This window comes from Melopsittacus undulatus, chromosome 18 (assembly GCF_012275295.1).
Source record: "Melopsittacus undulatus isolate bMelUnd1 chromosome 18, bMelUnd1.mat.Z, whole genome shotgun sequence".
NCBI classification, from domain to species: domain Eukaryota; kingdom Metazoa; phylum Chordata; class Aves; order Psittaciformes; family Psittaculidae; genus Melopsittacus; species Melopsittacus undulatus.
In genome coordinates this window covers 4,145,979-4,217,507 of record NC_047544.1, presented here as the reverse complement: position 1 = coordinate 4,217,507, position 71,529 = coordinate 4,145,979, and the positions used below count along the sequence as shown (strand labels likewise).

At 45.8% G+C, this 71,529-nt stretch overlaps 2 protein-coding genes across 2 annotated transcripts; one reads left to right on the top strand and one right to left on the bottom strand.

Annotated features, from left to right (window-relative positions):
* Positions 1 to 42,181: 42,181 nt before the first annotated feature.
* NEFM (neurofilament medium chain) lies at positions 42,182 to 46,923 on the top strand. Its single transcript, XM_005142603.3, has 3 exons — positions 42,182 to 43,265; positions 43,596 to 43,720; positions 45,000 to 46,923. The coding sequence occupies exons 1-3, from the start codon at positions 42,204 to 42,206 to the stop codon at positions 46,342 to 46,344; spliced, it is 2,532 nt and encodes an 843-aa protein (XP_005142660.2). The 5' UTR covers positions 42,182 to 42,203; the 3' UTR covers positions 46,345 to 46,923.
* Positions 46,924 to 52,178: 5,255 nt separating this feature from the next.
* On the bottom strand, positions 52,179 to 56,753 carry NEFL (neurofilament light chain). The gene is made up of 4 exons (XM_005142604.3): positions 55,661 to 56,753; positions 54,998 to 55,122; positions 53,782 to 54,098; positions 52,179 to 52,741 (listed from the first exon to the last, which is right to left on the bottom strand). The coding sequence occupies exons 1-4, from the start codon at positions 56,711 to 56,713 to the stop codon at positions 52,566 to 52,568; spliced, it is 1,671 nt and encodes a 556-aa protein (XP_005142661.2). The 5' UTR covers positions 56,714 to 56,753; the 3' UTR covers positions 52,179 to 52,565.
* Between the last annotated feature and the right edge of the window lie 14,776 nt (positions 56,754 to 71,529).

Genomic DNA, 71,529 nt, shown 5'->3' with positions numbered 1-71,529 from the left:
GCCTGGCCCCAGGCTAGGGCGAAGCTAATGCAGGAAGCACTCCTTATTGAGTGGCTTAATTTAGATAACACTGAGTTCCTCCCATGATCACCCCCAAATGTTAAGGCTACAGGCAGCATTTCCTCTGGAACTGAAGCACCAGAACAGCTTTCAATGAGAAAGAAGAGTTAATGAGGACAGCAGAATGCATCCTTCATCCCTAGACACATCCATCAGTTCGGGATGGACAAAGAGGTGGTTTCTGTCTGTCCTTTTGTTGGTGCATGAGACATTCAGCAAGCTCCCAGCTTCACCATAACACTCCTCTGATCTCAGCCAAGCGCTAGACCTATGAAGTGGAAGTAATAATCCTGCCTTGGTAAGCAGTTTAGAACCTTCTCATCTTGGCTGAGGCAGCAGTCCCTCTGGTTCAATGCAAGAACTACTTTCTTCTTGTGCTTTTATTCCAAATAACAAAGAGGCACTATTTGCTTCAAAACATTCCCATTCGAAACCATCCTGCTCCTTAACACAAGGATGTTCTGGGGTACTTTAGAAGAGGAACTGAAACAAAATGACACATTATGAGAAACGAGTGATGGAAGAAACTTTTGATTTAAGAAAACCCTTTGAAATGAACTTTGTCTTCAACTGCAGCTTTACTTTCATCAGCTACTGAAGCAACAAACCCCAGAATAGTGATGATAAGGGCAGCAAAGCAGAGAACTCCCAGAGCAGTTCCTATTCTCTATTCCATGATCTCCACTGAAGGTCTTGCCCCAGGATGTCAGGAGCTGGTACTTCCACATCACATTTTACAGGATTAAACAATAAGATTAATGGGCATCTCTTTGTCTAGGAGGATGCAACCTGCAGCCCTCACTGAAACAGTACCAGCCCTTCTGCAACCATGCAAAGGAAAAGGAAATTAGGAAGTAATAGGCTGCAGTTCAAATTAATACTTGTTTGAATGAGCACAATGTAAATACAATGTATAATCAAAACCAAACAATGTTATTTAGCATGGAAAGCACAGAAGCATCTGAAATCATTAATCTTTTGCAGCAGCCTGACTCAGCCAATGAAGCTAATCTTCCTCTCTAAATCCTCTATTTGATTTGATTACAATGGGGGGGTATGGAGGGTTTAGTGGGGGTTTAAGATAATTAAATTGCTTTGGACTCATCATTTCCACCCAAGTGGAAATCACTGGAATTTTGAAAACAACCATTCTAAACCAAGGTTTGCTTTCCTTACAGCTTGTGATCTGAACGTTACAAAGGTTAGGGTTAGGGTCATCCACATGGACAGTTACTGAGCTAGGAGTACACTATGCAGTAGTGTAGAGTACGTAGAGTAGTGTAACACAACCTAACGTGCAGTAAACTCGAGTTGTAGTCTCATTGGATGTCACCAAAACTTCAGAGTAGGTCTTTGTCATGGTTTAAGCCCAGGCTGTAAATCAGAACCATGCAACCTACTCCCCCCCCCTTACTTGACCCCGCTCCCAAAAGGATGGGAAGGGGAATTGAAAGAATGCAACTCCCACAGGTTGAGATAAGAACAGTTCGGTACCTACAGTGTAACACAAACCAGTACTGCTACCACCAATAATAACAATGATAAGGGAAATAACAAGGGAAGAGAACATAATACTACCCGCTGATACCCAGACCGACCGAGCAGTGAACTCGCCATTCCAGGTTAATTCTCAGTTTACATTCTGGGCATGACATGCTGCAGTATGGAATACCTCTTTGGCTACCTTGGGTCAGGTGTCCTGTCTCTGCTTCCTCCCTGGCAGAGCATGAGACTCACAAACTCCTTGGTCAGACTAAAGGTTTGAGCAGTAACAAAACATCGGTGTTATCAGCGCTGTTCCCAGGCCAAAAGTCAAAAGCACAGCACTGTACCAGCTATCAGGAAGGAGAAAAAATGACTGCTACTGCTGAACCCAGGGCAGCTTTCAAAGGTGAAAGACACTTCAAAGATGCAGAGAGAGCTTAAACATTCCCTGCTGAAAGCCAGTGAAGTCAGGGACAGAGAGAGAAGAAGAAGGAAAAGTGGAGTTCTTACAGGTACAAATACCTACCAAGGGAGAACAGAGCACCAAAACATTACCCAAGGCAAACGTGCCTTTGAAAACTCCCTTTTGTACCTACAAGATGTGGGGAACTTGAAAGTAAAACAGCTCATGAAAACTTCATCCCTCAGCTGATGCAAAGGCCTGTTCTCATTGAAGAGAACAGAACACCTACAAGGAAGGCAAGAGGCAGCCTTATCTGTAACCCTGCTTTTCATGTAGGGCTGCTTGCCTTGGCTATGGGGATACTCAGCACAATGCAAAGAACCCATATGCAGCCAGAGGCACTGGAATGCATTAGATCACATGCTCAAGTCAAAGCAGCTATTGTATATTTTTAAGCCATTTTGTTGCATCAGGTTTTGCTCACAGTGCAGCACTGAATCAGCAAGAAGAGGTTTGCATTATATCTTTTACATTATATCTCCCAGCATAACAGAACCTGGGCCTTCTCCCTCAATAACTCAACCCCCAACCCACAGAGGACAGGGTTTGGACAGGAGTTTTACAGAACCCACATTGTTTTGCAGAAAACAAGGCCATTTGTGAGTGTTCCCAGCTATTGTTGTGTCAGCTGTCAAATGCATGCGAGGCAAAACGCCAAGTACTGATGCTTCCAGGCACAGCCAGCACTTAGCACAGCAATGGAGAACTTACTGATGCTCCCAAACTTAGCATCATCTCCTTTTCACTATTACATTTGCATGGGGGGTTTAAACATCCATCTCTTGAGCCTCTCTGTGTTCTTCCTCCAGATTCACAGCAGAGAACTGAGCTCTCCATGCTGTCTAAAACTAGTATGACAGATTGGAGGAGCAGAACAGGGGAATTGCCATTTGGAGCTGTAAAGTCACATTTATTTTCAGCTGACTCCGACCTTTCTGCAATCAAGCCTCCCTTCTTCTGTTTGTAATATGCAGAACTGAGCTGTTCTTATCAATAATGCAAAAGGTGTGAGTAAAGCAGATGCTGGCCAAGAATGGCCAGAAGCTGCTTAAGTAAATCTGCAGATTTCCTACACTTCTGGTGCTCACGCATCCCCTTTTACAACCATTTCATGGGAGTAGGCTAAAAATATATACTATCAAGTACAGTTCAATGAGAAGATGTACTGAACGTGGACAAAGCAAGCCCTAGTTGAGAGTCATTAATATAAGCAGAAAAGAGGAAGGGAAAAGGATTGGAGTTTCACTCAAGATCATTCCCAAATCTGTTCCCTAAGATGATGGAAATGATTTGGAGGAGCAGTTTGCATCTCCCATATGTCCTTGTCAGCATTCAACAGCGATGCTGTTACAAGAGCAAGAGCTTACATTCATTAATACCACCACTAAGAGGGATTATTATGAGCATCTAGTTATTAAAACCCATCTTTCAATCTGCATAGAGACCAAAGCTTCCATTTCAGTTCAGAAATAACCCTTTTGTTGGGTTCATATCCCACCTTGCCCCAGGTTAACTTCTTTACAAGCTCTTGGAACATCTAATCAGCAAAAAAAGCATGTGTGTTACACGCAAATATGGTAAATCATGGTTTATTCTTGCAACACAAGTAAAATTCTCCCCCCGTATGAAGGATTCAAGATGTGTGGGATGCACAGGATGGCAGCACTGGGCAGTGGGTACATAAAGCAGTTTTTAGTCACAGCTATGTATATGCAGTAGTCCCTGCCCTCTCTCAACTCCATTCTTCTCTTCTAAAACTCCAGAAGTCCCCCATTTCCCCATCAGAAGGCAGTTCAAGCTTCATTAAGACAGAGTTATGCTGTTTAGCTTTACAGCAGTGCCTTGTGGCCCCCCTAAGGCACATAATGAACAATGACTGTGGCTGACAGGAAAGAAGGTTAAAATATTGCTATTAACTATATTATTTCACCAAAACCCTCTTGCCTCAATGAAGAAACCTGAGCCCTGGCCCAGTGCTGCCGATGCAGCAGATTCCTGCAGTCCTCACCCCTATAATCCATTATCTGATTGCAATGCCCTTGGCTTGACCACTGCTTACTCTTGGACACTGACTGAGCTCCTCAGCCCCTCATTGATTATGTGCATATTACTATTCCCTGGAGCCATGGCCTGATGTGCAGTCACCACAGAGCCTGGATGCTTGCCCTAGAGACTTGAACAGCCATCCTCCAACAAGACAATAGCAAAGGTGAAACTGATAAAAGAACAACTGTGATAAGTCAGCAGGATCCTGAAGATGCAGCTGTATATATATATATATATATATATATATACACACACACACATAGCAAGGCCACTCAGATTCATATCAGTTACACATGTTTTAGAGTGGATATAACCCCTTCAAAATAGAATAGATAAGTACCAGGAAGCAGCATTTCCTGAGAGCAACTCATTGTACAGATAAGCCTCAAAGGACTTGCTCCACTTATTGCTGAAGCAGCAGATAGTGACCACAGTCACAGCAAGGGTATTGGGCTAACTGAAGCACAGCTGGATCAATATGGTAATTCCTATCTGGCTACTCACTTTCCCCAAGGTGAGTGCTAATGGGCCCACACAGCAGTTTTTGATATCCCAAAGTGACAGATATTGTGGCTCATCAAATCCGGGAGCGCCAGTGAAACAAATGCTTTCAGGAATAAACAGCCATCTGCTGTCTGTCAAGAAGTGATCTACATGTAAGACAGCAGCCAAATTAAATACTCAAAGAAACCCCCCCTTACATTCATCCTCCTCCCTTTGCATCATGACCTAAATATGTAGCATAAAGACTTAAAATGATGCATAAGCATCACATGAATTGCCCTATATATCCAGTGCTTATATATAGTTACATATAGTTATATATATCCTATATATCCTAATATATCTGGAGAGTTCATATTACTAGTGCAACATGGGGGTTGTATTTGGACAATGTATGACATTTATGTACAGCAAATACAGGGCTTGGTTCTGAATCACAACACAAAAAACCCTAATTGACACAGGATTTCAGTGGAAAATATATGTGAAAGGATAGCAGATCATTAGAACTGATTAGTACTGAGTAATCATCTTTATACATGCATATTTTGTATGTGCACACATACTGACATGTTATACTGAAGCTGCAGCAGTCAGCATGCTATACAACATAAAAAGCATATCTGGACACTACTGGAAAACACTTAATGGATGGGAGATGAAAGAACATGATGTGGGAATAAGGACTTGGGAAGCCTGCATTGATTTAGCTTGGCTATCTCAGGAAGCTATCCACATAATCTTGTTACTGCATTAAGGGCTACATGATTTTTTGCAGTGGGATTAAGTCTGCATACACTATGGAAGTCATTCGAGACACAGGGAAAGTCTATGGTCCATTATGATGTGCTTAGACCATAATGCTCCAGAAGATTATTAGCTGCAGCCACTCATTAACAAGGGAACTCATGACAACATCATCTCTGAATCATGCCACACTTTCCTCATCTCCCTCAGGCGTGCCATTATCATTTTATGGCCCTTCCCAAGTCATTTTAGATTTCAACTGATGAAGCAGAATGGAAAGGAGCTTAAGATCGTGCTTTACTGGAGCAGAGGAAATGACAACAGAGGAAAGTCACGTAACAAGGAGGAAAAGGGTTATACAGAATGAAATACAAGTGTATTTTTGAGGCTGCTACCCAAAACCAAATGGGAAATCATTAACAATGGGCTGAAAGGGCAGGATCTATTGCACTGAGGGTGAAGATGGGTTATATTCTATGGGCACAACGTAAAAAACATATGGTTCAGTTTGAAAGGCTTGATTTATTATTGGGGAAGGCAAAAGAGAACAAAAACAAGGGGCCAGACTCTTCTTGAAGCAGCACACCATAAATCTTGGGGATGTTCTGCATCACTTCTGTCTTGTGCAAGCTCCTCCACACCTGGAGGAATGAGCTTGTTTGGAAGTGTATATACAAACTTTGTTTATATATATATATATTTATATGTATATGTTTATATGTATATAAACAAATATATATATAAGTGGTAATATAAAGCACACACAGATAACATGAGCTGACCATGCTGCTGAGGGCTTTTAAACTCCCTGCCCTGCCCAGAGGAGCAGGCAGAGCTCAAGGATGCACTACCCTGAAAGCAAAGGGCTATTTCGAGCATGAGGATATTGATCCCTACTACTGGTACACTTCCAAAGCGAACCTAGTTTGTCATCCAAGTGATGACACAGACAGCAGAGCTCAGGTAGCTCCCTTAGCACCCCTTTCCTAGCATCTGAAACCACGTTTCTACTTCCAGCCCTTTCTACGCCCTGCACGATGTGCTGTGAGAAGGATTGATAAGAGTGCCATCTACTGATACAGCTTCAACTTGTCCTTAGATTATAGGCATCAAACTGAGAAATACAACCGATCAGGAAGAGTCCCCCAAAGCAAGAATCGTCTTGGGGCAGCTCCAGGATGCAGGCAGCTGGTGATTGCATCCTTTAATGAACTCCAGTGCAAACGAGCTAACAGTGCAGTAAGGCTATTATATGGGGTAGGGACTAAGAAGCAGAAATACGTGGTGTGCTGGTCTGTGGCAGCAGAAGGAATCTCCCAAATCCAGCCTATTTAGGCTTCAACTTGAAGTTTCCAGGCCTGAGACTGGCCCATCTGATAAATACTTTCCCTACCCAGGTGAAGGACAAAGCTTGTATTAGGTGGGACTAGCACAGATGGCTCAAATCAGAGACACATTCAGAAGGTAGAAGCTAAACTAGGAACAGGTCTCAGGGCTGCCCACATCACTTTGTTAACTACACAGCTCCATCCATCACTTCATGCACATGATCCTTCAGCAAGAACAGACCCATTCTCTGTACATCAAGGCATCAATACACCTCCAAAACCCTAAGCATGATGCAGATGGTTGATATGGTTTTCTTACACACAGGGACAAATTTCCAATGGCTTAAACAGTGTATTCTAGGGGGATGCCACATCACAAAGAACAGCAGAGCCCATAACCAGATATCATGCAAACAGCCCAAGTCAGAGCACTTGTACACCAGCTGCTTATGCCACAGTGGTGCTTTGAGGCTAGACAACGCTTGCATAATTGCCATCCACTGTCTGCTTGCTCGCTTTACCTCCTTTGCTCCCACTTAGGGACAAGACAGAGGAGCAGTTTAGTCATAAACAGTTAAGATCTTAGAGCTATTACTGCCAAAAATGGACATCTTGGCCCAACATGAACTTCTCTCAGAGGAAGAGGGGATTAGAAGCCACGCGTGAAGATGCTGCTCTCCACCAATTCTTATTAAAGCTGCTCCACATCTTGCTCAGATGTGCTCCATTTAATCAAATGAGAGCTAAATGATATCAACGTGAATATTATTTGCCCAGCAAGACACAGAGTTAAGGCTCTGAATACAGAAGTCACCATTTCCACTGCCATGATGTATGCTGACCAAATGCTTGTTTCCTCATATAATTCTTTGCTTGCAATGATAGAATCCACACCAGCAGGACATTCAATAGCCTCCTTCCATCAGGCCTTACTCTTTCTCTATGAAGAGAGAAAGAATAGGGTTAAGGTGCCCAGAGCTTCGAGAAGCCTAACTGAGGATTTGGCTTTAAGTCTGGATATTGATTTGTGCATTAATATGCCATTATCTCACAATATATGAGAGCTGAAACCCAGGCAACGTTCAGATTTATTGCTGCCACCTCTTTGTTTTTAATCTTATTAAATCACTCTTGCTCTTTCTTCCATCTCCAGAGATACCCAATGAACAACCTTCAAACCAGTCATTAAGTCTTGCAGACAGAAAAACGTTAACTGTGCAAAAAGCAACTTTTTTGCCATATCATAACGTTACAAAACTTAATAGCCTCAAATGCTTTTGATCTTCAGGGTCCTTGGCCATTCATTTCAGCCTGGGTTTGAAATGCTCCAGTTCTGAAGATCAGGGAGCTGGAGCTGTAAGGAAATGATGGGATGTTGTCATGGGAAGGCTGGAAGCAGATGGATTTGGAAATACCACTGTCATGAGTGACCAGCAACACATATTCAGCCTTAGAATCCCAAAAGGAAGTTTCCAAAGCATCATGATATGAAGCAGAACAGTATCTACATCAGGCCTGATTTACAGCACCTTGGGGTATGCCACCGAGTATGTTAGGTGTGGATTATACTAATTGTTTCCAAGTACACCCTAGACATTGGATAGAGCACTTAGATGCTGTGCTTCCTGCAGGTTTATTAAAGGAGGATAATTCATTACACATCCATCTAACTGCAAAAAACCCTCAGCAAAAGGAAACAACACTGGTTAGGGCCTTTCTTTGGTGTTAGTCTTTCCTACCTCTGCAGCCTCCAGGGTGGTTGTGTTGGTTCCAAGCATCTCAGGGATGCCAGGACACAGCTTTAGGGACCACTGTGATTTCCTCACATCGCACCCAGTGCTGCTCTGAAGCTCTCAGCTTTCTACATCCTCATTAAACACCTTGGTGGGGTGGGAAGCAGCAGGTCAGCCACTCAAACACAGCCCAACAGCTTTCAGGCTCTTCACAGCACTGAAGCCACTCGGATCAAGCAGAGAGAGCCACACTGTTTGGTGTTACAGTGACTGAAACCCCAGAGTTCAGTTCCTTTTCTGCTTCCTCCTCAATGGGGAGCAGCTGAACACACTCTTGCTTTCTGGTTTGTGCAAAACGTTGTCATTAGACATTAATATCTATTGCCTGATGGGCAAAAAGTCTTCTTGATTTTACTTCAGCTTCAGTATCAAGTTCTCTAATCTGTTTTTCCCTATCACTATGCAACTGAAATAAAGCTTAGGCCTCTTATATCTGATGGACATCTGAAAACAGTCTTGGTGAAGCCCCTGGCATCTGCACTGAGTTCTCTGCCTGGTCCCCACCACAAGCTATGGAGAACTATACACAGAACCTTTTTCTTTATTGCCCCTTTATTTATCACACAGCTTTAGTTTCAGTGCAATAGAACAGAGCCAGGTTTGTCTCTGCAACAGCATGACTACAAACCAAGACACGGGATACCAGACAAACCTGCCTCATCAGCTTCATCAATCCCCAGGGCCAACCTCCCCTAAAAACCCTGGTTCCACACACTGCTGCAGTCCCACCTCTCAATGCAATGCAGACATGTATAATGCAAAAGAGATGAGAACAAAGCATTCAGATAGCAGCACATTTGGGTGCACACATTTACCTTTATCCCTGCAAACACCACTATTGCTCTGATGGAGCAATTAAACTTCCCAATGCATTGCCTTTCATTTTCCCTTTCTGTGCTGTGTCTTACACACTTTCAGAGATGAACAGAGCTATTGTAATCTGCAGATAACCTCAACATGAAAGGGTTTCCTTCAAGTCAATATGCCTTTGCTATCTCTAGAACAAGCCATTTCAGTGCAGGGAAGCATCAGTTGGGTACCAGGAACCCAAGAGTTACAGATGAATGCAGCATCCTGTTGGGGCGGGCTGGGGATGCTGCATCTCTGCACAGGCGACCAGAAGAGTGCCAAACAAAAAGGGCTGCAAAACCTATTGATGCATTGCAGATAAAATGTGGATCAGCCGAGTTGCTTTGGCAGCAAGCCTGTTGGAGCGGAGAGCAGGGATTCTGGGCTGGAAACACATATGTTCCTGCTTCTCCTCCCTTCCTTGGCCCAGGGAGGGGGCCAATATCTTTTTTTAATACCAAAGTTTGGCTTTAGGAAGTACAAATGCACTATAGCCATTTTACAGAGCTCAGGCTTTTTGGGTATTCAATCCAGCTTTCCTTTCATGTTAATGTAAATACTGGCTTTTGAAGAGACATAATCATTTAATTAGGCAACACTCCTATATAATTATATTAATTGTCCATTTTACCATTTACATAGCAGCTAATTGTATATTTCAGGAGATACAAAAGTAGCTTTAGTCCTATTGCACACACAGGGAAAGCCAAAGGAATACAACTGACACTACAATTCCCTTCAGGGTCCCAGGTCAAACACAGCCTGATCCTGCTGCCACTGAATCCAGAGGAGAAATGTACTGATGTTAATAGGAAGAAGCTCACAGGAAACAGGGAAGAGAACACAACTCACACCAGCTTCTCCCTACAGCCTCTGGATCACGCTGCCTCCCTAGCTAGGGCAAAGCCACTCAATAGGAAAGGGGATAGAGATTTAGCTTCTTCAGTGATGCTTGACTTGAGATGAAGACAACTTCTAGCATCTCTTCTAGCTCTGTTGGTCCTTTTCTTCCATCCCTTCATCCTTCCCTCTCCGCTTCAACCCCACAAGTGCGGAGTTTGGGATGGTTCCTGCCTGGTGCTGCCATGTGCAGCAACGTTAACAAAGGCAGCAGCCCCAGCACCTCCCTTGCCTCCGTTTGTGCAGGTCCTGAGCTCTCTTTTGCATGCAGAGGGTTTCCAGCAGCCGAGCCCTCCTGCTCTCACATCCATGGGAGCTCAGCGGGGGCCTGGACTCATTGGAACTTCAGGATTCAGCTCCTGCTCCTTCTATGCTACCGCGACTGCTCCACTCTATGGATTGGATTCCCTTTGTGTGATATCCCAACTCAAGCTCACTTGGAGAGCATCAGAACTGCAATGTCAACCCTTCTGCCTGCCTTTTCCAGCAGTCTATGCAATACCTTGTGCCAGATTGCCTTCTCAAGTGCCATAAAGAAAGTTCCTAGTGTTATTGATGCGATTCCTTAACACCAGCCAACTCGATGGGGAGGTTTCCTGCAGCATTCAAGCTCTGCATGAGCACACCAGACCAAGACCAACTTAAGGCAACAGAAAACCCCACACATCAGCGAAACGAGCTTTCTTTGAAACCCCCTTCATGTGGCTGAACATCAGCTTGCTGTAACAGCGATCAATAAAACCCTGGATAACAAACGTTGTAACCAGCAGAGATGCAACAGAACAGTAAAGTCACGCTGCTGCAACACAAAGTTGTGTAATACCCATAGAGCACAGACCCACGCTTAGAAGTCCCTTGTACCCCCAGATTGCTTCTATCCATGGCATAAAAGACTCACCTCCTGCTTGCACTGCTCTCAGAGCCTTTTCCCCGTGTGGATAGCGGCTTGCCAGCCTTGGGATGCCTGTTACACAGCCAGCATCTGCACCGCGTGGCAGCGGGGAGCGCTGAAGACCCCATTCTGGCCACAGTGGCGCCTTGGTCACTCCTAAAAGAGCCTCCCATCAACAGGAACAATTGCTCTCCTAAAGGGAGGCCGGGCTAAAGATCACAGGTGTGATGGGTGAGAGATTATGAGGCCCCTTCACAGACAAAGGGAGCTGAGAGAGGCTGAAGCTCGCAGCTGTAGCATCACTCGGGTTCTAAAGGGCCATTGCCCTCCTGGGTTTGGTAACCCAAGAGTTCCCCCCAGGATACAGAGCTCTGTAGACCCTCACTGAAAGCTTTAGAAGACAGAACCCTCTCTGGGACAGTCTTATAAGCCTGAGTTTAAATTGCTCAGGAGCTTCCAGCAGAGTTGATACCGGATGTTTAATCCCAGTGCTGCCTGTCTGGGGGATTTGATGTGCTCCAGCCTTTTGTAGCATTTATCCCTGTGGAACAGTGACATGAACACCTCCAAATCCTCTTGGATACTCAAATGAAGGTGATGAGCGAAGGGCAGTGCATCTCTGAACCGAATGCCTGTGCTGAGGGCTCATTTGTGACAAGGAATAGGTGCAAAAGGGGCAAGGCACAGGGAGCAGTATTTGCTGGCCTGTGAAACTCAGCATATACAAGAGAACAGCAGCCTGCTGCTGGTGTTAATCAGTATTAGATTTCAACTGTGCTGCAGGGGACAAAGCTGAGAGGACACTGATTACAGCAGACAGATACACCCCCTGCTTGAGGATGGTGCAGAAACAGCTTCCTTGCTTATAAGCTATGGAAATCCAGCCCTGGTTCCTTGGAGGTTACTTTGCATCAGCTGTGATTGGATTTTCCCCAAAGACACACATTGGTTGGCAGCAGCTGTTTTATACCTGTGCTCATTAACACTGCTGGAAATCAATCTTTAAACTGTGCCTAATCAATAACACTGGGTTTGATTTGAGTCAGACTCTTCCTTACGAACAAAGCCCTGATTCTGTGTTATAGGTACACTGCTTCCAGCACTGAAAGAGCATCTTTCCTCCTCAGATTCTCCCCCACCCCCGCAAAACTCGGTGTTTTGGTCACTTGCCCAAATCACATCCTTTGTGTAACCTTTAGGCTTTCTTACAGATGACTTTGGTTGCATCTGATCCTGGTTGCATCTGATCAGATGCTGAGGGAAGCAGCTCTGGAAGGAAGTCCTGTGCTCAGCAGGGACCAGTGAGTCACAAGTGTAGGCTGTGCTGCAGCAGCAAACTCAAGCTCTAAGCAGAGCAACAATGGGTTTTCACTCATCTTCCTAATGACAGCACCAAAGCAAAACTCCTGTGCCCACATCCCTGCCCTTCTGGTATCCCTCAGGCCAGACACTGCTTAGTGCTGCTCTGTGCAAGATGCAGAACTATTTCATTACTTCTTAGACAACCCATACATATCCCTGCAGGAACAGGGGACTCCTAACAAGTGAATACCACAAACCCCCCTCTGGGGGTTAGCTGTAGCAGTGAGAGTAAATAAACACTGCACACAAAGAGATATAGTGCCTTTATAGCACAAGGGCTCCGAAGACATCACTGTGTTGCAGCTCCCAATAGGCAGGAAAGGAGCAGACACATTCCAGCTGAAGGCAGTGGGAAGGCTGGAAGTGGTTTTCCCCATTCCACCTCTCTGTATCTGCTCACAGGTCAGCAGTCATCAGCAACATGCACAGGGTAAAGCTGGCTCTGGGGAACAAATGGAAACCCATTGAGGCTGGAGTTATGCTGGGCCCTTGAGGAGATTAAGTTTATTCTGCCTCTAGGCAACCAGTAATGTAATGAAAGTAATTACATCAAAGCAGCCAGGAGAGGGGCTGCTATCCATCTTGAAGCCATTTTTGCCCACACACAAAAGGACACTTAGGGAAAGGGCTGGTTCTCCAATGCTGACGCAAGATATGACTGAAAGGAGCAGGGTCAAATGCAGTAGGACACTACTCCTCCCATATCTCATTTCCTTGGAGATGGAGGGGCAATTAAAGCCTTAAATAGCTCTTTATTAAACCCAGGGGGATGGGATGTGCTGCTGAAATCACTGGGCCCCAGTGCAGACCAGTTAATTCACAGCAGCTGAGGTTCTGGCCCTAGGTTACTGCAGTTCCTAAACCACACACAACAGATAAGCCAGCCCCATTGTAACCTGCCTTCAAATTCACTAACCTGCTTCCCCTTTGAAATGAAATCAATGCAGGTGATCCAGAGCAGTCTGGGCAGCACAGGTGAAGAGGTTTTAACTCTCATCTCACCTGAGATAACACTATTTCATTACAAAACCCACAAAGGTGCTGGAGGGCAAGAAGCAGAGGAGGGGAACAGCGGCAGCCAAGGCAGCATCACTGCTGTCGAGCCTGGGTGATGAGGGTTTGTCTTTGCTTCTCACCACCTAAATCTGTTCTAATTGGCAAAAAACACATTGGTTTTCCCCATATCGAGTCTGTTTTGCCCATGGTCAGTGACCTTCCTGTCTTGATCTTAGTCTGTGATTTTTCTCACCTTATTTTCTCCTCTCATCCTGTTGCTGGTGTGCAGTGAGCATCAATAGGACCACACTGACCCCACCTCATGCCTTGCCTTCCTCCCCGTTTGCTCTCTGGCACTAGTTCAGATCTCAAGGAAAACCTTTGATATCATTAGTGGATGGCAAAGCCCCTTGGACAAGAGCACTGCAGCCGAGCTGATCAGTTTAACACCCATGTCATCTTCAGAACAGACTGAAAAGCACATTAATCCTCTCGCAGCATGGAGTATTCACAAGCTGCCAGCTCCCATACCTTGTTTATATGAGGCTTCTGCTAATTTATCCCAGATATAAACAAAGCCCAATTAGTAGGTGGTAAAATACTCATCAATCTGTTTTACTTCTGTTAGCATTAAAAGAAACCTCTCAGGCATTTCAGCATCCCAGGAACTGGATAAATTATCTCTTTATGGCCTCATATTTTTAGAATCAACACTGGGCACACACATGAAGGATGCTTTAAAATATTTATTTCTAATAATAGATGTATCTAATGGTATCACAAATGAATTCTATCATTAGCTGCACTGGGTGCTTGGATCCTATGCCCATCTCACTCCATACTCCCAGCTCTCTGACACTGCAAGTCCTGCTATGATCTTCAATTAGAAATAGAAATAACCCCTGAAATGCTATTACTATTCTTCCCAAAGCATTTATCAACCCTCATTATAATAGTCTAGATATTCATTATTGATTTAATCTCATTTCCTCTGGTGCAGCACATCCCTTCTTTGAGTCTCTGAGACAAACAACAGTCCAGTCCCATCTCCATCCCCACTGACTCTTTGGATGCTCCTCTCTCTCTAAGGGCAAATGTATTGATTTGAAATGCTCCACATCAATGACATACACCTTTAAAGCATCTGCTCCTCTAAAGCTGATCTTAATGGAAGGGTTTTAATTTCCTCCCATCACTTCTTAAAACACCTAAGTTGAATATTCCTGGTGCAAGGAATTCTTGGGAAAGTCACATCCCATTCTGGTGTCTGATGCAGCTCAAACCTGGCCCTGGTGATGGAAGCTTGAAAACAAATCTGGTTCTTTATGCATGATGTCTCACTGACTCATTCACCTCCCTGGAACCAAGACCTGGCCCAAGGTGGAGGAGTTAACAGATCCCTGCTGGGGATGCATGGAACGTCTGTCACATGAAGTGTTCTTCCCTTGTGTTCTTTTTTGCCTATATATTTGTCTTTATATTTAGTCCCTGGCTGCTTCATGCCTGACTTGCTCTGTTATTTATAGATGCTCTTACACAGATAATCTGGGAGAGAAAAAACAGAGGAAGATGTTAAAAGAAAAAAGGAGGGATTCCCATTTGCTCTTCAAACCCTTGAATTCTACCCAGAATAGAAAGAGGGAGGAGGAAATAAGATCAATGCATGGAAGCATGGCTGGGGGTAGATTCCACCCTGCCTTTCATAACAGAATGTTCCAATAAAAGCATAATATTGGGAAATCATTTGTCTTAAGGTTCATGTGTTTCAACAGCTTCAACAAGGAATAGAGTTTAGGTGGGTGAAGCTTTATGACTCTAATAAGAAAGGTTGGTTTCCTGGCACTGCTGAGCCTGGGAGATTCACAGCAGCTTTCCATAAAGAACAGCACCAAATTCTACACAGGAAAGAAAAGACAACTTTTCAATATATGTGCTTTAAAACAGTCTGATTATGGGATTCTGGTATCATTTCTTTCCATTTTGGTTATTCTTTCAGAGTAGGAGCAACAGAAGAATCTAGAGACCTCCTCCAAAAACCTGGAGTATTATTTTTCTGGCTATCTTTTCTGTATTTCCACACCTTTTATCCTCATAATTCCCCATATAGTGATGGGATCCTCAATCGGATCAGGATTCCATTAGGACACAGTCATTTGTGCAGATACTTCATTCTCGTGGTGTGATTAAATGAGCATTATGCAGAAAAGAGGAGGAGAGCAACTAAAGAGAGGAGACACAGATGGTCCCAGTAAAGAGATTTGGGTTAGTGTGTAGGGATTTCTTACACAGGTCGGTCACACAAACCAGCAGAACACCACCAGAAAGCCCAGTTCTGAAGAGAAGTTAAAAACCAGCAGATCCCAAACTGGTGATGCTGATTTCAGTGCTGCTTTATATCCATCAGCATCAGGCAGCATAAATCAGTGCCCCTCAGTAGAGCTTCCCTAGTCTGTGCCCACTGAACATCAGTCCCTCAATGCCCAATTTCTTTCCTTGGAGTACACCAAAATAGATGTTAGGACATGGGAGTTACCAGCATGAACATGTCTGGAGAAGCCACCTGAAACACAGAGGAGAAAAGTCATTTATCACATTTCCCTTTTGCAGGCATTAAGGATTGACAGCTTCCTGCCTGTCCATTAGCAGCTAAGTGCAGAGGTATGAAAGAAGAATCTAGGTCACAAATAACCTTTATTTCAGTCTTTTAAGGCTATTTGATCAGGACATACATGTGTGCTCCTTTATGTGGGGAACTATACCTGTGAACCATAGTCTCGTGAATAGCAGCTTCACTGCTTTGCGAAATGAGGACACCCGATTCTTCTCACTTTCTTTTCTGGTTAAAAGGACACCAGTTTTTATGAAGCCTGCACAAGTTGGGACAGGATTGGCTGGAAAACAGCCGAGGATTTGAAATTCCAGTGTTTTCTGAAGAACAAATCCCATACAATCCTTTCAAGTGTTGAGTGATGCCGGTTGTTTCATCTGGCTTCAATGGCTCTGTAGTCACTGTCAGAAGAAACAGCCAGAACTCATATTTCTGCTTTAGTAGGACTTTGATGGTTTTCAATCATTTCTCCTTCAGCAGCAATTATGTTTCCAGATCCAGCACAAATCATTTGGCAGAGAGCTGCCCTGTTAGCACAATTACACATTCAATGTCCACAAACCAAATCTCAGCTTTCAATAATGGGGTTTCTAGCACTAAATCTTCCAGATCCACGGAACTCAAAGCCTGAATCCTTCTGTCACTGAGCAACATGGGTTCAACTTTCATTCCTTTTAAAATGTCAGTCTCAGCACATGTTAGCATTAAACAAGTGTCCTTAAGACCTGTTTGGGCTTGGGTTTGTTATATTTGTTCTCTGTTTCCTGCAAATACTTGGCTTTCTGGGTGCTTTAGAAGTCAGGGTCTGCTGTGAAAATAAAGACAGGAAGCAGGATTTAGTCCTGTCTGTGCCACACTACAGCATTCCATGGCACCTATAAAGTGTTCTGTATTGTGAGTGCATCAACCTAGTTTCTACCTTCATCCTCCTTTTCTCCTCCACATTCCATATGCTGCTGACTCCTACCTGGGTGCTCTGTATTGTCTGGCACTTCCCAGCCTCCATGGACTTCTACAGATGAAGCTTTGCTTTCAGAACCAGAGCTAAGCTTGGCACCAGGCCCAGGGTTATTCTTCACCTCATGCTTCAAAGGTTTATTTTGCCTTCCTGTGTGCTGGGGCTGAAGATTTATCAGGCCTGAGTCATCCTTAACACATCACACTGCTGTGCTCCCTGCAAAGACACGGAGGGCAACAGCGCTCCAGCCCATGCACAGCTTTGGTGATAACTCTTCAAGAAGCAGAATATTAGTGTCTGAGTTGACATCCACTCAAAAACAATTGCTGAATTACTTCTGACTTCATAGGGATGCAGAAAGGAACCTTTCACTCCTCTTCCTTGCTTTTCAGCTGTTTAGCTAATGGCCTTTGCTGTTATCTAGCATCGAGCATCCTTTTGAGAGCATCCTTTGCCTCTATCACTATATGTATAATTTTTCTCTGCTCCTCACTGATCCTTTCAAGGGCTTTTATTTCCCCTGCATCAGACAGATCAATCCAGTGGCAGTGAATGTCTGCTCATAGGGAAATATGAAAGCCTTGCAATGACTTGTAAGAGACACCCTGTACTTTCTCTTCTGTTTCTTGCCCACCAACACTCAACCTCCCACTACAGACAATAACTCCACACTGGTTTTCTCCTACTGCAAATGGTTCATTTCAGTTCCTACCCTACTCCTTGTGCAGCAGCAAGGGGCTTGTTCTGCTATAGCTGAAGTGGTCAAGCATGGGATCTTGACAGAAGCAGCAGTACTCAGAAGCTTAGTTAAGCTGGGACCACACTCCACACTAGTACCCTACATCTTTACACTGATATAGATGTATTCACTTCTGAGGAAGAGCAATAGTTGTACTACACTAAATGGAGGTCGCTTGCCCCCAGTTGCTTCCTTCTCTGAAGTCTGCTCCACTGACCTCCCCCTCCTGCTCAATCAGCAACTGCTTCCTTTGCAGAACAAGCAGATAGCTCGTGTGACAAGGTTTATCGTCTCCAAACCCCTCCTTTCATTGCTGCTTTGATTGGGAACAGTTGCATTCTATTACCCCTTCCATCTGTCAGAGGCCATTAGCTGGAAATCTCATCATAATTCCTTGCAGAGTCCACAAAATGAATTCATTTTCATGGTTCTGCAGCCTCAACAATTCTAATGTAGTTATGTGAGACAAAGGAAAAACCATCTTTGATAAGCTTTTCCCTTCCTCGCTGCCAGGGAATGCAGTTCTGCTGCATCCATTCCTTTTGCCTCCTGAGCACTCCCAGTTCACACAAGCAACAAGTGAAGTTTGCAGCCAGGTCTCTGGATTTCAGGGCTTTGCTGCAGCTGGAAGAGCAGCAGAGACCAATTCCAACCAGCAAGTCCCCATAGCTGGTGATTGGAATGCTCTACCAGCTCTTCCACAGGGGTACGGACCATACTACCACAGCCCTTAGGTCCTACAGGATGTGCCTTGCCCATCAATACCCCAAATCCTCAGGAATAAGAGGGTTTGGATGACCAATGCCACCATTCCCCCAAAGCCAGATTACTGGAAAACACCAAGCACTGCTCCTAAAAGCCTTGTGATTTACATCTTTCACCAAGAAGCCCATTGAACACCACCTTCTTCCTGCTGATTCCCAATGAGATCTCATTTATACACATCAGAAAACAACTGGGCCCTTTAAATATCACTTCAGCTCCCAGGAATTCTGGTTTTTCCTGGAAGTGGGATTCCTAAGGCACCAAGAAAGAATTCCAGGTGGTTACACAGAACTCTCAGCTACAGCAGATTCCAGGGTTGAGTCTCTGAAGGAAAATCCTTATTAAGCTATTTAAGAGGTAAAAAAATCAATATCTCTTCCTGTCTTGGTTTGTTATCTCATTTATTCTGCTATAATTTCCCCTGAGCACCACCAGCCTGGTCACTTCCAATCAGATCCCCAGGCTGAAGCACTCCAGGAGCTTCACTTGGAAGCCAAGGTTATCTTAAACCATGTCCACAAGGCTGCGGCTGCTTCAGCATCACTACCCCAGTGACTCCCATCGTACACAGCTGGTTTGTCAAACACCATCTTGCCAGACCCTATAAAAGTGTTTCCAGGCTCTGAGAAGCTCTATGTGTTGCACACTTGAGATACCTCAGCCATCAGGTGGTGAGGTTTGGTTACAGCATGCAAGTAAACATGTAACGAGGCAGAACATGAGGGTTTTGCACTGGTTGAGTTGGTTCTTTAGGATGAGAAGGCAGAAAGATCACCCTTGCTGTGCTCTTCACATGCTGAGTTCCACACAGCATCAGGTTCCTTCAAGAACAATCTGCACAAGTATTGAAAACACAGTCTCCAATTGTGTTCCAGTTCATTTTCCACCTGAGGGCTATAAGAAACTCATTGTTTCTGCTTTTTGGGAAGCATTTAGAGCTGTATGCAGGCTTTCATGGCTTTCAGTGCTACTGCTGTTCTGTTCTGCAGCTATTACAGCAGCCAGGGAACAAACAAGACAGCCTGTTACAGATATGGACCATGCCAGTCCCCATAGAGGATTGCTAACAAACCACTCCCTTGGCTGGTTTAAATCACAGCTGACTTCACATGGCCTCTGATTGGACTGATGTGGAGAAGGAAGTGAAGGAAGAAACCAAAATAGGGTCTAATTCAACCCAAACATTGCAGCTTTGCATCCTCCAGCTCTTACTGCCACATCCAGAAGCTGTAATAATGTCCAAGTGAGTAATCTGCACCAGATCTGCTTTATCTGCACAAGAGATGTCAGATTCCACACTGTCTGGTTGGCACCTCCGGGTGACAGCAACAGAAACTGCCTTGAACAGCTCTTGCCTGCCATTTCCTGATGGATTAGCTAATTAGCAAGGGGCAAGGCTAATTGCCATGCAGGGTTTATTTCTGTTTCATTATTGACATGTCATCTGCTTGCCATGGGGAAGCATCTTTCAGAGCTGCAATTAAAATACATGAGTTGACTTCTCTTTCCTAGAAGAATTATCTCGTGTTGCTCTGTCACTCAGCTCTTGCAGAAGGGAAGATTGAATCCATCCAGAAACAACAAATCCATATTGCATTCTGGCAGTGGGGGTTTATTCCATCAAATCCTCATTTCTATGTCAACACTCAAACCCACACGGGATCCTGCTTCAGTCTGAGGTGCCCAGTTGGCCATAATTGAAGTTTCTGATGGACAAGATGAAGCTTTTCACTAGAGATTTGAGTGCCCGTAATGTGTGAAAGTATGAAGCAGTCACTGTTTGGATTAGAGAGTCTGTGACTTTGAGGACTTACTTTTACCTTAGCATAAGCTAAGGGCAATGTGCTTTAACTACACTTGTAATCAGAAACACACCACAAATACAATTACTGTAATGGGCTGTATTACATTACCTGCCCTGTCTGCAGTGTTAACTGGTTTGTCTTGAAGAGCAGACATTGCTGAGATCAAGGACTATGCATCTCCTGTATGTCTGAAGAAGCTGCATGCTCTTGGGGCTCCAGAACGCTCAAACCAGTGTAGTGCTTCCTATTCCGACAAGGAGCAAGCTTCAGTCACACAAATAACCTTTGAAAAGTGGTTCCAATAATGAATTAGCCTGGATTTACTCCCATATACAGCATTTGACCTCAGTTTGTGGGTAGAGGACAGGAGGAGATAACTAAACCACAGCAGCATCCAGATACACAGCACTTCTTGAGATAAACATCACAACAGAATGCTCCCTGTTTGCCTCAATAAAACTAATGAATTCCTTAGCTAATAAACCAGAGATCAGCCCTGTCTCAAGACTCACCCTTTAGACTGCTGATTGAAGAGTTGCTGTAACTCCACATATCATTAACCTGACTATAACAAGCCTTTTCCTGGGGGAAGCAACATTTATTTGCTAAGTAGCAGCAGCAGCAGCCAGGAAAGATCAATTTTACACTTCAAGATTTAGAAATGAATTAAAGAAATCCTTCCTGAAGGCCACGTCAAATAAAGACATCAACTCTAAAGTCAGCTGCAGCAAGCCACGACCTAGAAATAGTCTGCTTTATGAATTGGAATTTATCTGAGCTTTCAACTGTTACTGCAGGTGCCAAATAGGACATATATTCATGAGGAAAAAAAATCAGGGTCTATTCAGTGTTTTGAGCCTTTCTGCAGCAGTCTATTTTAGGCCTAATATGCATTTTCTTGGCTAGTGAAAGAGCTCAAATCACTATTTAAGAGTAGGTGCCTTAAGTACCTAATTCCAGCCCCAGTGCCCAAGCTGGGGCAGATCAGTGTTCAAACATCCAAACCATCTACACCAGACTTGAGCTGAGTTGCTTTGCAGATCCATGAAAGCAGGTGCCCAAACATGAGTAGGTTGGTAGCATTACTACCTCTTCCTTAGGCTGAAGGCTCATTGAGAACCAAGACCAGTATCTACACATGAAGGTTTTGCATATGGTGAATCAAGCAGAGAAATGCCTCATCCATCTGATCAGGAAAAACTGATGGATGATACAGGAATAAAACCCCATCCTTTATCAGCTTGTTTCCAGCCTGAGTATTTCAGCTTTTTTCCATAGCTACTAATCTATCTTGACAAGAAGGTTTTGATCAACTGCTTAGACCACAGAAAGCCCTAATTTGCAGTGCCAGCAGTAAAGCTGTCTGTGGTGGAGGGCCAACACTTCCAAGTGCTCCTGTGCGATGCTGAGCTGGTGACAAAGGAATGGCTTGTGAACCCACTCAACTAACAAGCCATATCCATCACTTCGGATCACAGCTGTGGCCTTTTACTTTGAGCTGAAGAGTGTTAAGCACATTTAAAGGTTGAAAGCAATGCACATTATTAATGCTAGCACAAAATAGAGCAAGCTGCTTTTAAGCAAGCGCCCTTAAAACAGTGTTCACAAACAGAGCAGGGGCAGGAACTATTTGGATCCTTTAAACAACGCATTATTTACCACCAGATCCTCAATTGGTACCTACTGATCCGATACCATCTTGACCCACCCTGCCAGGCTGAAGAGGATTGTCATTGCAGCAAGGCAATCCTTGAGTTCTTGGCTTCCAGGAGAAAAATCCCCCTTTTCCTCCGTCCCAGGAAGGATGTGAAGCAGGTTTATGGAACAGACTCCTTACACTGAAGAGATGAGATAAATCTCTGGATAGGCAGGGTTCTTGTGCATGTCAAGCATCTGTTTAGGGACCATTTACTTTTAGATGACTGCTAGTCGCAGGCAGGACCCATTTCAGATCACAGCGTGAATACCCATCCTTTATCTCCTACCACTTCCTCTTAATATCTCTCCAGGATATTGAGCAGGAAGCCACACCAATCCCTTCTGCCGTTTGCTCCATGGAGGAAGCTCTTTTTCCCTGCTCTGCCATATGCTGACATTTCTCATGCTCCCAATATTCAGCACAGGAGCCCCTATCCCAGTGGCACTGAATGCAGGTGCATTGTGAAGCTTTGTGATCAGGAGAGCACCGCAAACAGCACAGGAAGCATCCCATTCCCTGTCATCTGCTGCCCCAGCTCCAGGGAATCGTGGCTCCACTGGGATCACCTTGATTTCTGCCTTTATACAAGCAGAGCAGCACAGCAAGCTGCAGTTTGACCTTTAATGTCTTACCTGCCATGCTTAGGACCAAGGGAAAGAGTTGCTGTGATTGAGTATTACTGTTTCCCATTAGGCTTCCCAAGCGAGGGACATGCGGGCTGAGCAATGCTTCTCTCTGCAGTTCAAGGTGCCTCTGAGCCTGCCTTTTCCTTAGGAAAGCAGAGATGCTTCTGCACACAGAAGGAAATCAAGGAGCACAAAGCCTGATGAAAACACTTTCTAATCCCTTTATTTCTATACCCATTGGAATCCACTGCCTGTAGCAAACAGAGCAGCGAGAGGCTCCTTGCTGTGGGAAGCCTGAGACATGAACTGCAGATGAGCTGGTTTTATACATTTCCTCCTTTATTTCTATGGAAAAAAATAGATGCAGGCTCCAAAGAAGCCTCATTCTTTGTGATAGGGACAAACTCTGCTCACATTTTGTTCCTGACACTAATCCCTGTATTGTCAACAAGCAGAGCCAAAATTAGGTTGTCTCTTCTGCAAGCACACTTGTTTTGGTGTGCTTTAAATGCTGATGACTGAATCCAACGGACATCAATATTTATGAGGCAGCTCTTCCTGATGTCAGAAGTACCTGGATCCAGCACAGAGTTTCTTCACAAAGGAGGTTTTGTGGTTTTGTATTCCCCATTGGAAATTGGTGTCCTAAATAATCTGAAGTGCATTACAGCGTTTACACTACATCATACACGGGGAGAAATACAGGATTCCTGCGGGCAACTGCATGTACATGAGCCTATGTAACAGAAAGGAATATTAACATGTGTTATAAGGAATATTATAAGGAATTTTGTATTACGTATATATAATGTATTATGTATATATAATGTTTTATGTATATATAATGTATTATAAGGAATATTAAATGTATTATCAGTATTAAAACATCAATTCTGGTGATTAACATCTAGTAGCAAAGAAAAACTTTGATTACCAAAGGATATGGTAAGGACATGGAAAGCTAATGCTAATTTAACTTGGCAAGTAACTGTGTGAGGACTGGAACTGCTCTTTGCAAACCCTCTTTCACCTTCACTTTTTTACTTCAGGTTCTTACCAGCCATGAATTTGGGAGTCAGTGGCAATTCCCATATGCAGCCCATGGAAGTAAGGGTGGGAGCAGGCTCGAGTGCCTGGTCAATACTCCTCATCATAGCCAAGTGACTGAATTACCTGGGGATGGGCTTGTTTTAAACCAGGTTTTCCAACTCGGGCTGTTAAAAAGCTTCCCCTATAAATACATCCAGCCCCAGGGGAAGGGCCCTGCACTTTCCTCCTCTCATCTGTGGGAGTGGGAGTTAAGCAAAGAACAGCATCTGAGCAGGAAGCTTTCCAGCCTGAACCCCCCTTACACTCAAAAGCCTCCATTTATCCCCAGCCTGCAGAGAAGGTACCTCCTGTTCCAGGCGCCTCCGGTGAGCCATGATCCATCCATGAGCGGTGATCCATCTCCCTTTGGGAACGCGGCCCCCAGCACTGGGCTGCCTGGAAGGCTGTCAAGAGCCACTTTGGCTAATTGCAATCCTGGCTTAAAAGCACCAAGGGCACAAAGCAACAGCAGCCTAATGCAGGACCAAAGGTTAATGCACAGTTACACGAAAGCATTTAATCTCACAGAAAAGGGAAGGTGCGATGCTTCATTTATTTAGCTGCTTGGGTTTGTCCCTTTAAAAGGGAAAATGCATCCTACAACCACCTAAGGGTGCATTAAAAGGGAACAACCCCTTTCCCCCCAGCATCCCCTGGCAGATGCTCTGCTCTCTCTGCAGTGTCCTGCAGCCGCATGGCCCCATGCAGGACACAGCCCTGAGCAGACATTGCCTCACCAGGCTCTGCCCCAAGCTCCTGCTATGGAACCCAGGGCTCCAGCACACACAGGACTCAAACTGTAACCTCCTGCCAGGCTGCAGCATGGAGGAGACTGAACCGTTCTGATTAATGAGAGCTGATGCATCCAAGCCCCACTTTCCCACCGGGTGATGCACAGTAAACTCACTGCCAACAACACACCAGGGCAGGAGGGGAATGAGAATAATACATCAGCCGAGCAGCAGGGCTCAGGAAGGGCAGCACAGCCAAAGAGCCTGCAAGAGCTTTAATAACAGTAATGTTATCCTGTGCAGGAGGGTTTTGTGACAGGAAAGCAGCCGGGAGCCCAGGGGAGGTTGTTCCTGGGTGAGGTGTGATGGATGATGAAGGATGTTGGCTGCAGCCATTCTGGGACCAGGCAGTGATGTCTGTGCTGTAGTGAAGGGGCAGCTTGGCTGCTGCTCTCTATGAGGAGTGTATGAGTGCTAAACCTCAGCCTCACTGAGGCTGGCAGCTCTCAAAGTACAGCTCGTGTGGCTTGATCTTCCCTTGACATAGAAGTGGGAAGTCATTGGAACTACAATAGATGGTGTGCTCTATTGGAACTACAATAGATGTGCAAGCGAAAGCTGATTTACCCCAGCTGAGCATCTGCTCCCTCCTGCAGCCCAGACTTCAGAGGAACCAGATTTGTGCTTTCAGGGAATCTGACCCTGGACACGTGGTGGGTTCCGAGGTGACAGCATCAGGACACCCTGCATGCATCTTAAAGCCTTACCCGCTGTGCCCATCTGGTCCAGACATCACGATCAATATCATCAGTGAATAGCACTGAGGTTTGCACACAAAACCATGCAGTCAATCACAAAGTCTGCAGAATTGGGTTCTCCCCACCCCTTGGCTATTGCAGTGCCCGGAGGGTGTTAGCGATGGCTAAACCACTGACCTCTCACTTCTGCACAGCTGCTGTTACAATGCGAGCAGCCTTATCCACATCCCAAAGGGCCAGAGAGCGTATGGCATCAAGGCACTGCCTCAGCAGCGCTGGGCAGGGGGGACCCAAGAGGCAGAGGTGGGAGGAATGACTTCCTCAGCCCCTCTGGTGATCCATTACTGAGTGAAAGATGAAAGATGAGCGCATCCAGGGCAAATCTGCTCTGATGAAACACACCATAAGATCAAAGAAAGGAAAAACAGGAGCACTCGATGGCTCAGAGTCCACTGGGTCTCACCTACAGCAATTTCACACCTATGGTTGTGTCTGATTGCTTTAAAGATCTTGAAAGAACAGGAAAAACCCAATAGGTACTGCTCATACACACACAGAATCACAGAACCCTGGCATGGTTTGGGTTGGAAGGGACCTTAAAGCTCATCCAGTTCCAACCCCTGCCATGGGCAGGGACACCTTCCACTAGAACACATTGCTCCAAGCCCCGTGTCTAACCTGGCCTCAAACACTGCCAGGGATGGGGAGCCCCTTCCTTAGATCCAACCCAAATCTGTGTAACTCATCCTGTCTTTTCCCCATCTCTGAAATGAACACAACCCAGCTAAAAGCCAGAGGTTGAATTCCCCTTGAAGATTCTGGTGGGTGCTGTGCTTGCCATTAGTGAAGCATCACTTTTGCCAATAGATTTCTCATCAAGATCTCCCTGCGATGCTGTATCGACCACTGAGCAAGCAGGGGGGCCGGGAAGCACCTGAGCCTTTGTCAGGATGCATGGGAGAGGCTTTGATGAGGGATGCCCAGGAGCCAGGCATTGGCTGATGCTCCGATAAAGCTGGTTTAGCAGCACAGCTGCCACCTCCCTGCACAGCAAGGGATGAGCAGCAGCAGGGGGGGGGAAGGAGGGGATCAGCTGGGCTCTTTGCCTCTGTGGTGCTGTCAGTGGGTCATTTTCCATCAGGGCATGAAGCACACAGGGCAGTGTTTCCCAGTGGGAAGTGACTGGAACAAAGCAGGCTCCCTGCAGCTTCAGGGGACAGAAGGAACAGGGCCGGTTTGCTTTAGAAACCACAGATTTCTGTGGATAGTCTGGTTCTAGAGGTGCAAACCCGACAGCAGAACCATCACACCCACAGAGCAATGTGCAAGCCACCATTGGGAACAGACTTCCCAGGATCTGCTGTGGAATGACCATGATTTCATCTGCCTTTATTCTAAGCTCTCAATTCAAGACAACTGCTGGAAGGAGAGCACTGGGGGGGTCTAATCTGCAGGCCTCTATCAGAGCCACCAAAGGCACCCATTGGACCTTGGCAGCCCTGGACCAGACCCAGATAAGAACTGTGATGCTGAGCCCAGGGGTACCCATCCCTGCTCCCTGCCTGAAAGAACACCCCAAAATGAATCAACGAAGAAGAACAGGGTGACTCTGTCATCTATATATAGCCCCCAAGTGGTGCCAAGCCAAATGTAGGTTACTATAACATGTGAATCATCCGGCTTTGAAGAGCAGGGATGGAAATAAGGGATGTGAGAAGGGGTGGGGGTAGAAGTGGTTATAAAATCCTGCCTTGATTGACTACAAGTTGTGGTTTGCCAACAGCCTCTAGACAGGAGTATGCAGCATGTGATGCTCCTGTTCCCACTATGTTGGAGAGGATCTGCCTGTAGTTCCCAAGCCATGTGCCAGCAAAGTACTGCAAATCTGCCAGCACTGACAAAGGAAATCAGAACAGCTTATCTGGTTCAATAGCTATGGCTGAGTCCCTGTAAAACAGATGGAAGTGTTTCCTAATGGGCAGGACTTGAGACTCTCAAGGTTCATTTCTTTCCTAATTCTCCTTCTTCTCTTCGCTCCATCCCTGTGGAAGGGGCTTAAAGACAATGACCCCTCTTTATAAATCCTTTGAGACTGAATAATGAAAAATGCAATAGCAGATAACTACCAGGAGCATTTAGTGCCAGTGGGTACCAGTGATGCCAAGAAACAAGTCCAGAAATGATGTGCAACTTGGTATTTTAGCTTAAATTCACCCCACTGCAAAGGGCAGCACTAGGTCTCACTGCAATGATGTGATGCATCAGGGAGTCTGGGCTCCTCTGGATGTTTTATGACCCACATGAAGTGGTCCAGGGGGTTCTTGGGACTATTAAAGGGAGTTTGGGGCTGCCTGTCCATGGCAGGGGGAAGGAACAAGATGATCTTTAAGGTCGCTCCCAACCCATCCTGTGATTCTATGACTGTCAGTAGCGCCTCAATGTGTGTGCTCTCTCTTCTAAGTGTGATGTTTTTCACACTTAGCAATAGCTCTGAGCTCCGCTATAAAGATAGGAGAAAGGCAGCAGGCAGGGTTAGCATAAATGATGGTGATAAGCAGAGAGGAGAGTTTCTTACAGGCAGACAGGAAGGAAGGGGAGACATTTAGTGCTAATGCACCACAGCAATAGAGTATAGAAGGAGAAGAAAAAGGTCAGTGCATGAGGAAGAACCATCCTCTGCTGGGAGCATCACTGAGCGAAACAGAGAGGTCTGTGCTTTGCCTGCAAGGAAACACACACTGAAAAGAAGCTGAGAGGCAAAAACTGGGCCATGAGCTTCGCCTTCAGTCACATCCCCTGCATGGAGGAGAAGGGGCAGAGCAGCTCCTTGCTAACACACGGGGGCTGCTGCAGCAGGGCAGAGCTCTCCCCTCCTCTCTGGGGTTGGTACATGGCACATGGCTCATGCAGGGTACATTGGAGCGTGCCCCATATTGCTCCAGTGATGCAATGCACATGCATTTGGGGTCTGGCTGATGTCAGTGTCCCTAATGTGGGACTGAGGAGGCAGGAGAAAGGACAGGAAAGGGGAGAAAGAGAGAATACATTTGGGCTAACAGCACCCTGTGGAAGTGAGGCTTAGCTCATACCTCTGTATCACAGCTTTGCTTTAGGAGCACTGGTGCAAACCTTGTGGCTTCTGGCTTTTTTCCTTGACATCTACTCAACAGCCTTTAAAGATCAATCGCCCACTCTAATGCTTCAGGTAATTCTGTTCCTGCTTACATCAAGCAAGATGTGCTGTTAATGTTGCTGGGTCCAAGGGCTTCATTAGCATTTGCCCTGTTAAACTGAAGTCCTCTATTGCAGCTGGCTCTAAATCTGAACTGTCATTAACCCCATCTAAGCTTTGGTCTTGAGGGTCACTGCAGAAGGGGACTGGGAAATGCCAATGGTCACAAACCTGATGGGAACCATCAATAGGATGGCAAAGGGTCTGAGGAGTCTGATTCAGCCAGCAGAGACCTTTGTTGTCACTCTCATCACCTGCTTCTCCTGGACTACCTCAGCCTTTAATTACCCGTCTCATACACTGATTTCCATATGTATTAATAGCAGCTCACCAATCCAGCATGGTTTTCCTCTGTGTCGGAAGATGCTGCACCTCGTAGGAAGCATCTTCACCCCAGCAGGGTTTTCTAAGGAGGAAGAAATGCAACCTTGTGGTCTGCAATGCAATAGCACAGTAATAAAAGCTCTTTGGGGCACATTGTGTGTGTGAGGGACCAGAACTCAGGGCCTGGGTTTCAATTCAATAACCAAATGATCTCTTCTATTTGTGTAGCTCTCCCATGAATAGATAGGAACCCTTCCTAGCATCCAGTCCCTTGAGCGAGGGTGCAGATGATCAGCACCTGTGTTTGCTTTATCTGAAATAACATGGAATTAAAGTTCTGAAGTACTCAATACAACAAAGCCCATTCCTCATAACTCCCATAATTCCTCATAATATTCCTGTAAGGCTCTGTGCCCATTTATCCTCTGAAAAATGTGTAGCCCTACACATTAGACAGCAAACTTTAATGTAATACAATGTTTGCCATAGAAGGGAAACAGTCTGGAATACAGATGGTAAATATTCATGGGGAGCTGCTAGCCATGAAATATTCAGTGGGAAATATATAGTGAGCATTAATAAATTCATATCCAAGGAACACAAATCAAGGCAAATAGTAAGCATTTCTGCAGTCTACCTGGATGGTTTTCATGGTGCAGACACACAGATCCCTCTCTCCATGTCTTGTTACCAGAGAATTATTCCCCATCTATAAATAGCTGCTGGTACCCAGCCAGCAAAGGCAGCAGCACTGCAGAGGTGCTACAATAGAGTCACTCTGAAGAGCTGTAACATCCCTATGCATGGGCAAATTACATCTAATGACTGCTGTAATGAATCAGGGCTAGGGCTGCATCCCAGATTTCCAGCCTCAAGAGCATCCCCATCTGCCATCCAAGCCTGAGGGAAGGCTCCTCTCCCTTGATCCTTCCATAGGATGGATCCTCAGGGGATCCTCAGCAGCACAACCAGCACTGCCAGAAGGGCATGGACCAATGAGTACTTACAATCACACAACCTCCTCTTGTTCCCTCCTCCCTCCCTCTTTGTACCCACTACAGAAAACCTCTTCATTTCCATATTACTCTGGATTTCAATGCACAAAACCAGGTAATGTTTTAGCCACATCAACCCAATGACACTGGCAGGCAGATGGAGCATCCCTCCCTTGTCAGGGAATAAGGGTTTTCCATAGACAAAATGCATAAAATAACAGCTCTGATGGCTCGTCCTTGGAGTTTAAAACTTCATGTCTTAAAAAAGCCAATAAGCTATTTTTAGACCTGTCTTTTAGAACTTGTTCTTTGCATTACATCTAAATGCTATCCATTTACGTTAATTATAACTCAAGCCCATTATGACTTAGACATCAATTATCATCCAGAACATCCTCCACACCTCTCCTCTCACTCTCTTCTGATTCAGATGTCTTTCAGATGTGCAGCAGCACCACTCAGTGCTCAGTTCACAAGGTTTGCAGTTCCCTAAGAGTCAAATGTATAACCCCCCTCCTGGAATCCGGAATGGAATCCTATTCCCTCCCTTTCTGCCTTTCTCCTGGAATCAGCCTTTCCCATGCTCACAAGCTGCACATGAAGGATTCCCTGGGTTCTGCCTGGTTTTCTGAAGGTGGGACATAAAAAAAGCCTCGAAAGCAGTCTGGTGCAGGCACGCTGCTAAAGGAACACTTGGACATGTTTAATTCATCAGGCAGTAGCTGTAACTTTTGGAAGGAGAAGCTCCAGCACACACTGTCTTGCTGACTCACAGGAGTCTGGCTTAAGAGCGTTTCAGGCTTAAACCTACAGAGACATGAATGGGAGAGGGAGAGGAGTGACCCATCCATGGACGAATGATAAAGCTCCCACAGAACAAGAGCTCCCACAGCACAAGGGGCTTGTACCAACCCCCCTGCACTTGTCACTGCGGATCTCACATGCATTATTTATTTAGAAAAGGAGATTTCAAAAGCACATCAGTTTTCCCCTGACCCTTGGACCTATTGATTCCTGCTCTGGAAAACGAGTTAGGCTCCATTTATACTTGCAGAATATCCCTCTGCTACCGCAGAGCACCATTTGAAGGTTATATCAAGGCCCACACATGCAGAGTTATCACACATCGCTGCTCCAAATGAACCCGCCTCCATTCCTTTTCCTACTGCTTTCCAAACATCTCCATCCTAATTAAAAGACATTTTTCACTAGTACACAGGGATGTTAAAAGCTGCAAACGAAGAGAAGATCTGGCATGGAGAGGGTTTCCTTTCTATGTTTAGAGGAGGAAATGCGGTTCCTGTGGGTGAAAAACAACCGTCTGAAAAGCATCCAACCCTTTCTGCAGAAGGAAAAATAAGAACTGCTGTTCTTGCATCCATAATTTAACACCAGGAGTGGTTCTTCTTAGTCTGCAATGCCTGTGTCAACAACATGGAATGGCTTGGCACGATTCCTGGCCAAAGGCAGCAATGGGTGTCCTCTGTGAGCTTAAAGCCATTCCCCTTGTCCTAATCGAAGAATGTATGTAATTTACATATATAATATATAAGTAATTTAAATGGTACAAATAAGTATTTATAACATAAATATTATTCATCTTTAGATATAAACAGGTTTCAGAGCTAAAATGTTGTATGAGTGAGTTGGTCCCAGGCTGGGAACTGAAGGCAGCAGACATCACCAACAGACCTGAGCAATGCAAAATGCTAATAAGGCTGCTTTTGGAAGAGGCAGGATGCTTTGGCATCAATCCCAGAGTTATTTCTCCTTGTGTCCAGCCTGTATCAGGACAAAGGATAAGAGGAGCCAGATAACTGATGAAACTCATGAGCTTTTCATTACAGCCTCTCATCATGACACAAGATCTCATGCTGCATCTTTTGGTCTAATGAGCTGCTCCAACAATTGGGTGAAACAATTCAAATGAGGGACTAGAAAGGGTAGGTTTGATTTACAATGGGAATTACAAACTCAGTCCTACAGATTGGTTCCTCCCCCTTTTACAGGGGTTTCCAAAGCCACTAAACTCACACCGAGAACCTTCTTTTAATATTGCATTAATGAGGGTTATAGGAAAGAGGTGGGGAAAGTGAAGAGCTAATAAAAGCACCATACAAGAGCAAACAAATCACTTTGTTGGATGCTGCACAGTGGTGTTATTAACTCGGGAGCCTCAGGGGCAGTGATGCGCTGCTGGGAATGCAGGGGAACAGAGCAGTGATTTCTTCGGCCAGCCTGAAGCTACAGTGAGCCTGTACTTAAAGTATAGATTTCCTATACCATATCTTTGTGTGTGTAAAGTAAGAAGATGCCTGCTCATCCCTATTTCTGATGGGAGCAGTGGGGATGATGCAATAACATTGTAAGTAAGAGCTTAAGGAGAAGAAAACCTTAATTTCACACAGCCAGTGGATCCTTAGCAATCATTTCTGTTGTGCACTGAGACACATAGGGAACACTATTTGAGTTCCTAGCTCATGTGGTCCTAGAAGCAAGTGATACAAAAAGCAGCACCTCTGAACCAGCTGCTGTTAGAGAGAAGATAGAGAAGTGGCATTTCTTCCAAAGGAAAATCATTGAGATGGACAATAAATCCAATAATATTTGAAATATTTTCCTTTTTTAAAATAGGTTTTAAAGTTACATTTTGTTTTACATTGCCTGGAGCAGCCTTAGATGGATGGCACAGTTACAGCCTCCTTCCTAGCACATAGAGCAGTCAGCCCATGGGGTTGCTTATCTCTGAGACAACTCAGTTCCAGAGGAAGGTCAATAAGCAGAGCAGAAGCAGAAGGCCATTCCCTTTTGCTATCCCTGGGCAGGGATGTCTTGATGAACTCAGCAGGAGCTCTGCAAACAAAATGAGGGCAGGATACAGCCCATAAAACTCTGTTTTAATAACACCACGCTAAGTTATCCTTGGTTTATTGAAAGGCATTTAATCACTGGAATGGACAGCCAGGTCTGCAAACCCTGAAGAGTAAAACTGACTTTGTTGTGGGGGATCAAGATAAGTCCAAGCTACAACTTAAAGCAGAGCATTTAATACATGAGTTGTTCTCATTACTAAGAGATGATAAAACCCACCTCCCTTTTACCCAGTGATTCTCTCCGGTGGATCCCAAAGGCATCACAATGAAGATGGTTTCATGAGTTTCATTACCTCCATATTCATTATGCAGGAACCAGAAGCACAGATGAAATGCTGCAGCAGTGAACATGGGGCAGAGGTGGAAAGAGGGACCCTATTTGGAGACTGCACGAACTGTGCCACCTCATTACTGGATTAAAGATGTTATTAACCAGAACTACAGGTATTGAAATAAGAGCTGCTCCCAGAAAAATGTCCAAGTCCCACAGGAGAAAAAGCAGGCTCAGTTAGTCTGCACCATAGACACAAAAATACACCATGGATTGCATTTGTGCTCTACAAATAACACTCATGCTACAAATGGAAGGAAGTGCACAATTAGGCCAAATCACAGCCCATGGTAGGTACAATTAAGCAGCTACAATGTGCAGGTCCCACTTCTCCCTGTTAGGCATAATACATGGAAAATTAGACTAAATCTGTGCACACACAATCAGACAGGGTTTTCTTCACCTTCAGCAGCAGCTGATGGGAAAGGGCAGCTCTGGGTGCCCATAGTTTGCTATGCCTGATGGGGCAGACCTTGCCCTGGGCTGGTGCCCCTGGCATTTATCTGGGGGCTCATGTATATGTTCCCCTCATCCCACACCCATCCCTTGATGATGCTTGGTGTTAGTGAGTCAGGTAATGAGCAGGAGCACAGGGTGAGCAGTGGTGTTAGGGAGTGGGATCTGATAGGGAGAAAGGGAAAAACATAGGGAAGCAAACTAGGGAGGTAAACTACATGGTGTGCCCAGGGTAAGGTCCCTGGCTCAGGAAGGAAGGTTCTGCTCCTTTCCTTCTCATTAGGGGCTAACAGAGGCATCCCTTTTCTGCCTGTATCACTAACTCTCCCAGTTCCCATGCCCCTGGAAGCAGGCGCCTGGGCAGCAGGCTGCTCTCATTTGCACCAGTGCCACTGACGTTAGCAGCCAGCCCTTGGGACTTTGTTCTCTTTCCACTGCAGTCCTGCAGCATGTCACTGCTGGCAAGGGCATCACTTCCCTCCTGCCTGTCCCTGGGATGAGCAGGAAGAATCTTTCCTGATCCCCAATGCCAAAGTCAGTCCCATTTGTGACCCTTCTTTTGCATGGGGCAGTGCATCATGCCCCTTCCTGAAGGGTATCTCGTTGCTTGCTCTGGGATGTTATATGAATGTCTCTAATAGAATAGAGTGTAATGATTGTATTCCCCAAAAGACAGGCATAGCAGAATAGGCAATTTCATTTTGAACAGGGGGGGAGCTAGTTAAGGACAGTGATTGATGGCAGTGCAAGATCTGTCATACAAGCAGTGAGTCTTGTTGATGGGCAGGAGCATTAAAACCCCAGTGAAATCTCACTGCCTGCCCAAGCCTGACCTAAAGGAAGCTCCCATTGAATTTCACTTGAAGGAAGAGCTGCCTAAGGCTTCCTGGTCTGTGCCTGCCTGACCTGTAATCAATACCATGCTGAGGACAAACTGGAGGAGCTGGTGATCCAGGGAGAGCTGTGGGTGAGGAAAGGTGAGCAGTGTTATCATAGGCAAGCTGGGTCCAGTTCTCTATCAACTGGGACTGCAGCATGCTAGGAAATCCTAACTATAGGACACTGCTGAAACAGTAAGATATGGTTAAACTTTATGGGGGATTAAGAGGGAACAGCAGCATCTGGATGGCCTCATGGAATAGAATGGACGTTTCTGTCACTGATAGAAAAGGGCATTGCATTGAAATAGGGGGAAAAGCAGCAGAAAAAACCAGTGTGAGTCACTGGAACAAGTTTGTTGCAATCGCTACTAGAGGCATAATAATGGAGAGGTCACTGCAAGGCAGAGACACAGGGGAGATGGATGCACTGATGGGGAGGGAACAGACTGTGGCATCTCAGAAGAAATGGGATTATTAGATAAAACCTCCTCTCATTTTCCACAAATGTTAAATAATTCCCATTGCCTATCCAAGAAAATTGGGTTAAGAGATTGATTGGGAGAGGTTGTTTTGCTTTATTTCTTGATTCGAAACCCTTCAGACCTGACATCAGACACTGTTTCAGACATACCCTGTATTGACAAGGCAAGGAGAGCTTCAAGTCACGATGCAGAACGCTCTGACCTTGGAACTGACAGGGGATAGCTCTGAAATTCGTTTCTTAAAGTGCTTTCTAGATGCATTCAGCTGATGTGGAGTCAGTTAAGGAGAGACAAAACCAATCTGAATTATATAGGATAACTCCTTTACATTGAGATCTTTTCTAGTCCTGTAGGTCCTCTCACCCTCGCCTTTGATGGGGGTAAGAAAGAAGGAAGTGGTGAACATGCTGATAGAGGATCAGATAGACAAAGCAGAAATGGTGGAGTCTGAAAGCACTGAAAAGCCCCCAGGCCAGCACTGGATGTAAGTGTCTGAAGGCAAAGCTTACATTTCATGCTGACAAACCAAGAAAACCACCCTCCTTATGACCTTTCCTTCAATTCCGAATGGAAAACAAACTCCTGCAGCTCCCTATGAACACTGCACTTCCACTTCATCCCTTCAGGATGGATGGCCTCCCTAGCCTGCCCTATGTGCTGCACATTCCAGCTTTTACTTGGTACAGACTGACACCATCTGAACTTACTGCAGCTGAGGACCTTGAGACAAAAAGGAAGAGTTACAGCTCCTGCTTAGTGCAGACTTCAAGGAAGATAAATCTGTTTCTTCAGTAAAATGAGTTTGCAAAGCACATTAGTGAAGTTATCGATTCTCTTACTGTGGTCACCTGTGTGATTCAGTTTCATTTGTATTTATTGTTTCTCCCCAAATAGCTTATAGGCATTTCTCCTAAGAATATTCTAAGTTATAAGACTGATGAAATCAAGCCATTGTTCCAGCTCAGATTGCTGTATGGAGCTTTAAAAACAGAAGAAACATCTTACAGAGCAAACCCATCCCAGTTCCTTACCTGACCCAACAGAGCTTTATACACAGAGTTCCCATTTCTACCACAGGGCAATCAGCTCAGACCATGGGCAATTTCAAGACACAACACAGTGAAACAGGGACTCTTACTGCATTTTATGAGGACATACAGGACAGCTGGTCCAGTTACTACAAGGAGCCATTGGTACTCTTTTGACACTTGGTTCTCATTCAGCAGCATTTGATGTGCTGGTGGAGGAACATCTAAACCCCATCTCTGGTTAATGCAGAAAGGTGAAGCAGGTCACAGCAAGGAGCCCTAAGAGCTAAAATGCCACCAGGCCATCACAATCCAGAGGACAGCAGAGCACCTGGGCTGCTCAGGCTCCTGTGCCTCACTAATAAGATAACTCACATTATGAGATGCTCACGTTTTTCACCCATAAAGCCTCTGCACATTGGTCCCTTCTTCCTTAATTCTGCTGTAAAACATTCTTACCTGAAAAACCTCTTCAGCTCTGTTCAACATTTAGAGGTCTCTGTTAGAGAAATAGACTGTTTCCATATACAACATGGAAATACCTGAGCCCTCGGAGAACTCAAGAGCCTCCTGCAAGGTAGCCTCTTCCTTGAGCACTAATTAAAGAGTAGAATAAGAGTCACCACACTTATATAGAGCCATCACTGAGCTGCAGCCTTTCTCTACCCCAATCAATTAAACATCCAGCATGAGAGCAATTAACCTAGATACAAATCAGATGAGTGTGGAGAGTGTTTCCTTGTCTCAGGCCTTTAGCTTTAGAAATAAGAACCAGCCACATTTCAGTGTGCCTCAATTAAAAACAAGGCCATAAAAGCAAGAGAAGTCAAACGTCACAGGGAAGAAGGATGCAGCTTTGTGAGGAACAAGGACTAAAATAAAGCTGAGTGACAGAGGTGAACACAAATGCTTACGGAGGAGCCAAGCCCACAAACAAATCAGAGCTGATGTGTATCATCTGGTAACAGCCTGCAGTCAGATCCATGCATTATAAGCATAAATCCTCATAGATTATAGGGTTTATTCCCAACTAGAGCCAACTCAGGCATCCCTCTGAAATTAGTGAGCAACACTGATTCATATTCGCTTCCAATTTGCCCAAGAGCTCCCCACCACCAAGCCTAGATGCTACACTGAGCTCAGCCCATTGACACCATCCATTTTGCTGTGTCAGGATTATCCTGTGCCCAGAATAATCCAAGCAAGCTATTCCAGAGAGCAGGCATTCTGCAGAACTGATCCTAAATATAGGTGTGCTCTGCACATCAACCCCGTGGTTAAAACAGGGCTTCTTGGCACGACCTCTCCATCTCTGTGCTGCCACTGTAGTGAAAAATGGGACTTCTATCCCAATAATGCCTCTAACTGCTCGTGTGACGAGTGTGTTGTGATAACAGATGTCAAAGTTGGCTGTGGCTGTGGCTAACTTCCTCTGCAGTCATTTGTCTCCATTCTTCCTGGGAAGCAGCACTTTAGGAAGAGCTTTTCCCTATGGCAGCACTGTCGGATGGGCTCTAGGAAAAGCCATCATACAAGGAAGCCTTATGGTCACTTTTCAAAGTTGTATTTTTAGCAAGGGAAGTTAAAAACCTCACAAAACGAGGGAGGAAGAGCTATTTTTTATCACTTTATCACTAAAAGGTTGCTCTCCTGACCTGTGCTATTTTCTGGATGGCAACTTCCAGGACAGCTCAGTTTGAACAGTCGGACAATAGACGCAGGTAAAATAACCAGTGACCCATACAGCCAAGCAGAGAGTGGAAGCACAAAGGGAACAAAGCCCTGTCACTTGCTTTGCTTTTCATCTAAGCCAGTTAAATGTGAGCTCTTCTTTACCTGGGCTGTGGCTCTGAGCTGATCCTTTGCACTGTTTGTTCTGTGCACAAAATTGGGTTATTTAATACCTCGAATACAGATTTTCCAACCAGAAAATGTAAAATCAACCACTTCTTACTTACTGATTAAAGAACAGCAGCGTATGATCCCATCTCACCCCTCCCATTGAGTTTACTCCTCTGATTGAATCGCAATTCATGGTTGTGAGCACAGATGACAGGTTACTGCAGGCTGTGTTTCCTCAGCAGCATATGATCCTGTTGCAGTTATGGCTTTTAAGGACACCTCATGCGATGCGCATGGGATCAAGAAACTCTCATTTGAATTCTAACCAAAAAGGCAATTTAAGCCAATGGACCTCAGTTGGGATGCCCAGACCTGATGTTATTCCAATCCCAGCCACGTACCTCTAAATGCACAGTAATACTCTGCCTCCCCCATCATGTACCCCCCATCAACTCCAGTTCTCTCTGTCATGGAGATGGAGGCACAAAACCTCCTTCTCCCTTTCACCCAAGCACATGCTGTTATCCCATATAATGCCATAGAAACCTGCAGTAATCTATAGCAGGATCTGAAACTTGAGTGTCTATTATTAATCATAAGACTCTAGGCTAAGTCCTTCACTGGAGTAACTTGGCATTCTGCTCCTTCAGCTGAAGAACTTTGCAACAAGGCAGGAGGTAGCCATGGGAGAGAGTATTGCATTACAGATGTTATAGAATCAGTGCCCTGAGACTGCAAGGAAAACCCCTCTGCAGAATGCAGGCATGGTACATGCTTAGCTCTTAGAAGTTAGTAAATGACTGAAGTACACTTGCAGCAGTGCAATCATTCTTGGTATTGACACTGATTAAACACAGGTCTGTTTAACTGCTCTCACAGCAAATAAATCCAAGGAAGTGAAAGCAGCAATGAGCTCTGTGATGAGCTGGAGGAACCTGCAGGAAATCCTTGTTCCCTGCTAAACTGGGTGCAAAGGCTGCTTTAGGAATGTGTTGTCAGGGATTTAACAGCTTCAAATGCAACCCAAAGCATTTCTGCATGAAGGGAATAATGCAAATGTCTGGAAACGTTTGATTTAAGGTCCTGAAATATGACCACTGGCTCAATGGGAATGATGGAGAGAGGAACGTGTTAGGAAAGTGTTGTGGTGTTGCAGCTCTTGAGGAGTTCAGACTAGAATGCAAAGAAAATGGGTTGATACTGAGCTTCCAAAGCACAAGCGTAGCCCATTAGGACCTTCAGATTTTAAGCTGTGGCTTGCTAGCAAAAAGCCTGGTGTAACTGCATCAGTTGGGCTGCTACATCCCCATCCCTTCTTTTATCCAAGTATCCCAAAATGATGATAACTTGTGAATGAATATCACAACCCATCATTAACAACACCCCCACCCCCCAGAATCTGTTATTTCAGATCTCAAGATCCTGAATGGATTACAAGGTACAAAACAAGGAAATCCTTTTGGAAGTTCAGCCCCCAGCCCTGTTCATTCATGTGATGGCCCAATCCTGCAGCATGCTGGGCCCTCCCATGCATGCTGAGCACTTCCTGGTTGTCTCCATTCTCCTGTCTCTCTATAACACTAAAAACCACCCCAAAACTCCTTTTCTTCTACTCATCTGCTTCTAGAACATATTCAAGCTAATTCATCATCACTGGGTAATGAATGTGGAAGCAGGGAGGCTGCTGAGCAACTCCACTTTCTGTGTTTGCTTTCCCTTTTGATTCTAAGGAAGCTGCAGACCTTGGCCTCATCCTCCTGTAGTATTTCCTTAATGCAGGTTTAGCAATAGTGTATCATCAAGATGAAAACCAATGCTGCTTCTTCATGGCTCTGTGGGAGTGCCTGGTCCTTCCCTTCTGCTCCAAACCCTGAGACAGCAGGTTCCTGCTTGCTCTGAAGCAGAGATGCTCTCTTGTTAAACTGCAAGGCAAGAAGTTCTCTGTAAGCAGAACCATTAGTCTGCATTCCAGATCCTCCTGAGTGGATATTGATAGGGAGGAGAAAGGGATTTGTTGCTCATCAGAAATAAGGCCACATTTTAGGCTGGTTTCCCTGACTCATCCTAACCTTCAGGTCACCTTCAGGGTAATGTAGCAGAAGTAGCGTCCACCTGCATCTGCTGAGAGCTCAGAAGTGAACATTGAAGGAACGTGGTTTATGTTAAAATGATGTATTTAATGTTAAAACGATGTCTTTTACTCCAGAAGCATTTCTGTCCCTGCTTGTAAATGCTTCCCTCAGCGCAAACCTCTTGCCATCTAAATATCCTGATTCCTAAGGTGATCAGTATGTGTCATGAAAACGACTGTATTCTATAGAGTTTGCATTGCTTGAATTTCAGTGTGAAATAAAGAAGCCAAATGCTAGCACTGCTTGGCTATAAAGCAACCATTTCTTTTGCATACTGGGTAAATGGATTTAAAACAATCCATGCATCACAGGATGTGATGGAAGGGAGTTCTATTACAAAGTTCAATGTGTCCCTCCTCGCTGTTCAACACCATCCCCTTGTTTTCACAAGATTAAAAGGGTAATAAAGACTCCCAAGCACCTCTGTTAACCACATGTTTTCTTGTACAGGGCGTTTTCCAGATGTATAAAACCATGATCTGTTCCCCCCTCCCAGTGTTACTTAACGGGGGGGAAACCAGTAATAAACCAGCTCATAATGTATCTTTTCCCCTAAAAGGAAACCAAATGCTGTGCCATAATAAGCTGTAATTTTGTTTTGACTTCCAGTTAAATCCAAGGGGATGCTTTTTTGCTGATGGAGAAAACTTTTTGCTGTATTAATGGCACAGATTTAGAATCCCTGATGGCTTCAGTTATAATAAACCCTTTTCCCCATGTTTATCATCGAAAACTCGGGGGGAGGTTCAACAGTGGATCCAACTGCTGCTGTTTGCAAACCCACTTCAGCCGATGCCTTGGGTAATTCTGACTTCCCCACTGACTGCAGTGCTGCAGTCCTATGACAGCATCATATTAATGAGCCAGCAGCAGAGGTACCGGGTCCATGTGTGGTTGCAAAGTTTAACCCTGTCCCTCAGACTTCCCCAACTCCCTGCCGTGAAGATGCAGCAGCAGCAAGGCTGGGAGCTGTGCATGTTCCAGGCTCAGGGGAGTTCTGGAGAAGGATTTTGCCCGTGAACAAGATCAGCTGCTTAAAACCTCACAGGCTGAACGCAGGCAGAACCCTTTCAGCACCGTTCTGAGTGAGGAGTTAAAGCATCCCCCTCAGCATCCCCCTCAGCATCCCCCTGCTTTGCCATGGGAGCTGCAGCAGAGCTCTTCCTAGCACCAGAAGTTTGGGGTTTTTTTTCCCTTTCCTTATCTTCTTTGCGGCTTCCTAACCAACTGCCTGCAATCCACCCATGAGGAGTTCAGGGTCTGGATGGTAGCTGCTCCCTGCAGTGCAACCCATGCAAAGTGTAGTGTACCATAGAATCGTTAGGGTTGGGAAGGACCCATGTAACCGTGTCAACATCGTCTTGAACAAGGTTTCAGAGGAGGAGAATTTATTTCCAAGCGATGCACAAAGCGTTAGGTTAATATGGGGGGGAAGGAAGGGAGAAAGGAATCAGGATGCAGGATGCTGGATGGCGGGTGGGGTCCGAACTCCTGGTACCGCAACGGCTGCACCCAGCGCTCCCTGCAGCCCGTTCCTGCGCCGGCCTCCGCCCCGGCCGCAGGAGGAGACTTTGCGGGGAGCGAAGCGTTTGCGGAGCGATCCCTGCCGCAGAGCACCCCCGGGCACCCATCCAGACCCTCCCCCGGCTGTGACCTTCAGAGGTCAGAACCTGCATCCCCGGACCCCGCTGCTCGCTGCGCATCCCCGGCACTGACCGGTGCAGGGCGGACCCCGGCGCACCCCGCGGAGCTCTCCGCGGTGCTGCAGCAGCCCCGGTCCCAGCCCCGGTCCCAGCCCCCGGTCCCGGCCCCAGCACCGGCTCCGGCCCCGGCCCTACCCTGCGGGCTCCGCCGGGCGCCGCTCCACCGCCCCCGGCAGCGGCCCGGTACCGGCACCGCGTTCGGCTGCGGGAGGGGAAAGCGAGAGAAAAAGAGAGAAAAGAGAGAAAGGAAACAAAAAGAAAGAAATTAAAAGAAAGAATAAAGAAAGGAAAGAGGGTGATGGCCTAGGGAAGGGGGAGAAGGGAGAGGGGGAAACAGGGAAGGAGCAAGGAAAGGGAGAGCGGGGGGGGAAAGGAAGGAACGGAGGAAGCGGGGCAAGGGGGATAGGGATGGGAAACAGGGAAAGAGCAGCAGTGGAAAGGGGAAACGGGAGAGGGGGAAGGGAGGGAAAGGGGGGATGGGGAAGGGGCATCGGGGGGCGTCAGGGGCTGGGGGCCGGGAAGGGGGAGCGCAAAGCGGGGAGGGACGGGAAGAACCGGGGCAGGGGCAGGGAGGTGGGCCCAGGAGGCGGACCCGGGGCGGGCGGTTTCCGCCCCCCCCACACGTGTCGGGCCGCCCCGCACCCGCCCGGCGGGGCTATATAAGGGGTAGCGGCTGCCCAAGGACCGCCGCGCTGCCGCTCGCCACCCCCAGTGCCCCACCATGAGCTACACCATGGAGCCCCTGGGCAACCCCTCGTACCGCCGGGTGACCGAGACCCGGGCCACCTACAGCCGTGCCAGCGCCTCCCCGTCCAGCGGCTTCCGTTCGCAGTCGTGGTCGCGGGGCTCGGGTAGCACCGTGTCCTCCTCCTACAAGCGCACCAACCTGGGGGTCCCGCGGGCTGTCTACGGCTCCACGGTGCTGAGCTCAGCCGAGAGCCTGGACGTGAGTCAGTCCTCGCTGCTGAACGGTGCGGCGGAGCTGAAGCTGAGCCGGTCTAACGAGAAGGAGCAGCTGCAGGGGCTCAACGACCGCTTCGCCGGGTACATCGAGAAAGTGCATTACCTGGAGCAGCAGAACAAGGAGATAGAGGCGGAGCTGGCGGCGCTGCGGCAGAAGCACGCCGGGCGGGCGCAGCTGAGCGATGCTTACGAGCAGGAGCTGCGGGAGCTGCGCGGGGCCCTGGAGCAGGTGAGCCATGAGAAAGCGCAGATCCAGCTGGATTCGGAGCACATCGAGGAGGACATCCAGCGCCTGCGGGAGCGCTTCGAGGATGAGGCGCGGCTGCGCGACGAGACGGAGGCCACCATCCGCGCCCTGCGCAAGGAGATGGAGGAGGCCTCGCTGATGCGGGCGGAGCTGGACAAGAAGGTGCAGTCGCTGCAGGACGAGGTGGCCTTTCTGCGGGGTAACCACGAGGAGGAGGTGGCCGAGCTGCTGGCGCAGCTGCAGGCGTCCCATGCCACGGTGGAGAGGAAGGACTACCTGAAGACCGACCTCACCACGGCGCTGAAGGAGATCCGCGCCCAGCTGGAGTGCCAGTCCGACCACAACATGCACCAGGCCGAGGAGTGGTTCAAGTGCCGCTATGCCAAGCTGACGGAGGCGGCCGAGCAGAACAAGGAGGCGATCCGCTCCGCCAAGGAGGAGATCGCCGAGTACCGCCGGCAGCTCCAGTCCAAGAGCATCGAGCTGGAGTCCGTCCGCGGCACTAAGGAGTCGCTGGAGCGGCAGCTCAGCGACATCGAGGAGCGTCACAACAACGACCTCACCACCTACCAGGTACCGGGGAGGGGGCGGCATGGGGTGCGCAGAGCCCCGTTCGGGTGGCGTTGGGGGGGGGGTGACTGATGCCGGTCATACCTGGGGGCTGGGGGCACCCCAAAGGTGGCATTGTCCCCTCTGATGGCTGGGGGGGGGGCACCCCGAGGGTTGAAGCCCCAGTTTGGCCGCAGGGGAGGGAGGTGGGAGCCGGGTGGGTTCTGCTCCGATCCCACCAACACATCTCAAAGATGCAGAAAGAGTTTCTGGAAGTCTTCCGGGAACTTTTGCATTGGTTGTGCATGAGGTTTGTGCCTGTGCCAAAGAGGGTTTCTGTGCTTTCTGTTGCAGGACACGATCCATCAGCTGGAGAATGAGCTTAGAGGAACAAAGTGGGAAATGGCACGTCACTTGAGGGAATACCAGGACCTCCTCAATGTCAAGATGGCCCTGGACATCGAAATTGCTGCATACAGGTACAGTAGGATCATTGCAGACATGTCTGGAATATTAATAGCACTGCAGATGCTGCTGGTGTGGGGAGCCTTGCCATGGAGGAGAAGTGTCTGCATGCAGTGAAATTGGAGCTTGGCTAAATTACAATCACTCCAAGATCTCTGCAGACCCAAGGAGTGTTTGCAGGAGGAGCCCTGGGTTCCTTAGGGACCAGCTCCCTGCCAATGCTCCCTGTGAGCTCAGTGGGCACAGGACGGTGTGACTCAGTGCAGTGGCACCGTGTGCCGCAGTCTGAACTTGGTTACAGGAGCAGAGGATGCAGCAAAAGACAAGCTTGGTTTTAATCCCCATTTGCTTTGCATACACCAAGCAAGTGGCGCTTGTCACCTCAGCTCCCTGTTCTCACTGGGGAGAGACAGCACACTTGCTTGATCATGGTTTCTAGCAGGGAATGCTCATCCTGTCTGTCACAGGCACTTCTGCTTTTCTTCCTCAACTTTCCTTTCAAGGCATCCCCTCTCATCTGGAGCAGGAGCGTTGCTTGCTATTGCCATCACCTGGCAGGTTGTTTCAGTCTCCTTTGCATCCCTTTAGAACTCTCATCAGAGAGCTGCTGAGTTTTCTGGGTCACAGGCTTAGATGAGAAACATGTATTTGAATATCAGAAAAGTAAAGCAAAAAACCCCATCTCCAGCTTGGTTTACACTCCTCAGCTTGTGCAGCCACACAAGCACCCCAGGCTCTACAGCTGTTTGCTGCCCATCTTAGCTGAACAAAAGCCTATTAAGCTTTCATAGGTGCACAAGAAAGATGGATGCCCAAACTGTTAGGACCTTGAAGCTCATCCAGTTAAAACACCCAGTTACAAGGCAGGGACACCTTCCCCTAGAGCAGGTCCAGCCTGGCCTTGAGCATGATCTAGTTGTCTCTGGATGTCTCAGCCACACCTGGGTCTGTTGGTCTGGGCCAAGTTCTGTTTGCTGAAGTCCTAATGCATCCAATGCAGTTCATTCCTTTGCCTTCACTGACTAATGAAGCTTTTGACCTTCAATGTATTTCAGTGCATCAGCTGAAGGTGTTAAACTCACCACATGCAAACCAAGCTAAAAGCTTTTTGCTGAATATGAATTTTGCAGATTCAAGGAAAGCTGAACTGGGGCTGTAAGGGATGGATTATGCTGATCAGCTCCCCCATATTCCATATACAAGCTGGTTCCATCCTGCTGATAGGGAAACAATTAATACCTGTCCCTTATATTTGGTTTCAATGCTCATTTTTTCTCCTCCTGATTCCCTTAGGAAGCTACTGGAGGGCGAAGAGACAAGATTCAGTGCCTTCTCTGGAAGCATTACTGGGCCCGTATTCACACACAGGCAACCAACAGTCACAATAGCATCCACTAAGATTCAGAAAACAAAGATTGAACCACCAAAGCTGAAGGTCCAGCACAAGTTTGTAGAAGAAATCATCGAAGAGACAAAGGTAGAAGATGAGAAGTCTGAAATGGAAGATGCCCTAGCAGCTATTGCAGAAGAAATGGCAGTCAAAGCCCAGGAGGAAGAAAAGGCAGAAGAAGCAGAGGAAGAGGAGAAGGCTGCTGCAGAAGAAGCCGCTGAGGAAGAAGAGAAGGAGGAAGAAGAAGGTGAGGAGGAGGAAGAAGCTGCAAAATCTGATGCAGCAGAGGAAGGAGGTTCTGAAAAGGAAGAAATAGAGGAAAAGGAGGAAGGGGAGGAGGCTGAGGAAGAGGGTGAGGAAGCTGAGGCCAAGGGCAAAGCTGAGGAGGTAGCAGCAAAGGTAGAGAAGGTCAAATCACCTCCCGCAAAGTCCCCCCCTAAGTCCCCCCCTAAATCTCCTGTAACGGAGCCAGCCAAGGCTGCCCAGAAAGAGCCACCTGCAGAAGCAGGCAAAGAACAGAAGGTGGAGAAAGGCACTGAGAAACCAGCCAAGGAGGAAGAGAAAGCAGCATCTCCGGAGAAGCCAGCGACACCAAAGGTAACGTCTCCAGACAAGGCAGCAACCCCGGAGAAGGCTGTGAGCCCAGAGAAAGCAGTGGCTCCTGAGAAGCCGGTGGTGCCGGAGAAGCTGCGCTCGCCGGAGAAGCCGGTGATGCCAGAGAAGCCTCGTTCCCCTGAGAAACCAGCACCTCCAGAGAAACCCCGGACCCCGGAGAAACCGGCCTCACCGGAGAAGCCTCGCTCCCCAGAGAAGCCGCCCTCCCCAGTTAAGGATGGGAAGGCTGTGGTGGAGGAGACGGTGACGGTGACGAAGGTAACCAAGATCAGTGCAGAGGTAGAGAAGGGGTCGAGGAAAGAAGACATTGCAGTGAATGGTGAGGTGGAGGAGAAGAAGGAAGAGGCATCCAAAGAGAAGGAGGTTGAGGAGGAGGACAAGGGAGTTGTCACTAATGGCTTAGATGTGAGTCCGATTGATGAGAAGGGTGAGAAAATAGTAGTAACCAAAAAAGCAGAGAAGATCTCTGGTGAAGGTGGGGACAGTACAACCACATACATCACCAAGTCAGTGACGGTCACCCAGAAGGTAGAGGAACACGAAGAAAGCTTTGAGGAGAAATTAGTGTCCACCAAGAAAGTGGAGAAAGTCACTTCACACGCTGTAGTAAAAGAGGTTAAAGAGGCTGAATAAAACAAATCATAGCTAAGTTAAAACTCGAGCTTGGGTCGGTGCAAAAGGTTAAGCCATACGACAGCTGCAAAATGCATGTGAGTGACGGCTTCAAAGCAGAACGGGTTCTCTCATGGAGGCTCCAGACACACAGTATCTTACTTTTTTGTGCAATATAAAGGGGAAGGGGGGGGGAATGCATGCAGGCTCAAGATGTGCTCCCTCCACAGAGCTTGGGGCTCTACAAAAATAACTACTATAATAGTGCATGAGATGAAATGTGCAGAGGAAGCTTTTGAATCTCCTGAGCTGTTGGAGGGACGTATCTGAGGGATGACTTAAGATGTATTATGCAAAGAACCAACTGAGCCAAAAAGACAAACAGAAACCAGGCATAGAATATTCATGAGAACCAGAACTCTCCTAGCCTTAAAAGAATAAAAGCTACTTATAAAGAATTATGTTTACCTCACTGGTGCAATTTAGGGTGGACTTTTGCTCATGGGAGAACCTAGTTGACATGCACAGTACGCAACCTTTTGTTGTTTGATGTAAGTCACAGCAGTTCTTGCTCAATAAAGGTCAATACTGAAAACAGGACTTGTCTGGTGGTTTTCTTTCCAGCTCGGATCCTTCCCTAAAGCCTGCTCCTGTGTCCTGAACAGGAACACATGTGCATGGGTTGGTTGATAAGCTGCTTGGTGTCCTCATTTAGAAAGCAAGCTTGAATTGGGTATGATGAACAGATTTCCTGTAATAAAACACAAGTAGTTGAGCTGGTTTAAGCAAATACATAAGAACCATATCCCATATTTTCTAGAGTAAAGAGGAATCTATTAAACTCAGCTGCCTGGCTTTTGGGTGCTTAAAGAGGCTGCAATTCCTTTTGCTAGCAATGGAATGGTCTCTAAGCCATGTGCTGATGATGTTGCTTATTTGAGCAATCCTGCCTATGCTAAAAGTGTTAAATTCTGCTGCAGGTGTAATGTTCCTCCCTGCACCATAGCCTCAATGTGCAAGGAGAGCCTTAAAGATGTGATTTCCAGACTATTCCTTGACTTTTCCTGTGAGGAATGCCTGTCTGAGCTGTTTGTCACTTAAGTGTGCAAAGACCCATTAAGTCAACCAAGACAGTATGTGTTCATCAAAATGGGGTGGCTTCTGCATTAATCCTTATCAGTTGTCTGTCTCCAATGATCCATAGGTGCAATCTGCTTCTAAATAAATTCCATAATTGAGAGCAAGCAGATTCCTGGAAAAATGAGGCTTTTACTGGAATCATGGATCAAAACATCCCAAACTCATCTGTCCATTTGAAAATGGCTGTAGAAATGAGAACCTTCCAGAGCCTGAACTGAGGCTGGTCGGGGCTCAGATTATAGCTGGTGTGACAGAGATAAAACCAAATCAAAGCATTCCTAAATTTCCAATAGAAAGGAATCTTTGGCCTTTGTCTACTGCCACTTCCCAGTTGGCTTTATTAAGAAGAAAGCCCTTTAAAGGGCCTTCTAAAATCCCACTATATGGAAAATAAACGGGGACAAATGAAACAAAGGGAAAAAGAGGAGGGCTCCGACCCCAATTTGGGGAACTAATGTATCTTATTACAGGATTAAAAGGAAAATGAAGAACACATTTAACTGCCTTAACTGCCACAAGTAACAAAGGAATGCAAATCCCTTCTCAGCCTGTTCTCTACATAGACTGTCCTAAATCTGCTGAATAATTGAGGGTCTGATCAAACTCTGTGATTCGTTTATGCCTTCCAATGCTCTCCCCTATCAATAACTGAAGATCAAGTAGGTTTTAATTGGAAGGGTTCTGCATGTTCCTCACTGGACTGGAAGTCCACAGCAGAGAAACCTTTCAAATAAAGCTGAATGTCTTTGTGCAGCAAAGTAATGACTGCTTCTCCTGCTGATATCAATAGTGGGAATCTGTGCTCAACAGCTTGCTGCTTGAGGGACGTTTAATTAGAGCAGAGTTAGCAAATTAAATGGCAGCTCATCTGTAGAGAGCTTGTTTGTGAATGTTACATGTGTATGTGACAGAAAATAGCTGTATCTTTATGAATAAGAGGTAGTCCAGTCACAGTCACCTATTGTCAGGAAGTGGTTGCACCAAGTTATGTTTAAATACAGCCATGCCCAATGGTTTGTGAGCATCTCTTTGTCTCTTGGGTCTAATCAAAGATGTCCAGAGACCACCACCACTAAACCCCAGAGACCAATATTTAACATAAACCCTTCTATTTATGTGCTTCCAAATAAGTTCTACAAGCTGCTAAAATGTCACAAACTGCTGAGCCAGTGGGTGAGCACAGAAAGTCAGGTACCATCAGCATCAAGAAGAAGAAGGGTCACCTTGTATGGTGTCAGCTCTAGTGCACTGTTAATGTGGGCTTACATGGGTGCAGGTGTGATCCCAGACTGGGTTGCTGTTTTTCATGCTATTCCTTTTAGTCCTATTAGGATACAGCCACAAGACATTATTTTTCCTGTTGTTTCAATTCTCCTTGCACATAGACAGCCCAACCAGGACCGCAGTTTCCCATACAAGGCAGCTGTATCCACACTTCTACCCAGGGTCCATCAACTTTCCTAACTGGTTCTGGGAATTCACTGCATAACCTATGGGGAGGGCAAATTCCAGGCTGCCCAATGGCATGGGGTGTTTCAAAATACCCTCATTTCCCCTGGTTTTCCACCCAAAACACATCACAGACTTTGGATATTACCCACAAACTGCAGGATTTTGTCTCTGCTTTAATACACAAATCTGTGAGTTTAGCCTATTCCCACTGCAAATGTTTCCATCAAATCCTAAGAGAAATAAGCAAGTGGTTAATGCATTCCTAAATATTTATAAAACTATAAGAACCCATTAATATTTAGTGTTGCCAAGAGGTTTTGTCTACTGACATCTGCAGTCAAACAGATTCAGAAGACAGCATAATTCCAGGGCAGAGATGCATAAATAGTATGTTATTTGCCTGTTCTGCACCAATTATTTCTGCAGACTCTGCAGAGCCAGGGAAGGGATTAATTACTTACAGACACAAAAGTTCATGAATCAATATGAAAAAGACTCCATGAAGGGAAAAACAATAATTAAAGGAAGTGACTATGAGGATTTATGAGCCTTATTTAAGGTGAGCTACTGAGACCCCTGTGGCCTCAGGAGCTGGAGGGCTCTAGAACAGGACCTTTTTACCATACTGTCTTGTGGAGATGCTACCACTCAGATATTTTCAGCATCCCAGAACTAAATTCCGGGTGGAAACAAAGTTGGAAGTGTTACAAAACACAAATAGGTTGCGTTTGCCAGGGAGCTGAGTCAGGCACTAGAATCTTCTCCCAACATCAGAGTCTGCTCTCCCCATTCCCATGTGGGCTTTCTTCCTTCTCTGTTCAGGATTAAACTACCCTTAGCTAACCCAGGAAGGCAGCAGATGATGAACTGTCAGTTATTGAGTTATCAGAAGGTACATTCCTAGAATCTGAGTATTGCACCTGTACAAGTTTTCCTCTTGCTGAGTGCAACAGGAGCGTGTGGATGTGCATCTTAAGAAAAGGATCCAGGACCTCCTTCTATTTGCCTTCCCTGTGATGAGCTCTCGGCATGATCCAGACCCCAAGTGCCCAAACAGAAGGAGAAGATTCAGAGACAGACCCATGGCTTTATTTGCAGCTGCCACTTGGGTTAAAGTTTCTATCCTGCCTCCCTCTGCCTGCTTTTACTGCATTGCGTCAAAGGGAGTGCCTGGATTCTCTAAGGTTAAACAAGTGTTGCCATAAGATCCCCACAACCCCCAGAGCATCTCAGCTCCCACATCCATCCTCCCTCCCACCACTTTACCTTAGCCAGCAAGGTAGGAGCAGGGTGGCAGACCAGGCTGGACGGTCACTGCAGCTTGTCACTCGCTGCGGCTCATTGCTGTGACTCACACGTTTCCTGCAGAGCTGTGAAATCTCTCCTTTAGCTGCAATACATTATAAATAACATAAGGAGTGGGGATTGGGATGAGAAACACTGCAAGGAGCAGTGTGTTTGCTGGTGTAACTGGTTTGAGAGCATCTTGGCTGCAACGCTTTGGAGAGCTTCAGGCTGTCACAGGAGTGAAAGGGACAAAGGACTGGATGGAGAGGAGTTTACCCATGAAAAACAGAAAGTCATGAGAGGAAGCAAGAATGGGGACTGAGGAGTTAAAAGGTGCTCAGAGTGCTTGGAGAAAGGCAGGATGAGGAAGTGGCTTTGATATAAGCTAATCTCTGTAAGAGCAGCTTGGCTTTAATGGCTGTGTGAGCTCTGACCTGGTGCATCACAGAGCTTCTGCTCTGCAGAAGCAGCACTTCTCTCTAACTGAAATGCTACACAAAGCATTTTCTGATAGGCACTTAGGTGAAATTCCAAGTACCATCACTTAGACTTAATGTTCTGCTGTTTGAGCCAAAAGCATCAGACACTACAAGAAGCAGCTCTCCTGCAAGCCCCTCAATAGCTTTTAAAAGCACTGAGCAGTGTAGTCAAAGTCTGTGGCCCATGATGCTGCAAGCACCCACACCACCTTCCTGAGACATAAAATCTGCTTTGTAAGAGTAAGTCTGCATAAACCAATGTAGAAACATCTCCATTAAAAGCAGAAGAGAAACATGACAAGAAAGACTTTAAATGATGTCAAAGAAAGGGAAAACCAATTTAAATGTTTGCCTCCTGGTTCTTGAAAAGCATCAAACTCCCCAGGAAAGCATGAGGGGGGAAATAAAGCATCTGGAAATGATACTGGAACTCCCTGAACAGGAGTTAGTGGGTTTATTACATACACATACAAGCTCTGCTTCCTGAATTGTTTTACCAAAGCTTTTCTTTCTCCTGTGGGAACGTGGAAGGAAAGAATTGGTTTAAGTTCTTACCTTATCCATCGTAATCTTCTTTGGAACTCTTTGTACTCAAAGGAGATGCTTTTGGAACACCCTTGAAACCTGTATAGACACTTCCTTCTTCTCCAAACATAACCACTGAGGACCAATGCAAATCAGCCAATGCCACAGTCAGTGCACAGAAATTAAGGTACCCAAAGTCCTATGCAAAAATCCATAAGACTGCAAGAAAATTCAGTGCACCTATGTAATGCCTGCTCTAACATGGCCTTCCATGGGTTGAGCTTATTTAAAAGGGTTTAATTTACAGCCTTAGTCTCATATTTGCCCTTAGCACCAGGCTTAATTTCAAGCAACTTGAGCTAATTGAAAATAAACGGGCTCACACTGCAGGACGTTGCTTCAGAATTGCCAGGCTTTGCTCCTGTTTGAGCTGCTATTTCGTGCCCAAATTAGACCAGAAAATGAGCATCTTCAGTCCCTAGTGCATTAACTTGGGGTAGCACCTTGGAAAGGCCAAGGGAGCTACCCCCACAGTTTGCTCCCTCTAACCCCTCACTGCAGCCCCTTTTTATCCTTAGACATTGCCCCAAGTCTACATCCTCATTCTTCCATCACTGACCTGTCACTGAACAGCTTCCTACCAACCTTTAAAGCCGTGTTTGTATTTTGCTTCTGAATTGGTTTAAAACGTCTCCTTTTCTCCAAAGGCAACAAGGAACCTGTGCCCACAGCAGAGCTCAGTGAGACCCATCACAAAACCACAGCAACCAACACCAGTGGATCTATCATTGTAACATTTCCATGTGAACTTTCACAGCACCACCAAGAAACTTTGTCCCCATATCACTTCCCCCTAACACATCAGTGAGACAGAAACCACTATCCCATACCCTGTTCCACAGGCCTGAAAGATGAGTGCAACACATCACTAACCTTTTGAATGCATCAGTGACACATGACACGTACAAGGGATCCGTGTAAGCATTTCTGTAACTTTATTGACTAGCTTTATTGCACATACTTATTGAAGCCTCCGTTATTTTACCCACCCAAGGTTTCCATAGTTATTTTAAATGCAAGTTAAAGGTAACTTTCATTCCCATGACTTATTTTTCCCCCCATTTTAAGTTTTAAGGTTCTGAATCACCCAAGAAAGACACAACCCCTGAATTCATACGTGAAGACCATGCGCATTCAGGGAGCAAGCCAGTGGGTGCTCTGCAAGCATACTGATACTCTGCACAGAGAAACATTAACTTTAAACCTCAGTGGTCACTGAATTAAATATGTGAGACTGCAATGTTAGCTTAGTCCATCATTGATTCTGTTGACCTATGAGAAAGTGAGATTGCCCCAAAATCAAGCCTTCTTCTTCACTTCACTCTCTTCTTTTCCTGCTGCTCCTTTCTCTTCCTTCTCCTCCTCACCAGTTTCCTCAGCAGTTTCCTGAGACTCCTCCCCTTCTTCAGCTGCTGTTTCTTCCCCTTCTTCCTCTTCCTCACCCTCTTTGGCTTCTTCAGATTCTTCCTTAGCACCTTGGAAAGACAGAGACATTTTTCACATGTACCATTCCTAATCCAAATTTAATGGGAGCCAGCACACTTGCACCCTTAAAACCCACACATCTGGGCACAGCTGAACGTGATGGGGCTGGCAACTCATTCTGCATGAAAGCAGGGACATTTATCTAGGACTTAAAAGGGAGAACAAGAAAATTCCATGACCAACTTATCCTCTATTTTAGAGGGAATCAAACACTTTCTAGGTCCTTTCAAAATCACAGCATTGAAAATACTGATTGCAGACTCACTGCTTTAAGCCTTATCCAGACTTAAAAGGATCTTGCCACTGCCCTCCAACTGCCTCTTTTGCTATCCTTCCATTATCATTAATCATTACATTAATAAACTTAAGTAGTTCAGTGGTAACCAATGCAATTTCAGATGTGTAGGTCAAATCCTGCAATCAAAGTTGGGAAAAGCAACATTGGATAACATTCCTATTACATTTTCTTTAAAGATGTGAGTTTGGGGCAGCAAGGAGGTGGCATATACCTTGTCTGGACAAGAAAACTACCTAGATCTCAGGCATAAGCTATTGCTATCCCCTGGACACAATAACCACATCCAGATACCAGCTGACATTCCTGTTATCACAGGCTGGGGATTTTTATTTAGCTCAGGATATCCTTGTCCCTTCTGTTTGAGGATGTCTGTATTAGCTAAATACTGTTTGCTGCCGTAACATTACCTGCTGTTAAAGTATTATCATTCTTGGGTTTAGAAACTTGAATGGGAAAAAGATGCAGTGATTTCCAAAGGAGTATAATCAGTCCTATAATCTGCCTGAGAGTGAACATTTACCTTCTCTGACATTCAATATTCAAGCTTTCCTGCCTACCTCTTTGTGCTTAATCCAACAACCCTTTGCTGATGTGAGCAGACAGCAAGAGCAAGCCAATTGTTAGACTTCATCAGCGTTCCTGGGGTTTACCCCACATTTATTACCCCACATTTATTACCCCACATGAGCAGGGTGGAGCATGAGAAAGGGATTTGACAATAATCATAAATACCTTCCTCCTCCTCTTCAGCCTCTTCACCTGCTTCTTCCTCACCTTCCTCTTTCTCTTCCTCCTCACCTTCTTCTCCAGGGGCTGCCTTGGCTTCCCCTGCTTTAGCAGCCTCAACTGTTTCCTCTATTTCTATCTGCTCTTCCTGGACGTGACTGGAGTAGTACGTGGGGAAGGAACGGGTGGTCATCAAGTAGGAGCTGGACTGGAGACCACTGTAGGCAGACCTGCCGAAGGTCGGGGCGGTCTGGGTGTACCCACTGGTGATGCTTCCCACACTAGTGAAACTGAGCCAGGTCTCTTCGCCTTCCAGTAGCTTCCTGGAAGGAAAAACCAGGTAGGAATCACTTCATTGTGCTGGAGCAGTAATCAGACACGGACTAAGATACTGTTGTGCTTTGAGCAGTGCAAGCCCTGGAGGCTGCATATTTATGAGTGTAAAGAAACAGCCCATAATGAACAACTATGTGGCAACAGTACCCTATCTTCTTGGAATCATTTGAAGGTTTGATGTGAAATTATAAGAACACAGTGTCTAGGATTTGGTTCCTATAGCAGGTGAAGTTAGAGGTGTGTTTTAGTAGCATGTGAGGCTGCAGGGAACAACGCAGATCCAAATTCAATGCTACATTTAGCTATTAGACAAGGGTTATAGCCACTTTCTCAATATCCCCCCTTGTGGCATGCACAGAAACTCTTTTCTGGCACTTGCCATGGCTAACAGTATTTGGGACACAACATTAGAGAGTTATTTAGCTGCAATTCCACTGCAAAATATTTGCTTTGCAGGAGATGCCTTCTTTGAGTTAGAAACAAAGCCCCTTCTTAAAAGCATGTAATGGATTTTCAGTACTGAGAACACAGCCACCTCTGTTACATTGCACTGACAAAAATCTTCACTGCAAATATAGATAAGGTATTTTTATTTGTAAAGATGAAGAATTGAGATTATATTGCCAGGATATGTATGCATAAACACAGAGAACTCCTACTATCATACTCACTGAAGCTTGCTACACTGCACATTTTGCTTTAAGCAAGTATTTTATCACATCAGCTCTGCTTCTTCCAATAGCAAGGCAATGGAGAAGACCTGACGAAACTCTGACATCTATCTAGGAACATTTCTGCTAGAGGAATGATAAAGAGAATGAAGTCTACCAAAGACAGAATGGGACCCTGACCCATGTTCTGACTTAACACATTACCCCCATCATACCTATATGCAGCAATTTCAATGTCCAGGGCCATTTTCACATTGAGCAGATCTTGATATTCCTTCAAGTACCGAGCCATTTCACTCTTGGTGGTCCTCAACTCATTCTCCAATTTGTTGATTGTATCCTGTTGGAAGCAACAACAGACAGTGTAAAATCCTTCCATGTTTAATACCATGCAAGGAATCCTTCCAATCCTATTATCTTGCTCTGGCAGTCAGAAAACAGCTTCAAGTCTACCTCCAGCCAAAGAGGCACCAAATCCCACCTTCCCTAGCAGGGTTTTCCCATCCCTATATCTACACCCTGTTACCCCATTGCTATTTAATGTTAAGAGCCCAGTTTTCTGCTGTCTTGAGGACAAAAGCATGCATGAAATTTGCTTATTGCTTTATTTCCATTTTGGACTTTACGAGGTTTTTCTACTTTTAGCTTAAGGATATCTTTTTTACAGTGATAGAGGCAGGCTTGGTTGGCATATAGTTAATGATATATCATGCACTATAGCTCTGTGGTATTTTGCATCACAGTTTCCTAACACTTTACAGATTCAGCTTGCAATACAGCTACTGTATGAGCTGGGAGCGATGCTACCGTATGAGCTGCGAGCATCGCTACCGTCTGATCGTACTGATGCACGTCTGAGTGCCCCAGAGCCCCCTCACCTGCAGGGCAGAGATATCAGCGCTCTGCTTCTCTTCCAGCTCCTGCAGCTGCTTCTCCAGCGCCTCGTTCATGCCGCGGGTGGCCTCGATCTCCAGCGTCTTGGCTTTGAGCAGGCGGCGGCTCTCGGAGACCTCGTCCTTGGCTGCGCGGACGGCGTCCGTGTTCTTGGCCGCGCTCTCGCTGAGGACGGTGAAGCGGCTGCGGAACCACTCCTCGGCGTTCTGCATGTTGCGAGCCGCCAGCTTCTCGTACTGAGCGCGGATGTCGCGCAGCGCGGCCGAGAGATCGGGTTTGGCCGACACGTCCATCTCCACGGAGAGATGCGCGTACTGGATCTGCGCCTGCAGCTCGGCCAGCTCCTCCTCATGCACCTTCTTGAGGAAGGCCAGCTCGTCCAGCAAGCTGTCCACCCGCTTCTCCAGCTCCGCCCGGGCCAGCGCCGCCTCGTCCGCTCCCTTGCGCACCTCCAGCAGCCGCGCCTCCGCATCCTCCCGGCTCAGCACCTCCTCCTCGTAGCGAGCCTGCAGCCCTCGGAGCGTCTCCTCCAGGCTCTCCCGTTCTCCCTGCAGAGCCTGCTTCTCGCTCGTCGCCTCCTCGGCAGCCAAGCGCAGCTCCCGGATCTCCTGCTCGTAGAGGGCACGGAAACGGGAGGGCTCAGCGTGCTTCTGCCGCAGCACCAGCAGCTCCGCCTCCAGCACCTTGTTCTGCTGCTCCAGCTCATGCACCCGCTCGATGAAGCAGGCGAAGCGGTCGTTGAGGTCCTGCAGCTGCGCCCGCTCCTGGCTGCGGATCGACTTGAGGTCGTTGCTGATGGCCGCTACCTGGCTAAGGTCGAGGTTGTCCACGGAGTGCAGGAGGGAGCCCGAGGCGCTGGAGGTGGCGTAGCTGCGGCGAACCGACACCGAGGACACGGGTGCGGACAGGCTGGAGTACGCCGAGCGCGTCGAGCTGTACCCTCCGCTGCTGCGCATCGCCGAGACATGGAGCCGAGGGCTCTCGGCATAGCGGCGCTTGTAGGAGGGGAAGAACGGGTCGTAGCCGTAGGAGCTCATGGTTGTGAGGGACCAGCAGCTGCTCTGCGGACCGGCGCCGCCCGACGGCCGCTATTTATGGGCGGAACGGGCGGGCGGGCGCAGCCATCGGGCGGAGCCGAAGCCGGAGCCGGGGCGGGCAGAGGCGGTGGTGAGCTGAGGTACGGCCCGCTCGGGTCCGTGCTGCACTGGGGTTGTGGTAGGGTTGGGTCAGTGTTCGCCATTAGTGTGTTCTGGGGTGGGTTCATCACGTATCGCCCTCCCTTCGGTGCGCCCGGTGGGGTTTAGCTCAGGCCTACCCCGGGACCCCGTCTGGTTTCTCCCCTGCCCCAAGCCTGTGGGGCTGTGGGTAACTCTCCTTTGTCCGTGCTATTTTCCTCCTAAACCACCTTTATAAAAGGCCTAAGGAGCTTGTTGCAAACCGTGTTGTAGGAAAGCCCTGAGGGAGGCATTGTCCTTCAGGGGAGCTGGGTGCAGCCCTGGCTGCACCTCAGAACCCACAGACTATGTAAGTAGTGCTTTTCTCCTTCAATGTGCAGGTTTTGCAAGGCACATGTGCTCTTTGGCTCTTGCTGTTCTCCTCATGTTCTTTTGCTCCTAATAACCAGGTAATTACATGAATGAAGAAACAGATGATGGGATGTTGTTTGCAGTAAAGTACATTAATACCTAGTTATCTAGCTCTGCTTCCTTGTGTTTTTCAAGAGGCAACACTAAGACTTGGGCCATAGGGACTGAGTATTTTATCCTTGCCTAATGTGGCTAACACACGGGTTAAAATGAGGCAGCTGTGTTGTAGCTACCTCTGATACTGATTATTAACCACTGGCTGACTAAAACCAAACAGTATTCATGTAGTAGAGTTTATGAGAAGCGCTAGGAACACGCTGAGCACAGACTTCACTGGGTGCTTGAGAAGGGGATGATAAATGGCCTCAGTCAGAAGGCAAAGGCACTGCAAACCAAGCTCAAAGTTTTCTTGAGGAAGGAATAAATGTAGGTGTGGGTTGGTCGGTGTTTTGAAGAGATACACAGAAATACTTAGTTGTTCCTAAAGAAAAGGGAAGCCTCAGTAATGAGCCTAAATCAGTGTGCCTGTTAGCAGTTGCAATGGTACTTATGGCACAAAGAGGTGTTTGCTTAATACCAGCCATCTACTAAAGGTAGAGCAGGGTTGGGTTATTTGTATTTTCTTCTGTCTTGGAGTGATCTGAAGCAGAACATTACCTGTTGTAGGCTTCATGCTCCTTGGGGGGTATTAAGCTGAGAGGGGCAGTGGCCTACCAGAGGTACAAAGCTGCAATGTCTTCATCTGAGCTCATGCTAGGTGGAATGAGCTGTACAAAGAGCTTCTAAAGGCTTGCATGTCCCTGTATCACAGCAGAGCTGATGGGAGATTTCATTCTGCAAATCTCAAGTGTCCCCATGCAGATCAATGGAATTGCTCCCCATCTACAAGCACTGCGAGTGAGGCTTCTACCGCACACTGCGTTCAACATTTGTGATGTGAATTTCAGTGTCAGTTGCATTCGTGTGTGTTAGAACAGCTATCCATTATTCAGGTGCTGAATGTGCAAAGTGCAGCAGCACAGGTACAGTTTTATATGCTGATATGGTTTAGATTCAAACAAGATTGGTTTTTGATTTTGGTCCAAAATAACTCATTTTTGTAGCAGTATAGACATAGCAGATGACAAGATTCACAGTGGGCTTGGTCAAGATTCAGTGAGCTTTTAAACATAAATTGCTCTAGGAAACTCAATGGATGCAAGCTGGCATTCCTTGTTTCATGCCATTGGGTTGATGCTAATCTCTCCTACGTTCAATATGAGCATAAGAATAATTAATGGTATCATTTATCATGCCATGTATTAATAAATGAATATACCTCAGCTTCTAAAACCAACTGTGCTTTATGTGCCACGAAAGTGAGCTTTGTAATTGCAGGCTGTTAATGTCCTTTCTCATATTGTTTTAGAGAGGGAGAGCAGTGTGTGCCAGGGAAGTGTGTCTGCAGACAGCCCTTCAATCAGTGTGACTCAGAGGTAAGGATGAAGCTTTGTTACTAAAAGGAAAAGAAAGCTATTGCTGAAGGCATCCTACTTCAGAAGCTTGTATTTCTAGGTACAGGATAATGCTAACTATGGTTTCCCCTTTGTCTCCCTTAAGGCTTTTAGCTATAATGCAGAATATAATCTAGCTTCTTGATACATTATTGCTAGAAAAATCATTGAAGTAGTAGTGAACAGGGTAAATGTGGCCTTCCAGCTAGAATGAAATGGCCTGTGCCATTTGTCTCATCTTTATTCAAGATGCATTGAAAGAAGTGGGCAGGCAGTCACTAGAGATGAGCTGAGTCACCCAGCAGCTTAGTAATATGTCCTTATCTGCTAAAGCCAAAGCTTCTCTCTTGTTGTTTTAGTTAGACATGAGTATCATGATTTCATCTAACACAAACTTAAGGTGGAAGAATCCCAAGTCCAGGTTCAGCCCTCGAAAGCCTCCCCTAGGTTGGCTGACCTAAATAATGCAGATTATTATGATGGATGATACTGAAGTAACAGTGTGTGATAAAATGGCAGCTGTGCTACTGCTGTGTAAGCAAAAGCAGTCCACTGCATGTCAATGCGTTCTTGTTTGTACGTTTTCCTCTGCTACATTCTGTGCAATTAACATGTACTCAGTCTACAAGTGGAGAGTTTAGGTTTAACCTTGTGCTAGGGCCTCATTGAGCACCAGGAAGTTACTTGGGTTCATGAACATTTCCATGTGCTGCAAAAACCTTGGGCATTGAAGTCTAGTGGGGTTTGCCTTTCTGCTTTTAAAGCAGACGGGTTTCCCCAGCAGACAGTGTAACAGGTATGTTTGGGGTTTGGGGTGGCTGGCAGAATAAAATCCTCATTCTCTGCTTTCAGAAGTGTAGAAAGAGCTGTGCCTGCTTAGTTTGAACTTGCCCAGAAACTGAGCCTTTCTAAGAACAGCAAATGCATTGTCTGTACTTTATAGTTGTTTCTCCTCCATGAGGGCACAGCTCTTGAGAGTGGGGAATCAGACACTGAAAGTGTTGCATAGCTCTGATGTGTTGTGCAACATCCTATTTTTTATACAATACATAAAATGAGATGCTAAGAGCTGTGCGTGGTACCTATACTCACAGAACAGGCAGTCAAGAGGTACTATACATAGTAAAGCATGATTAAGCAATTTCCTTTTGCAGTGTTCTGTAACTGTTAATAAATGTACTGCAAATTCAAAACTGAACATACTGCATTCAGTGTCACCATGTTGTATGGATTGATAGATTTTTATTGAGAAGACTGATCATTGCAGTTCTGAAGGAGAAAGGGGGGAGCTGGAACAGGCCCGTGGCACCAGCCAACACTTGGTGTTGGTACTAAGTGCAATAGGGATGCAGTAGAGTGCCTAACTGTTCCCATAGGTTCTCTTATTGATCTTTCAGAAGTACAAAGCTGCAGTCTCTGGTGTGTTGCAAAGACTGAAAAAGAGATTTCTTGACCTACATCTGAGAATCTCTGGTTTCAGATTTGAAGTTTCTTCCAATGCTTCCTGTGTGTGTAGCTCCTGCATCCTTTAAAACTTCTGGGAGGGGAGGAAACCCCAAGGAACTGTATTTATGCCATATACAGTAAGAACCTGAGCAGCTTTCATTATTATTGCTTACACCAATTCTGTTTTGCTGTGCACAGTAACATTAATTTGCTCACTTTGAGTTTGCTCTCTCTTGATTACAAGAGCCAGAGGAAGCAGCCAGGCACTTCTTTCATCTGAGCTCTATCAATGAAGGCTTAATTAGAAGATTCATTAGCTTTGTTTACTCTTTGGATCAGAACTCCAAATGAGGCCACACAATCTGATGGCAGATTCCTCCTTGGGTTTTCAAGGGTTAGTTCTGAGCTCCCAGAATCAGTTTAATAGATGTGTTGCTTCTGTTTGTTTCCAGCAATTAAACACCAACAAGAAGGTTCTTGGACAGCTACAATTCCCTTACTTTGCCAGCTACAATGTTTGTGGTTTAAAAAAAGCCCACTCTGCTCAGCCTGTTTTGAAAGGGACCATTTACTCACTTGCAGTCTTATTGCCAACATGAGACGTAAGTGGTTAGACCTGAGACCAAGGGCCACATCAGAAGCTTGGTGTAAGCTGTTATGGGGCTGTAGGCTTCACTGAAGTCCTGCCACTTAAGGCTACCTGGTGATCTGAGCTTCATCTTTGCCTTTTGTCTCCTTGTGAGTGTCTTAGCTGTCTTAACACTGCCACTTGAAAAGTGGTATTTATTAAGTCACTGATCTTGCTGGTTGTAACATCCTTATGGTACATCATAGAGCCAACTAATAGGAATATTGTTAGGGTATCCCATAGCAGTAACTCGCCAGGCTTGGAAGCAAGCAGTAGAATCAAGGTCTGTACTTTGCAGAAAAAGATTAATTACATGCCTTGTGTCATGCATATCTCTGTCTATAGGGGCAGCTGAATATGTATGCTTACAAGTCTTTGCTTCCCTGTGCCATTATATGGTGATTTCTACTTACGGTCTGTACTTGTGCATGTTAAACAATGGAAGGACCTTAGACATTCTCATCAGTCCAGTGAACTACCTGAACATTTAAGAAACAAAGTGAACCCTAAGTGCTGGTGTGCCCCAGAGAATTGCTCTGGGAAACCAGCTCTGTGACCCCTGCAAAGTTTTAAACACTCAGTGAACATAACTATGTATATGTAGTTTTGTTTGAGGGCTGTGTGCTGTAAAACAGGTGCTTGAGCAGCTCAGATTATAGTAATAGGAGGAATTTAATATCCCTGATATGTTTGAGGTTGAATACTCATAGCTCCAGCAATATCCAGAGGCAACTGGTGTGAATATTGCTGTGTTTTCTCATTTCTGCTGACCATGTATTGGCTGCGCTAGCTGAAGTTCTGCTGGTGATGCAGAGGATAAAAGAGAAGAGACTGCATTTACAGTACAGTTGAGAGCATATGATAGGCTCATAATGCAGTTGGAGACTCCATTTCCTTCCTAAACTTTTCCAGTATAAATGGCAATAAAAATAAAATGTGAGTCAAAATGACTATTTATTTGCACAAGTAAAAGGCAGAGAGATCTTGTATCTGTGGGCTGCAGGGAGCTTAAGCAGTCTGAATTCCTGATGACCAGGATATGTTCTTCCTTTGATCACGAAATCCAGATGAACACTTGAGGAACACTTTCCCTGTAACACAATTCTTTTCCAAACCTTTCTCCTTGCTGCATATGCAGGAATATTATGTGGGGTTTAAACAAAGCTCCCTCTACCTCGGAGAATGTGGATAATCTTCCCCTATTCATATGTGCAAGCATTTCTTAGCAAGACAGCAGCATCCCATTATTTAATAGCCTGGCAAACACTGGTGCTCATCAAACACAGAAGCAGAGTGAGCAGTAAAACTGCCTGAGCATTGTACTGCAGTGAGGTGACTGGTGGTTTCACAGCAGTTGAAGCTGCTCAGCTCTGCAGTACATGAATAAAAATCACTAAACCTCTGCAGCCACTGCACCTCATTTCCTATATCAGATCTTGCATGCATCAGGTTCTTGGTATTATACTGGGTTTTTAAGGTTGATGTCAAGGATTTATGCAGATATTGGATAGAAAGTGAAATGCAGCCCATTGCTCTGGTTTCATGCTAATGTAGTTTAATTGAAACAGTTGCAGAGGTCAGCAGGGGTTTTATCTCTGGCACAACTCCTCCTAGAGAGAAAATGGCTATTTACTTATATTATAAATTATATATTCTGCATTAAAAAGACTGAATTTCAGGGTTTGGAGTTTGGACAACTTCCCAGGTTATCTTAGTTTACTCCATCTGAACAGCTATGGTGTTACATGACAGCATCACCTTCTATGATTCCAAAGCCTAAAATATAGTTAGTCCCATAGTGTCAGAATCATCTCATCATGGGAATAGTCCCTGGTTTGCTGTTAGTGAAAACAAGAGATGTGTTTCATAGAGCCCTGTGCAGGTGCAGTGCATTCTGTCTTTACATTCTATGATGCCCACAATAGGAGGCAAGACTTGGGTAGGTCAGGATCTATCACACCCTTTTGAAACTTCTGCTGTCTTGATGATAAGCTTTTAGCCCTTGCAGTGACTAGTGGTAAAAACTTCAATGGTGAATTAAATTCATCAGTTCCAGACATTTAGTTTGTATCTTCTGTACATCTGCCAAGTGTTTACATGGATAAATCTGTACTGATTCTTTTCATGTGGCTTAATCATCATAATCATGTTTTTCTTGTTTGTTAAGTGTGCATTCATGAACTCTTTTCACAACACTACCCTCTGGCTTATCCTATTCCCAGGGAATGTTTCCTCTGTACTTAAGTGATGCTAAAAGGAGTTTGGAGCCTATATTTTTCTGGAGATCTGGACCTTAAGAACTTCCAGTTCTAATATTAAGCAGTTGTGTTGTCACAATCTTTGACACTTTAAGAGCCCTCAGGTTAGAAACTTGAAGCATGTACAAAATAAATGTATTACAGAAATAAGCTCAGAAGCACTTAGCCTCTGCAACTAACCAGTCTCAGCCTCCTTACTTGGCATTGCCAAAACCTACTCATTCATTTCAGTTACTCCAGAGTCTCAAAGGGGTGTTGTGGCTCTTGAGCAGATGGTTTTCAGTGTTACCTTCTAAGTGGTTGTCTGCTTCCAGTCCAACAGCATAAATGGTGATGTATGCGCTTAGATTGGCCCCAGTAATGAAGCAGCAGAGGTGTTTTGCCTAGCTGGTCCATTGCTGCTGGGATGAATGAAGGTCTGCAGTAGCTGTGAGGAGTGCAGTTTCTAGGCCTCCACAGTAAAAAAGAAAGAGATAAATCTTCAAGGGTCTGACTATCAGAGCTGACTAGATATGGTGTTAAATTTGCTTTTCAAGGAGAGTAACCTGGCCATTTATTATGAGGTAGGATAAAGCACTCTGAGTAGACAGGGAATTAGGAAAGATGAGGTAGCCAGATACATCCTTTTATCTCTCATCTTTCTGCTTCTGCTGATGGAATCCATAAGAGGATGTTTGTGAAGCTATAATAAGCATATTTCAGGTACTGAAGCCAAACATGAAGGGTCATGTTCAGCCTTTCAAAGCAACTGGCTGCACTACAGAACAACCCAGCTGGGCAGCAGTGTAAAAGCCATTTGTTTTGCAGTGGATCTTTGCAGGGTTCTAACTGCCTCCTGGTTTGTGCCTGTTTGTAGATGAGATGACATTTGGGAAAGCTGAGAGTGCTCTCTCACCTACAGCAGCACATCAGTGTAATGGTTACATGTCCTGGTATATGGGTATATACAAGCAGAAGAGATTGTAGCAGGAAACCACAGGATAAAACAATGTTAACCTATTTGTGTTACTGCACCATGTACTGTAGCATTAAGGAGAGAGTATGGCATCTTTCAGTGGCACCTCAGAAATTGTATGGGAAGTAATCTGCTCATTTCTATTTAAAGGGAGAATCCTAACTGCATAAATAATTAGTTGTATTGTTGGGTGATGCTTCCTTTATGCTCATGAGCTAAAAAGTCCTTATATAATAAGAAAACTAGAACTAAGCACAGCTCATGGAGACAAACCAGAAATGGTTGTAACCGGATTTAAGGAAGTCTTTATGCTTTGTGTAATCTTGGGCAAGTCAAGCACTACTCCTGAAATGCATTTGCAGCTTCTCTGCTCTGGAAAGCAGCAGCTTAGAGGCTGAGTCTTCAGTGCCTCTTTGCAGATGCTTCTTTCCCAATTACATTGCAAGTGCTTAAGAGCAGGCTTGCCCTCTGAATTTACATACTCTGTCTAGCAGACTGGCTCTACTATGTGTGGCAATACCCATAAAGCACAGAAGTAGCACTTCTAGATCAGTTAAAGTGTTTATCGTAAGGAGGAATATGCTTTAAAAGGTTTCAGTGAAGGCATTTGTACAAGCTCTAGTATGTACTTGTGTGACTCTGTGTAAGGCTGGGATATTCCTTGTGTATTTATTGAAGCCATTTGTGAGCATGGCAGTGCTCTTGTTTCCAGTGATGGGAACAAAGGAGAAGTGGCACAACCTGAGTTGTTTCTGTAACTAATATGACCTTTAAATCTGGTACCATCTGAAGTTTGGAATAAGACCAGTAAATGTGGATATCAGATGCTCAGGTAGGTGGTTGGATGCTACGAGCCTGCACATTCTGCTGCAGACAGAGAAGCTGTTCTGCCACTTGCAGCCCTGCAGACAGCTGCTGCTGCAGCACTGCACAGCCAGCAGGAAGCAAATGACTTTATCTGTAGGCACAGCAAGTCACAGAGGTAATTTTGAGGCTGCCTCCCCCAAGTGTATATGTGTGGGATAGCTGAAGGGGAGGAAAGAGGAAGGGAGGAGTTGTTATAGTAATGCAGCCTGATGAGTGAGACAGGAGGCAGCCTATTGAGTTTGATGGCCCCCAAGGTTTGATGCTGCTGTGTTCAGAGCTAAAAAAAGGCTCATTGCAGATTTCATTTAGGCTGGCCAAGACTACAACTGCATCTAGGGCTTGCCTTGAGGTGCACAATTGCTATCCATATAATCTGACCTAAATTACTCCTTCAGGAAGCTTGCCATGCCTCAGGACAGTCTGCAGTGGACTGAGAAATGCAGGGGAAGAGGCTGCAGGAAGGGTTAATCAGGGTTTGGAGTTCCCCTGTGCTCCGTGTACTCCTCCAGCCGGGATGTACCCCATGGAGCTGCACTTTAGGGGGACCAGGGAAGGCAGAAAGGGAGCAGAAACTGGTTTTTCCTGGACTCCTCAGGGAAGGAGATGGAATCTGCATGCATGAGGTCTAATAAGGGCCTAGGACTGGTGTGTCAGGGATAGCAAGAGGCAGGTGCAGCCCAAGGGAAAAGCTTAAACAGGCTCATTTGTGCATCCTTAGGGAGGGATGGGACATGGTAGAGAGGGATCTGACCTTTTGCAAATGGAAAAGGAGAAGCAGACTCTCTGCATCAGCCCTTGGCAGTGTCCTCTGCCTGTCACTGCAAGGATGTGATGGTAGGTCCCTGCAGTGGGGTCCTACCCTACGTGTGTTCTCTGTAGTGGGGATTTATGGATTGATAGAGGCGTGATATAAGCAGAGAGGGTGAGGAAGAGGGAGAAGGGCTGGTCTGACTAGCTGCTGTAGGAGGCATTGCTCAGTCTGCCTCTTCCCTCCTCCCTCTGGGAAGCTGCTGCTTCTGCAGCAGGTCCAGTTTCTGGCAGAAGCTCAACACTGCACCAGCTTTCAGAGAGCAGGAGGCAGGGAGAGAGGAGGAGAGTCCCGCATAAAGGAGGAGCTACCATGTCCCAGGCTCCCTTTGGCCAGGAGCCCAACTGCTGCAAGCAGGAAAAGCCTTGGAAAGAGCAAGCTTCTCCTTTCCCATTAGCAGGAGTGCCTGCTTTGTCCCAGCTTTCGTATAGTTAGCAAGCTTTCAGTGGCCTTATCACCTCCAGATCTCACCCCAAGAACTAATGGCTGTGTTTTAGACTGCATGAAACTCCTCAAGTAACTAAAAATGATGTAACAAAATCAGGTGATTGGGGTATCCCTGGGATCAGAACTGTTTTGTCCCAGGGAAGGTGTCTGGAGAATAGAAAATGTCTATTTATCCCCTTGCCCATATCAACAACACTCAAGGGGAAGGTGTTAAATAAGGAATAGGAATGTAAGATGGGAACAGATAGGAAATCAAGATAAACCTAACAGAACATGAGCAAGAGTGGGTTTTGTACCAGCCGTATGTCTCTTCTCCCTCGCTTCCTTACAGTCTTTGCCAAGCACTGACTTACAGGGTGGTGGTTGTGGGCACTGTGAGCATCTCCCCACCAAGTCCAGACTGCAGGAACCAGCCTATTCTTTTCCCTTGTGCACCTTCATATGCACTTCACATGGGAGAGCAGCTTCAGTTGTGTGGGTCTGGACGTGCAGTATGATTTGCTTCTTTTTCCCTTTCCTGTCCTATGCCAGTTCTTAAAGTCAGTGGTATATTGTGGTGTGAGAATTAGATGGGTGCAGGAGAGGAAGAGCCATCAGCTGCTCTCCTGCTCCCCGTGGGTAGGATGTGGAAGTTAAAAGCATTGCTTGCTGGTCTCTGGCTTGCAGTGGGGAGGTGGGAATGTGGCAGCTTTGTGGGTGCTCTCCCTGGAAGCAGCCCCTAGGATATGGGTCCTGTGGGTGCTCTGGGGAGGGAGGCAGTGGCTATGGAGGAAGCTGTGTCTGTTGCAGCTCTTTGCAGGGAGGTCTGTGGGAAGGAGACCAGCTCTATGGGAAGGGGTCTGGTGTGGCTGCAGTATCTGTCCTGCTGCCGTGTGCTGGCAGCCCGGGGAGGGCGGTGGCTGCTGCCATCCTCCCCTTCTGCCGCAGAAGGATGCTGAGTCACTCCTGCAGCGCCTGCTCCTCCTTTTGAACTTCCCAGTCTTCCTAATCTCCTGCAGTGAGACTGATGGAGGCTGCTCAGACTCTGCTTTTCCTGTAGCCTGACTTATCTCTTTTCTTTCTCTCTTGTACTTTGTCCCTTTCTGGGTCCCAACCAAAGGAAGGCATCGCTTTAAAATAAAAATGTATCTCTGCAGCTACCATAAGGTGATACTGAATCTGTTTCTCCTTTGGTAATGGATCTTCTTGTTCCTCTAGAGAGCAGCAATAATATTTGATGAATACAGTGAGTGCTGCAGCAATTTTCTTCTTTAAAGGAGCCCTTCTGGGCACTGAAGCAGCAGTGAGCATCCATCCGGCTGACGTTTCTTGGAAGAAGGGCTGGGGCAGGGGAAACATGGTTTTGTGTGTGTGCTTTGCTGGAATAGGCAGCAATAAAGCATTGTGTACTGCTGCTTTCTGCTGCCTGCTGTACAAGCTACTCCTTTAACCTCTTCTTCCTCTGGGATTGCTGCAGAACATGGCACTAAACTACAAACTCACCCTGTGTGCAGCTTTGGGAAGGATGCTCTGCAGGGAAATAGGGAAGATGAATCCTGGTGCAGGACTGTGGTGGTTTCATAGGGGCAGGGGCTTGGGGTGCTGACTGAACACTGCTGCCATAGGAAAACACTGCCAGAACATTTCACTGTTTGTCCTTTCCAAACATCAGGGGCAGTTAATGGCTGTACCACATAGGAATTCATTAAATGAAGAGTCCTGGGCTCTGCTAAATCAAAGCACTTGTTTGAACAAGCTTTCTTATCAGTAAATGATGACTGCTTGCTTACAGCTCTGTATTGAACTATCCTCTAATGTTACTTCCTTTGTATTAATACAAAGAGATGTTCGAACTGCTCCTTCTGCTGTTTTAAAACTGTTTCCTTTTGTTCAGTACTTCTACATTTAATCTTAAAAAGAAAAAGCAAAGTCTAACTTGTACATCAGAGATTTTGTTTGCCTTCCTATATTGTAAAGCAGGGTCTTGCAGTTTAGTAATGGGGAGCATCACTGCATGGTTGGATCTTGCATCATCCTGATGCATTTTCAAGCATCTTAATTAAATAATCATGCATGGGCTTTTTCAGAACCCTTGTAGATTTAGACAGTAAACTAAGTTTAAATATTAATATAATCTCTTTTTAATCCTCTTCCTGTAGTGTTTAACACCTTGTAGTGCTTACAGCATGCAAGCCAAGTTCTGCAGGGAATATCTCTCATTTTTATCTGTTTTTTTTGCCATGGTGCTCACACTAATTGATTCTAAAATGCATAAAATGGGGAATGAGATGCAAAAAGAAAACATTTTTCCATTTAACAAACCATTGAAAGCCGGATTCCTTCAAGTGTTAGGACAAAGCAAGGCCAATTGTGGCCAGGCCCACAATAAATATGACTCATTAGCTCTTCCTGGCCTGAAACCTAACTATAGGCTCAAAAATAGCCATGAGCTAGCTGGGTACATTAGTTACGCACAAAAAAAGCTTGCCCATTAGTCCCTGCTGCTTCTAACTCTGGCATTTGTTTTAGTTCAGTGGCCACAGATCTAAATCCAGTCCTTGGCAGGGACCTGCTCTGAATCTCAGTGAGTGCTAATACTGTGTTTGGGAACATGACTTCTCAGGAGGGTTTTCTAGAAGAATAAGAACCTAAAAGCTCATTTCTGAGTTCTGATATTGTGGCTTCTATGGAGCTGCTGCTCAGATGCAGGAAAAACCTTTTCCTTTTCCTTAGCCTGTGTTCCACAATCTGCTCCCAGGCTTATTGCTTCCTTGTTCCAGTCTGGCTTTAGCTCATCCACTCCTAGCTGCCTGTCTTTAGGGGTATGCAGATGCTGCATGATGAGTAAGTTCTTGTGGAGAGATGAGGGTTAGAGAGGAGCCTTGGAATTAGAGAATCTTTTTTGCCAAGTCTTGCAATTCTCATCATTATTTATATAGGCAGAATTATCTATCTGTCTGCCTGCAGCATCAGTTACATGAGGCTTCAAGATTTCATTTGAATAGCTTTAAGGGGATTACTCAGCTTAATAAGGAGTGTGTGTAGGATGGCTGATGGTGTTCCCTTCTCTGTGTCTCTGTCTTCCTCCCACACTCATCATCAAAGTCTCTGTGGCTGGTAAACTGCTTTAGAACATTTGGAACTGATGCTTGTGAGTCTTCTGGTAGGTAATGGGTAGATCGTTCCTAATCTCTCTGTGTAGCTACAAAAGGAGTATTAAAGACTGGGCTCTTGAAATGTAATAGTTTATCAAAGAAAGAGAATTAAAGGATAGAGGAAAATAAAGGGGAGAGGAAGCATCAAGGTTTATCCAGCTATTTAATTTCAATGTGTGTTTCTGTATGTTTGATTGACTAATAATAGGGTAAAACATTGTCTTATTCTAGAGCTTCTAATCTGCAGATCTCAAGATGCATCACAAACACTAATCAGCTTCAAAAGAGATTTGGATTGCCCTCACTAAATATTAGTTAAAGAGCATTGAAGTGGTACTGGCAATGTGTTCTAAAGATGGTCCTATTGTGTTTGCTCATTATACAGACCATGGTCACCACAGCTTCTCATGAGTTGCTCCTGTAACATCCTGCCTTTCACACTTTAGGGAATCAGAGGTCTGGAAGTGGGATAAGAATGTAGAAGTTACAACTTTTCATTACACAAATCATTTATTTCAATAGTAAAAAGTATCTTTGTTTTCCATAAACCCATTAGTATGGTCAGGAAGGAAAGAGAATATGAAATGAACTTGGGGTATGGCTCTGGCCCACCCTAGGTCTTTATCAGGATAATGTTGCCTAGCTTAAAACCATCAAATGTTTATCACATGGGCCTATGTAACATTTAACCTATGTCTGGATTTCTTTAAGTCTGTGTTGCTTTACCCTGTGAAGCATTTAGCTCACTATCTGCCTCCACTGCAACCCACACACCAGAGACCCACTCTCTAGGAACTGTATTTAAAGATGATTCACTGCATGTGTGTGCCTCTGACAGTTTGATTACAGTGTTCCATCTATATGAGGTAATACAAAGAGCAATTGAGAAGAGTCAGAGAGGTGCTGGGGTTCAGCTTGGAGCCCACATGTTTCGTGCATGAAAGCATGATCCAGGTCATCGATCGGGGAGGTTATAAATGGGCATCAGGAGGCACATGGTGATTGAATGGAATTACATCATTGGAAAGGAAGGAAGCAGGAGCTATCACCACAAAGTCAGGGGTCTGACTATGGGCATGTTGGAGAACATTCTCTTATTAACATCTATACATTATGGATATGACATTGTTATTACCTGCTGCCTTGTTCAGGGCTAAACTGTGAGCTTCAGAGCCAAAGCAGTCAACGTAAGTAGTTAAAGGTAATGAACTTGTTCCCAAGGTTGGTGTAACTGAAGACTTATTTCTGCTGATCAGGCACTCACTGAACAGGCAGTTTTACAAGTTGGAGTAGTGAAACCACATTTTCACTCATCCTCCTCAGGAATTCCAGGCATGAATAGCTGTTTGGGGAATAGCAGCACTATTATATAGGGAAGCTTCCCAGGCAGCAGCACCCCCTCACAGGGACATAAGCATTGCTGCTAGACCTCGCATGACCCATGTGTGCCAGGAGCCTGGCAGACATTTGTACATCAGTTTGTACAATGCTGTGTCTAAGCAGATAGGAAAGTGCTGCAGCTTTGCTGCTTTTCTTGGTAACACTGTGAATTATTTATGCCAACTCTTTGTTGTTCTGGAGGCTTTGATGAAGGGAGAAAAACGTGTGAGTGTGCAGCTTTACTTACGGACCACAGTAAAATGGTTTATGAAGCAGATGCATCAGGAGGTAGTAGAGTTGGTTACAAGCTGTTATAAGGATGGGCTGACTGCCTATGTGGATGTTCTGTGTTAGCTGAAATGGTAGCAAGAGGAAGGTTGTTAGATCATGCCATAGAGAATCTGTTATTACCTGGGTATAAGAGGTGAAGTTTTCTGATATCCCTGTGCCTCTGGTGTCATATTGGCAATAGAGCTTGGAAAACCTCATGCACATCCTGGTTTAGAGAGGTAGGCAAGCACTAGCCTGGCTTTGGAAAATAATGGCAAACTGTTACTGCTTGCTTTTCATCAAAGCATGAACCATCTGGCTCCCATTTGGAATATATCTGAACACAAAATGTCAGTGCACGTATCCTCTGTACACACAATGGCACATTCCCATTCCCCTGTTGGGAATGGTATACAAATCCATGGCACTTTCAAGTGAGCTACTCCCATAACACACTTCTATGCATTCCTGTGGGTCCCACAACACATCCTTCAGTAGTTTTATACTTCTGAAGATCTTTGTAGTAGTGGCTGTGAGTGACTTTCTGTGGGTGTCCATGGGAGAACAGGAACCTGAATTCA

Bases quoted from the DNA above. Each gene is read 5' to 3' on its own strand.
- NEFM (XM_005142603.3), top strand. From the start codon at position 42,204: ATGAGCTACACCATGGAGCCCCTGGGCAACCCCTCGTACCGCCGGGTG. The intron at 43,266-43,595 runs GTACCGGGGAGG...TTTCTGTTGCAG, and splicing joins ACGACCTCACCACCTACCAG to GACACGATCCATCAGCTGGA. The intron at 43,721-44,999 runs GTACAGTAGGAT...TGATTCCCTTAG, and splicing joins ATCGAAATTGCTGCATACAG to GAAGCTACTGGAGGGCGAAG.
- NEFL (XM_005142604.3), bottom strand. From the start codon at position 56,713: ATGAGCTCCTACGGCTACGACCCGTTCTTCCCCTCCTACAAGCGCCGC. The intron at 55,123-55,660 runs GTGAGGGGGCTC...TGCTTCCAACAG, and splicing joins CTGATATCTCTGCCCTGCAG to GATACAATCAACAAATTGGA. The intron at 52,742-53,781 runs GTATTTATGATT...TGTCTTTCCAAG, and splicing joins GGCTGAAGAGGAGGAGGAAG to GTGCTAAGGAAGAATCTGAA.